Below are 60,948 nucleotides of genomic sequence, written 5' to 3' on the forward strand. Positions count from 1 at the left end.
GCAATTTGTGTGCATTTATCAGCCAATGACTTAGCATATGTCAGAAGCTGATACTCTGCCTTGTCATAACCGCCTTGTTACTGGGCAATAACCTTGGCAGACAGGTGTGGCAGCCCATCATGCTGCTAATCTGTTCAATCAGCCTAGCATGAATGGGTAGAGCTGATGAATAAGAGTCCAAAGGGTGAGTGTAAGATCTTTATTTTGCTGCTAACTGGAGAAATGGAAGTGGCATTTCTCCTGTAAACAGGATCATTTCATCTGTGTTAGTCTTTGTCCTCCAGAGTGAGGGCCTTCTTGGCTTGGACATACATTGATCCAAATAAATTTGGCACTGCTAGGGCAGAAAGGAGCTTCACGCTTTGCACGCAAAATGAGCCTCATGTTCTTGCCATAAAGGCCATAATCCCAGTGCTGTAAGTTTACCAAGGGCTCAGATAAAGAGGTGGCCTTCACTCGGAGGTGCCCAAGTGCCAGCCTGTTTTCTCACCCCTGCTTCCCCAGTACTGCAAAGCCCACTCAGTTACCATATCCTGCCACTATGTCACTGCAGGCAAACAAAACCTTGCAGTCCACAGGTCCATCAGACAGGTGAGAGAAACATTGCACAGTTCATGCTGGCTTAAATTGTCCCAGTTGTTGAGACTACTGAAAATACTGACACAGAGAGAGACTGGTAACTATAAAATTTCTCTTCATTCTCTCCTCTATCCATGGTTAGCTGTGCTTTCTGGAGGGCTTCTAGCCATTTTTTTTTATCATTACTGGTTTGCTTCAGTTTGAAATCAAAGCTGAAAATTTTTTTAAAAAACAAACAAACAAACAAAAGGTTTGCTTCTAGAAATTGATGAATGCATAGTGCTTTTACAGGTAAACAAAGGTGTTTTCTCTTATAATCAACAAAATGCCTTTTGCAGTGAAATTATTCTTTCTCCAATCCTGCCTTCCCTTCTGTCATTAAACTCACACTGAAATAACATTTTTAATCCTCAAGAAGCATCAATAATTTTCCTGCAAAGTGTTGCACAACTTGTGGTATGGACTAATGCCATGCATTAGTCATGAAACAACGTTTGACGTAGCTAATGAACATCAAGTACAATACCACATTTTATCAAACTCAAACAGCAGAACAACGCACACAAGGCTCTTGCAAATATACAAGACCTGTCAGATTTTAATCTGATAAAGTCAATCCACAGAAGAAATACAGACTACAGTCTGTCTTCATTAGCACGGAAATAGGCTCAGCAGTTCCACTCTCTCTCTGCATCATGCTTTTAACCCCACAGATTTAAAGACCATCTTCTCAAGTTGAAATGTTGGGAGTTTGAAATTTAAAGGTCTATGCTTTTCTTCACCAGAGGGCATGTCCCTTAGAAATGTTATAAAGAAGGACTTGCCCAAATTCTGCCCCAGGCAGAAGGACCACAGTGTATCTTGGTTTCTTAGGAGCACCTCTCTGGAGACCTTGAGCAGGGGACTGCTCTGCTTGCAGCTTTGCTGAACAAGAACTAGGGGAAGCGAACAAGTTTGTGTGCCCTACAGGAATTCTGCAGCAAATGCCATGGTACTGGCTAGAATCCAGCCTCCACCATGCACTCACTCACCACTGGGATTTTGTTCAGTGGCATCCAAATGCCATAGAGGTGCATGTGTTATTCCTAGGAAGTTCCTGAGTGACCTTCAGTCACTTTGCCAAATCTTTCCTCCTACCATTTAAAAAACAGTAGTTTGATGGCATTTTCTTGTGAAAACCTCTCCAATGATCAATTACCTGTGTTTATTTGTAAAATTCTTCCACTGCTATTTTGAACTACTTCATAAATTTCATCCAACTGTCAGTTTTTTTGTTTAGACTCTATTCTTCCACACAATGAACAGAAACATTGGATTAGCAGAAAAAAAGCCACAGGAATGTCCTCACTGGCTCTGCCCGCATGGACAGGGTCAGCCCCTGCCATTCCCCTTGCAAATGTGCAGATCTGCCTTTGGTAAAATATGTTGTTATCTGCCAGGCAAGGCTCAATGGGTGATGTGATGACGGCTGAGAGGTGCTGAGATCTCAATTATTAGGCTTGCTTCAGGTTGTTTGCTTTAAGTTCAAGTATCAAAGCACACTGCCTGGCTTTTCTGTGTGCCTCTTCTTGTCAGTTACTGGGAAAGGTTTAAGGTTTCTCAGTCAGTTGTGATGACTGATTCTCCATGTGCCTCTGTAATTTAATTGGAACAATATCAGAGTAAATCTGTTATCAGTTCATAATTAAATAAATATTAATCTAAAACACTTCATATGAATGCAAATAGTTGTTTATGAAGATTTCTCCCATAATCAACTTGCAAAGCCTCTGTACTGTTTCTTCTGACATGTTCATTTCAATGACAATTCAACTGAAATCTGTGCTGAAAAGTTACATCAGTTTCAAGTGAGTCCCTGTAAATGCAGCAGGAAATTCTAACCAGGAGAAGATCTCAGTTTCTGTACTACAGCATTGTGATCCAAACTGGACAGTACAGGGGTTGACAGGGTAAGACGCTGGGTCTCCCTGTAAAATTTATGGGTTCAGTGTCCACCAGGCTAAATGAAGGCAAAATGATGCCAAATGACTTGTCAGGCATTCTTGGGAAGATTGGCATTGGCTTGCTAAATCTGTGCTAACGGAAAATAAAGGAAGAGGGAAAGGGGAGGAAGGGGAGAGAGAGAAAAAAGTTCAAGTGCAAGGACATCACCTGGGCTCTGGTCTTCTCCTCTGAGGATGATGGGCATGCTGCAAATGGCCACACTTGCAGAGTATTATTTACAGTTTTTGATGGGCCTGCATAGAGCTTCTTCTAGGAAAGCTGGGCTGGGGGAAGCATGCTCCTTCCATGGAGCTCCGTGGCAAATCTCAGATACAATTCTGCCCCTGCTTTCCCTCTTGGCAAGTGTAAGAAACACTCATTCACTGGTAAAATATTAAAAAGGACAAAGTCTTCAAAGCAAAGATAATTATATTTTTATTATACAATTCAGTGCTGAATTGGATGCCCTTCTAAAAAATGCATAAGATCCTACAAAAAACAGCGAGTATATATACTAGTTTTAAACAAAGAATATAAATCTCTTCAAGGTTGCTCGTTATATTTTTTTTGACGTATTCAGCCATGTCCAGAGACTCCCATCAGGTTATCATTGCCAACTATATCTTGTTAGACAGCTAAGCATCATGCCTGGATATCGTCTACATATTATTTCTTGATACATGACAGATTTATATGGCAAGATAATTAAACATGCACACCAGCTGCAGCAAAACTTATCAACTAATTGCCACATTTCACCCCCTCTTACTTATTACATTTTTTGCTGAAGCCCATAGCTTTGCTCTAATTTACATAATATTGATTGTAATTTCTCATCTTGTTCTTCTTTCTTTCGGTCTCGTTTCTTCAACACCATAATTTTCTGGGCTGTCTCACTCTGGCCTGGGGTTGTCATCCGTGGATTCATTGGCGTGCTGGTTAGCTGCATTCCTTCGACTACACTGGAAATCAGTCTTATAAAAAACGGTATAAGGCATGGCAAAAAGAGTAACCCAGTGAATGAACACAACAAAAAGAAACCTACTTTTTTCCACCAAGCTACCCCCAAGAGATTATCCCACCATCCAGAATCTAACATAGACTTCCATTTCTGCACTGGGGTATGTGCAATTTTTCGAATTTCAGTTGCAAGGTCCATTACTGCTTGACCATTATTATCTATTTTAAGGCAACAATCAGAAGTGTTCCACTTTCCACACACGCCTCCTTCTTCTGCCAATAAATAATCTAAAGCCAATCTGTTCTGATATATCGCCCCCCTCATCTGTGTTTGCTGCTTAGCCAACAACTGGAGGCCGACTGCTGTCCAATTAGTGATTAATTCTACTACTGCCTGCAACCTAATTATTCTATTTAACATGTAAATAGGTGTCCGATAACCCCAGCTTCCATCTTGTGCCCAAGTAGCTGGTCCATATGTCTGGATAATTCTATCTGGGGGCCATTTGTCTTCTCCCCAGGTTTGAGTTCCTCCAACTTCTATATCTGACCGTTTTTCCCTCTTCAAGTTCTCAAACAAGGGAATCCCTAACTCATTTCCCTCCTTCAGAGGCAACATAAAAAATCCAGGCTGAATCATCCCTAACGTACAGCTCCCTTCCCAATTACCAGGTAGCTTTGAATAAGCCTTTTTACCACAAATCCAAAATAACCCATCAGGGGCTCTCCACCAGTTCCTAGAAGTGTTTCCTGGATTTTTTCCCAAATTTCAGAATCTTTGGTAAACCCTGAAATGGATTATTTTCAGTACAATTAAAAATTCTTTCCTCAGTGGACTTGGCACAATTGTTATTATTTTTGGATAAGTACCACAGAGGTTTTCCAGGCCACCAGGTCCCATGAGTGCCATTGTAGGTGTACACTCATTTACAGGGGGTTTCTCCTACCCATGCTCCATACCCTATATGACTTATGCATTCTATATCAATTACTTCAGAACTCAAGACCCAGCCCAGTGGTCTCGTCTTTTCCTCTGAGCTGAGTGAATGATTCCATTTTAATAGTTGAAGAGGATCCATACTGATTCCTTTCCAGGGCCATTCTTCACTCATTAAAGGACCTCCACATACCCAACAGCCAGATACATTTAGTTCTTTGGCTATTCTTTCAGCCAGATCTACAAATAGATTCTCCCCCAGAGTGGGGAATCCTAGTTGCTTTTGCATTTCCTCTCTGACTTCATTATATAACTGCTTACTATCCTTTGACTTCCCCAACTGGTCTTTTGTCTTTCTCAACTGATACTTTGATTTCCCCAACTGGACAGGGTTTGTTAATTGCCGTGTGACATCCTTCACTAGTTGTTCTTTATATTGATCTTGGACTCCTCCACTGTCTGATATATCCCAATGTCCTTCCTTGGTGAAACGTATCCGTTCTTCCCCCTTAGGACATCCTACTCCCAGCCTTGTTTCCCCTTTTCCCAAGTTTTTCCCTACCCACAATTGTATTTTTCCCAAGTCACAAGTGGTTAAACTTTGCAAATCATAACAATACCTATTTATGCGAGTGTGATAACTAAGACTGGAAGCCCCTCTAATATGTAGACGTTGGTAACATTTAGAACATTCATTTAGAGATCCTGTGGTACAGCTGGAGGTGAACACAACCCAAAGTAGGAGAGTCCAGGCAGCCATCACAAGCCAAGGTCTGGTATAGCATATATCTCTGCCACTCAACACCTATTGGGTTGCAGCCAACAGCGGAGATTTAGGTTCTTCTTGGCAGCAAATATAGAGGCTAACCCAGTCTTGCCCTTGGCTTAGTGCTTGTTATATGCCTGAAATCACCTTTTAGATTTTTCACAGGGCTGCCACTTTCAACATGCTCCACAGTACCACCAGCCTCTGTTGTGGTAATTCAGTTTACCCAGTCCTTTACTATATGCCTTACAATGAGAAATAACAACACGAGTGAATATTCTTACAGACTTTGCCAACAAATTTTGTTCATTTTCCTGAATTATTCTGACTTATCTCTTAAATGTTAGTCTCAAAGGATCATCTCCCGGTTTCACAGTCCACTCTCTGGAAGGCGGGGCCACTGGTCCCTTCACTCTAGTGGCATGAGTCCACCCCTTCTCTTTAGTCCTTATGGCTGCTTCCTTTGTCAGAAGTACTAGGAAGGGTCCTTCCCACATTGGGGCTAGAGTATTCTCCTTCCAGGATTTCACTAGGACCCAGTCTCCAGGTTGTATTTTATGCAGGCTGAAATCCGGAGAAGCTGTTTGAGGTAGCAAACCACGCTTTCTTAAATCTGTAAGAGATTGAGTTATTCCATGCAAATAGTTTCTAAGGTACATATCATTGATCTCAGGGATTGGTACACCCTCTTCTCTCCCTAAATATGGGAGACCAAACAACATTTCATATGGAGACATGCCCAGATCTTTCCTTGGGGCAGTTCTGACTTGTAATAAAGCCAAAGACAGACACTTGGTCCATGATAACTTGGTCTCTATCATTAGCTTGGTTATGTGTGTTTTGAGAGTTGCATTCATCCTCTCAACTCTACCAGAGCTCTGAGGATGCCAAGGAGTATGGAAATCCTGTCGTATTTCCAAGGCTACACATATCAATTGCAGGGCCTTGGAAGTAAAATGTGTTCCCCTATCAGAGTCTATTCTTTCTATCACTCCATATCGGGGAATGATTTGCTCTAATAAAACCTTTGCAACATTAGAAGCAGTTGCTGTAGTAGTAGGGAAGGCTTCCACCCAATGAGTGAGGTGGTCTACTATTACTAGCAAATACTTCCATCTTTGTACCTTTAGGAGTTCTGCGTAGTCCACTTGTATACTTTGAAATGGTCTAAGAGCTAATGCTTGTCTCCCATTGGGACTTTTTCTCATCACCTTTCTGTTAATTTTCTGACAGACCAGACAGCAATCCGTTATTTGTTTAGCTACTGTATGTACTCCCAAACAGCCCTACATTCTTAAAAACTAATCACACAGAGCTTGAGTTCCCCAGTGAGTTTCTGAATGTAGTCTAGATAATATTTCCCTGGTAACCGCTTTGTTTAACATTTGTCTCCCATCTGACAGGATCCACTTACCTTCCTGGGCTTTTATACATCCCATCTTTTGGAGAGACTTCTCCTCCTCTTCTGTAAAAACTGGCAATTTGACTGACATTTCTTTACCAGGTATTAAAATTTGCATCCTGATAGCCTCTCCTTTGAGTGCTGCTTCTTTTGCCTGTTCATCAGCTAGCCTATTCCCTCTGCTTCTAAAGTATTCCCCTTTTGATGTCCAGTTACATGTACTATTGCAATCTCTTCTGGCTTACTTAGGGCATCCAGTACCTCCAATATTAACTGTTCATGTACTAGTTCCTTTCCTTTGGAGGTAACCAATCCCCGCTCCTTCCATATTTTTCCAAAGGTATGGATGACTCCAAAGGCATATCTGGAATCTGTATATATTGTACTATTTTTCCCTTCTAATAATTCCAGAGCTCATTTGAGGGCTTATAACTCACATGTTTGGGCTGACCAAACGTCAGGGAGTCTCCCTTTTTCTATTACATTATTCTGTATGCCATCTATTATTGCATGCCCACTGTGACATTTTCCATTTAGGCATCGTGATGACCCATCTATAAAGACTGTCTCCCCTTCGGGTAAAGGTTTCTCTCTCAAATACTCTCGCACTTTAGTCTGATACTCTATGATGTCTAAACAGTTATGTTCAGGCATTTCTTCTGCAGTTTCTCCATATAGATACTGAGAGGGGTTGAGGCTTTTGTCTGTAGTCAGGACCAAATAATCTTTCTCCACTAGGATGGCTTCATATTTCAAAATTCTGGAGTCTGTGAGCCACCTACCAGACCTTTGACTCAAAATCGTTCTGACTTCATGAGGGGTAGATACAATTAGTGCTCCTCCAAAGGTCAGCTTTCTACTTTCTTCTACCAGTAAAGCTGTGGCTGCTACTGCCTGTACACAAGTTGGCCAGCCTTGTAAAACTGGATCTAGTAATTTGGACAGGTAGGCCACCAGTCGCTTTTGCCCCACCCCCCCACCCCCCCCTCCATATCTGGGCTAACACACCATAAGCAATCCCATTCTCGACATTTACATATAAATGAAATGGCTTTTCCAAAGAGGGGAGGGACAGTACTGGTGCCTGCATTATTTTTCATTTTAACTCTTTAAATTGCTGTTGCTCCTCCTGTGTCCACTTGTACCTTTCGTACCTTTACCTCCTGTAATTTCTCATATAAAAACTTAACATGTTGACTAAAATTTTCAATCCATAGTCTGCAATACCCCAGCAAACCTAAAAACTTTCTTAGCTCCTTTTTGCTGTATGGAAGGGTAAGTGCTATAATGCCAGATATTTGCTCTGGATTTATTCTCCTCTTCCCTTCACTAATCAGATTTCCCAAGTATCTTACTTCCTTTTCCACAAACTGTAACTTAGTTTTTGTTGCTCGAAGACCCTTTTTCCCTAGAAAGTTTAATAACTGAATGGTGGCAGATCAAACTTCTGTTTCCTTTTCTCCTGATACTAACAGATCATCTACATACTGGAGCAGTTTGATTCTGGGAGAAAGGGTAATTTCCTCAAGGACTTGTTCCAAGACCTGTCTGAAAAGGTTGGGGGATTCTGTGAATCCTTGGGGCAGAGTAGTCCAGCGAAACTGTTGCTTTCTCCCTGTCATGGGATCCTCCCATTCAAAAGCAAACAGATCTCAGCTTTCTAATGCCAAGGGGCAAGTCCAAAAGGCATCTTTAAGATGAACCATTTATGGTCATAGGGAATTTTACTTAATAGTGTGTAAGGATTGGGCACAACCGGGTGATGAGCTTGCACTATCTTGTTTAATTCCCTTAAATCCTGTACAAATCTCCAGTTTCCATCTTTCTTTCTGACTGGTAAGATAGGGGTATTATAACAGGACATACATGGTTCCAAGAGGCCATCTTTCAATAGCCCTTCAATTACAGGCTGGAGTCCCTTTATCCCTTTCAGTGAAATGGGGTATTGCTTTACACACACAGGCTGACTTTCCTTCCTTTATTCCACCTTCAAAGGTGGTATCTTTAACCCTCCCCTGTTTCCCTCCGCAACCCAAACTATCGGGTCTATCTCTTCCTCATCTTGAATTGTTAATTTGAACAATCGAACTACCATTCTATTATCCTGTGGGACTATCCCGATCCCTAATGAAATTGGCAAGTCTCTCCCTAGTAAATTCACTCCTGCTTCTGGTACCACTACTAAATCAGCCATAACTTCTCTGTCATTTCCTTGGACCATTACTTGTTCTATAATGGGAACTGGGAATCCTTCCTCTTTTATTCCGACTATATTAGTTGTAAGTCTTCCTGCTTTACTTCCTTGTGGGATCTTTATAACACTTGTCCTTTCCGCTCCTGAGTCTACTAAAAATACATATTCTTCTTTCTGGGGTCCTAATTTTAAATTTATCAAGGGCTCAATATGATGGTTAGACCCCAGAAAATAGAGCCCCTGACACCCCTAGTCTTGAAAATGATCATCCCACGCCATCATTTGGAATGCTCTGTTTTCTCTTTGTTGCACTGGGCACTCCCTCTTGAAATGTCCTTCCCTCCCACAGTAATAACATTGCCTGGGGCCTACTGTCCAGCCGGGAGAGGCTTCTCTTCACCCTGGTGTGGTCCTGGCCCCCCCATACCTTGATTTATAATGGGGCACTCGACCTTCATCAGATAACCTTTCCTTCTTTTTCTCCACTTCAGGCTGTCTCTTTATTACCTCCTCAACAGTCGCTATCATCAACTTAGCTTTTGCCTTCTGCTTTTCATCATCCCTCCTGACATTCACTTTCTGAGCCTCCCGTAATAATTCATTCAAATCTCAATCGTGCCAACCCTCCAGTTTTTCCAACTTCTTCTTTATATCTGGCCAAGCCTTCATCACAAAATTCACTTTCAACAAGTCCTGCCCTGCATCACTCCCGGGGTCTGTTCCTGAGTATTACTGCATATCTTTCCTTAGCCTCTCCAACCACGCTGTAGGTGGCTCCTCCTTTTGCTGTTTGCTTTCAAAAGCTTTTTCAAAATTCTGTCCCTTGGGGACGGCTTCCCTTATTCCTCGGATAACCAATCTCTTATAATCAGACATATTATTTCTCCCCTCCATATTATTTTGGTTCCATACAGGTCTAGTTACAGGAAATTTTTGCTCTCTGGAAACCCCTCCTTGAGCACCTGGGGGATTCTCCCGCTCCCAGATCCTGATTCCAGCTGTCCGTATCATTTGTCTCTCCTCTGATGTAAATAGGGCCCTGAGGATAAACTGCATTTCATCCCAAGTATAGAGATTGGGGCCTAGGAACTGATCAAGCTGTTCTGACAGTCCCAATGGGTTTTCTAATAACCTCTTCATTTCCTTTTTAAATTCCCGGACCTCAGTGCTGGTCAGGGGCACATTCACAAATCCCACCCCTCCTGGGGCTTCTAACATGGGTACTTCCCTTAAGGGAAACATTCCTCCTTTAGATGCCTCCTTCAAGGAAGGCAAAGGGAAATTCTGAACATCCCTTTTAATATGATCCAATTCAGTAGCCCAAGACCTCCATACTTCCCCTGTTGAGGGGGTGGATGGTTCTACAGGACTATCCTCCCCACCCCGTACTGTTTTTTTCACTGCTTGCTTCTTTAGTTTCCCCCATCCCATTTTGATTATTGGATACTTCCCTAGGGTTGTATGGGCATGGTAAATGGTCTAAGGGTTCCCATTTATTCTCTTTCTTTTCCTCCTTGTCCTCTCCAAGGTCCTTTGTAACATATCTAGCATGGGACCCCTTCCAACATGCACCATAAGCACTCTCCTCTTGATTTACAGATTCTTTACTATTTAAGTATAGATTCAAAGCCTGACAAATCCAATACTGTATCATCTTTTTCTTGTCTTTCCCCTGGGTGCTACCTTGCCCCCATTCCATGAGTATCAACCCTAAAGGACTGTCAGGTGGAATGCTCAGAGAAGAATCCACAGATTTCTCTCTCCTTTTTGACTCTCCCTTACTGAGTCTGTTTCCCATTACACCGTTTTCCCGCAGGACACTGTTCGCATGGAACCCTTTCGCTTTGTCTCTTCACCGGCCAGTCTCCTCACGGAGACATGGAACCACAGTTAGAAGGACTCCACAATCGCTTTGCAGGGAACCCTGCGTCTCACTCACACACACCTTCAGTCCCACTCTCCCAGCCGCCCAGATAGTACTTAACAGTCAATTTTCTTACCTGGGTCCCGTACACAGGATTACTCGGCTGCTGCGCGCAATTCAGATCCGTTAATTCATTAAATTATCTTCTCCCCTTCTTTGCTTCGAGAGTCCTCCACCCGGACAGGGTTCACTGCCTCTCTCGGGGCAGGATGGTAGATAGGAGACTGCTAAAAGCAGCAGGGCGTGCCTCTCTGCTCCCGCTGTCCCATCCCACAGAGACAGGATCACTTATCCTGGACGAGCCCCCAAATTGTGAGAAACACTCATTCACTGGTAAAATATTAAAAAGGACAAAGTCTTCAAAGCAAAGATAATTATATTTTTATTATACAATTCAGCGCTGAATTGGATGCCCTTCTAAAAAATGCATAAGATCCTACAAAAAACAGCGAGTGTATATACTAGTTTTAAACAAAGAATATAAATCTCTTCAAGGTTGCTCGTTATATTTTTTTTGACGCATTCAGCCATGTCCAGAGACTCCCATCAGGTTATCATTGCCAACTATATCTTGTTAGACAGCTAAGCATCATGCCTGGATATCGTCTACATATTATTTCTTGATACATGACAGATTTATATGGCAAGATAATTAAACATGCACACCAGCTGCAGCAAAACTTATCAACTAATTCCCACACAAGACTGCAGCATAATGTCTCTAGGTAGTATGCGCAGCTGGGCTGCTTGTGAGTGACATAAGGTTGAAGGACACTGCCACTGCTGCAGTCAAAAATTCTTTCTAGAGAATCAAGATCAAAGTGTGTTTTTATTACAAATTGAAAAATTTGGTTATTTGAATAGCTAAGCAGTGAGTAATTAAGATGCAGAGTCTTTTTTTTCAGCAGCAGTCAACTTTTATTCATAACAACATTAGGAATAACTAAAACTTCTTGCTGGATGGTGCCAGTACAGTGCCATCCTCCCTGATGCACAAAGATGGTGCCTAACAGGACGACCGTCACCAGCACCATCTCTCCAGCCCTCCTTCTGTCTCCTGCAGTTGAGGATGGGTGAGGCAGAGGCTGATTTAAAAATGATATTGACATCTACAGAGAAATCATACGCAAAATTTCACCTTAGCAGTTTCTAGAAATAGAACATTTCCTGATGAAACATCATGACTGCTTCTGGTTTTGAGTGGGGGTGAACAGAGGTATTCACAAGCTATAACTTTTTTCAAAGAATGTCTGATAATAAGAAACAGAGTCTTAAAGCTCCAAAGATCATGATTATAAGCAGATAATTCTGCCTTCTTTCCTAGTTTGCTGAAATCAATAGTTTACTTGTGAAGTGAAAAGGCAGTGCTGGAAGAAATCATATTTGGTAATTGCTCTGCTTTCTTAAATATTTTAAATAGTCTTCATTTACCTGTCAAGAATTCTATAACATTTTTGGCAAGAGTAAGTGCATGCAAACAGTTTTTCTGCTCTGTTTCATTCATTAGTAATATCTAACTCTGCAGGCTTGTATATTTAAATCCACATACATAGCACAGCTTATAGTCAAGATGCCAAACTGTTCTTCCACATACATTAAATTTCCCTGGATGAAATGCTGATTCAAGGGGACTTAATACAGAAGTAATTAATTTAAGCACAGAAATGAACCTGTTGCATGTAAGAGATCATCTCCAGACATCTCATTACTGCATAATAATGGTGCAGTTTAATCTCTACATCTTTTGTTTGGTCTGATCAGGCAAATCTCAGTTCCTGTTAGAGATCAGGAAGAGAAAAAGTTATCCTTAGAAGATACCAGCATGAAGCTCAGTTGTTACTTCCTGACATCCAAATCCCACATTTTTTCATGTGCCTCGGTATAACAGCACCATGTGCCAAGTCATTCTAGATATCCCAAATCGGTTTTTCTGTGGTCTGACAAGTTGAGTAACATGTTTCTAATTAGTTAACTTTTGGGTTGTCCTCTCTCTTTTGATTTTGTGCTGAAATCCTCCAAACATCAAGGCAGTGAGAGGTTTGTCCTAAGTAGCAGTACTAAGTTAATTAGTCATTAGCATTTTATTTATAGTTGCTACTAACTGATGTGGTCTGACACTAGAACCAGCCTATGTTTTCCACAGGTTTTTTTACTCTTCCTGGAGTGCTGTGCAGAGTGTACCACTTTCTGATGAGCTCGTCAGCCGACTCTCACAGTGCAGGCATCACATATCCTGACTGTTCCAAACCTAAATGCAAACACAAAGCTTTCATTGACTACAGACAATCCTCGGATGATTAGTCTTAGCGGGCTGCAGCCAGATTTTTGTAACTACCTTCCTAAATACTAAGCTTAGAAGACTGATGATAATGCATTTTCTTTGTATCAGTTGTATTCTGGATGGTCTCCTTTTTTTTGTTGCTTTGCTGACAGTGATATGAATATTCAGCAATGGGGACATTTTCTCAACTCCTTTTCTCTTCAGCTACTTATTGAGAACTCACTTAAAGACTGAAACCAAAGAATGAAACCAGAGAATGAAAGTGCATTGCGAGAGAGATGATCTATGCATGGTACAAGAAAGGAAAAAAGTAACATAAGAATCTTTAACTTGTCCTGTTCCTTTTGAAACTTTATTCCACATACCTACCTCCCACTAAGACTCCTTTGTCTCCAACTAGTCAACAAGAAGAATGGGTTTGGCTAAAACTGTTTATTTTCCGTTAAAGAAAACAACTTGGCAGGCTGATTAGTAGTATAGATTGACTTTTCTGTCAAACGAGAACTGTCTATGTTACTTTGCATTTTCCAGGTTTTGTATTTTTTAAAAATTATTATTATTTTACTAAAATCTTGCACTATTCATTTACCACAGTTCATAAGAATGTTTTCATAAGTTACCACAGTTTTCATAAGAATGTTTTCTTAAATCAAACACACAGACATAATAAAATCTTTTTTTTTTAACACTTTCAGAAAAATCAAAGCATTTCCCTAGAAATGAGGGTACCTTAATTAGGCAGTTTACTGCTTCATGACAGCTAAACGAAAGAACATTTCCAGTGCAGGGCAGCTGCCTGTACCTGGCAGATACATTTGCATTCAGAATCTCTCTGTTTATATTACTTTGAGTAAGTTGTTTCAGCTCAGGTCTACACAGATACACAAGGATTACAAAACTACCAAATACATCTTGACTTTATTTTCTGTGTGAGTGGCATGTAAAAAGAGGATAATTTTATTCGTGTCTCTGACAACAATGTTTGAGGACAGGATTGAAAGGTGTCTTAGGATAATACACCAGGATGGGTTATGAATGTTACATGCATAAAGGAAAATTTTTGTCTTATACTTTTGTAGGTAAATGGACAGTAAGTAAATGGTAGCACATGATGCTGCCAGTCTAGAAGTATAGACCAATTTAGGTTAACGCTCCCTACAACTTAATGACATCAACAACCTCTCTTAATTGCTTTTAAACTTGAACACCCACCTGCAGGGAAGAAGTACACAATAAACAGTTACCTAACAGGTTAGATAGGTGAGGCTCAAACAGAACTCAGTGTAGGTCTCTCCCTTGTCCTTTATGGCCAGTTTGAATTTTGCACATATTCTTATTTGAATTATATGTCCATAATGCTACTGTTCTGCCCCAGAAACCCTATGAGTTCTTTTAGAATACAGAAACAAGTGACTGAATACAACAGTGAAATCCTAGCAAAAGTCTTTATGAACTGTCAGTGCGTGAGGCTCGGTCAAAATATTTTGAAAAGAAATAGTTTTTCAGTATGCAACATACTGACCCACTGATCTTGCTTTTGTCTGCCTGCAATGACTTTTTACTTATTTGAGATCACACCTGTAATGTGTCTTCATCATTTGAAATTTTCATCCTTTCCTTCAAAGGGCTTTCTGCATCTCCCAGCTGGCATGACCTACAAACATAGTAAATTGACTCTCTCTTTTCATGAGTAAAGTCATTATTTGAAACATTGAATAGTACTTGGCCCATGACAGATCACAGCAGAGCCACGTTGAATCCAACTTAGTTTGACAGTGAATCACTAATAATCACTCTTAGAGTACAATTTTGCAACTAGTCATGTTTAGAGCAATTTCATCAAGACAATTTTTGCATACCTTGCTTATGAAAGTATCCTGTTGGAAGCCTAGCACGTTGAACCTAGCACACTCTTTTCCTGAAGAAATGTCAGCATGTCATACTATCACAGAATAAAATTGGTTGAAATGGTGCTTGGAAATCCATTGTGATTTCTACAGGTGTTTTGCAAATAAATTGATTATTTGTAGCAATAGTTTTGAAGAAGATGAACTTAAGTTTCCTGACCTGTATTTTCCTTGGTCATTTTCCCCTCACCAACCCCTCTTAAAGTATACTTTCTGTATTTATATGTTTTGACTTATCAGATCTCTGTTTTCTTTTTTGAACGTCATATTGTTAATTGTTGGATTAACCACAACCTCCACAACCTCCTTTCACGTAGTTATAGAGAGCAATGAGGTCTCCCCTCAGCCTCCCCTTCTCCAGGCTAAACAACCCCAGCTCTCTCAGCCATGCCTCATAAGGCCTGTTCTCCAGCCCCTTCACCAGCTCTTCTCTGGACTTGCTCCAGAGCCTCAACATCCTTCTTGTGGTGAGGGGCCAAGAACTGAACACAGTATTCAAGGAGCGGTCTCACCAGTGCCGAGTACAGAGGGAGAATAACCTCTCTGGACCTGCTGGTCACGCTGTTTCTGATACAAGCCAAGATGCCATTGGCCTTCTTGGCCATCTGGGCACACTGCTGGCTCATGTTCAGTCAGCTGTCAACCAACACCCCCAAGACTTTCTCCTCCAGGCAGCTCTCCAGACAGACTTCTCCTAGTCTGTAGCACTGCACAGGGTTAGTGCCCCAAGTGCAGGACCCGGCATTTGGCCTTGTTAAACCTCATGTCATTGGACTCAGCCCAGCAGTCCAGCCTGTTCAGATCCCTTTGCAGAGCCTCCCTGCCCTCCAGCAGATCGACATTTTCTCTTAGCTTAGTGTCATCCGCAAACTTGCTAAAAGTGCACTCAATGCCTTCATCCAGGTCATTGATAAAGACATTGAACAGGGCTGGACCCAGCACTGAGCCCTGGGGAACCCCACTTGTAACTGGCCTCCAGCTGGATTTAACACCATTTACTACCACTCTCTGGGCCCGGCCATCCAACCAGTTTTCCACCCAGGACAGTGTGCGCCTGTCCAGGCCAGAGGCTGACAGTTTCTCAAGCAGAACGCTGTGAGAAACAGTGTCAAAGGCTTTACTGAAGTCCAGGAACACTAAATCCACAGCCTTTCCCTCATCCAGCAGCTGAGTCACTTTATCATAGAAGGCGATCAGGTTAGTTTGGCAAGACCTGCCTTTTGTGAACCCGTGTTGACTGGGCCTGATCACCCAGTTCTCTTGCATATGCTTCATGATAGCACTCAAGATCACCTGTTTCATGACATTCCCTGGCACTGAGGTCAGACTGACAGGCCTGTAGTTCCCTGGATCCTCCTTGCGACCCTTCTTGTAGATGGACACAACATCAGCCAGCCTCCAGTGGAACTTCCCCAGTCTTCCAGGACTGTTGGAAGATGATGGAAAGGGGTTTGGCCAGCACATCCCCCAGCTCCTTCAATACCCTTGGGTGGATCCATCTGGCCCCATAGACTTGTGGGTGTCTAGTTGGGCAAGCAAGGCTCTGATGACCTCCTGTTGGATCATGGGAGCCTCATTTTGCTCCTCTAACTCCTGGGTTTGTACACAGACGGAACAAATTCCTTTACAATTAAAGACTGAGGCAAACAAGGCATTAAGTACCTCAACCTTTTCCTCATCCACTGTGTCTGTTGTTCCTTCTGCATCCAATAGGGACTGTATATTCTCCCTAGTCCTCCTTTTATTGTTTATATATTTATAGAAAGATTTTTTGTTATCTTTCACAGACTTTGCCAATCTGATTTCTAGTCGGGCCTTAGCCCTCCTGATTTTTTCTCTGTACAATCTCACTTCCCTCCTATAGTCCACCCAAGACGCCTGTCCCTTCTTCCAAAGCCCATAAACATTCGTCTTCTTTTTGATATGTCCCAAGATCTTCCTGTTCAACCAAGCTGGTTTTTCCCCTGCCAGCTCTTTTTCTGGAACATGGGGATGGCTTTCTCCTGAGCTGCTAGGATTTCCTTTTTGAAGAGCTCCCAGCCCGCGTGTGCTCCCTTGCCCTTAAGCACTGTCTCCCATGGGACTCTGCCAACCAGCCGTCTGAACAGTCCAGAGTCTGCCCTCTGGAAGTTTAGTGCTACTGACCTGCTAGCCACCCTCTTCACTTCACCTAGAACAGAAAACCCTATCATCTCATGGTCACTTTGTCCTAGGCATCCACCTACTTCCACATCCCCCACAAGGCCTTCTCTGTTCACAAACAGTAGATCTAGGAGGGCACCTTCGCTTTTCGGTTTGCTCACCAGCTGTGGAAGGAAGTTGTCTTCCACACAGTCCAGGAACCTCCTAGACTGCTTCCTTTCTGCTCTATTGTACTTCCAGCAGATATCAGGAAGATTGAAGTCTTCCCCAAGAACAAGAGGCGTCGATCTAGAGATTCACCCCAGCTGTTTATAGAAGAGCTCATCAGCTGCTTCTTCTTGGCTGGGTGGTCTGTAACAGACTCCCATCACAAAATCTACCTTCTAGTGGGCTCCTCTGATTTTAACCCACAGGCACTCGATCTCCTCATCGCCGCAGTCCAACTCAATGGTATCCAAGTCCTCCCTTACATAGAGGGTTACCCCGCCTCCTCTCCTACCCTTCCTGTCCCACCTGAAGAGCTTGTACCCCACCACATATGCACTCCAGTTATATGAGTCATCCCACCATGTTTCCGTGATGGCAATGACATCATAGCCTCCTTGCCCTACGACAGTTTCCAGCTCCTCCTTCTTATTACCCATGCTGTGTGCCTTGGCATTAATGCACTTCAGCTGGGCTGCCAAATCTTCAGCCTTCATAGAGGGAATAGAGTTTACTCCCAATTTCCTGGTCACTGGAGTAGCTAGCGCCAGAGTGCCCGTGTCTTCCTTACCATCCCCAGGTGTAATTGCCCCCACTTACTGTGCGGCGATACACTGGTGGTCCTCACCAGCACACCATCTCCGAGTCACCAGTGCCCCATGTCCAGGCTCACTCCTGTCTAGCCTGATCTCATCCCCCTCCCCCTTCACATCTAGTTTAAAGCTCAGTTAATGAGCTTAGCTAGGTTTTTAGCAAGGGCTTTAGCCCCCCATGAGACACACATGTCCCATCCTTAGTAAGAAAGCCTGGGGGTGCATGAGCCACCCCATGATCAAAGAAACCAAAGCCCCTCTCCTCACACCAGGCTCAGAGCCAGGCATTAATCGCATTCTTCTTCTTGACTTCCTGCTCCTCTGTATTTAGCCTTGGAATGGAGCAAAATATTATTTGAGCCCCAGAGCCCTCCATCATTTTCTCAAGGGCCCTGAAGTCTCTCTTGATGGTTTTGGGCTTTCTATTCTCTATATCATCACTACCAACTTGGAGTATTGTCAGGGGATAGTAGTCTGTCTTTTGGACCAGGGAAGGAAGTTTTCTAGCTACCTCCTTCACTGACACCCCTGGTAAGCAGCAGACCTCTCTGTGGAGTGGGTCCGGTCTGCAGATGGGTCCCTCCGTTCCTTTTAGGTGGGAGTCCCCTACAACCATCACTCTCCTCTTCTTCTTTATGGAGGATGTTTTTATCTTTTTCTGAGGATGGTGCAGCCTAGGGAAATATTCTAGGCTGTGAGAGGCATCATACTCATCCTCTGGGTTGGATTCCACCTGAAGCACTTCGTATTTGTTCTTCAGGGGAATCTGGGGTTTTGTTGTCTGGGTGAGGGGAGCAGGTTTCCTTCATCTGGCAGGAACTTGCTGCCCTTCCCCAACTCTTGTTCCCCCAACCTTGCAGTTTGCAGGTGAGTGATGTTCAGACACACCAGCTCCAGCAGGCTGCTGAGTTAGTGAGAGGGCACTGCTCCGCTGGTCTATCTTCCTCTCACATTCCCTGATAGTCCTCAGCCTCTTTACCTCCTCTCTTAGCTCCTTCACCATGTGAAGGAGTTCCCCCACTCGAGTGCAACTTTCACAAGTGGAGCCGGTAACAGAGGCACAAGCTGGCGTGGGAGGGGGGCACAGCCTTCATCCCAGGGTCTGGGTAGCTGCATGCACCCACCGTGGCTCTGTCTGTAACCACATGGCACTCCATACAGGTATGAAAATATAACCCTCTTTATCAAAACCAGGACCTGTTTAGGAGAGACACATTTACAATTACACTAAAGGAAAACAAAAACAGAATAAAGCCTCCAGCTCCATTATCTTAAGATAATGGCTGGAGAACAAAATTAGACATTGCTGATGAGAAAATGAGAGTATTAACGCAGGAGTGATTAACAAGTTTTAACTTCATAGTTAAGATGACAGACTTTTTCTGGGAAACCACTCATGTCTGATCACAAGGGTACATTTTCATATTTATACTTTTTTTGCGTTTGGTAAGTAGGAAACATACTCAATAACATCTTAAAACAGCAGAACTTTAACTCTTTCAATGTTGTCCCTTTCCATTGCAAGGCACTCTCAATGGATGTACCTGCTTATTCACTAGAAAATGGCAGGCATAGGAGGGCAGACACTATTACTGCAGTACCTCATCCTCCCCTATAAAGAGGTCCACCTCCCACTAACCAAACATTTGGACCTTTAACCTCTTAATACCCTGAGCAACTTATGTAGGGCTAGGTTGGAAGGATACTTGGAGCTATCTTGCTTCAGAAAACACCCTCAAATTTACTCAGTGAAAATCGTAAATGAAGATGTGGGAACTGACTGAGGAGTGGAGTTGTGTGGGTTGATCACACATTTGTGGGTTTTTTATTTATTTTATTTTACTTAGCATATCAGGCCAGCAAATACAGCAAAATCATAGAATTTAGAGATGGGAAAAAACAGTATAGGTCACGCCTATCCTATCCCTCTGGCGGTAACAGATTGTTATCTGCAGTTTATTTTCCATCTTTTTTTTCACAGGGTGGGTGATTGCTCACTACCTGTGATAAGCAGGCCCTATTGGTGATATGGGATTCAAGCACTTCCCTTAGAAGACGTGAAGTAATTGTTCTCAGATATTAATGTGCAAATGTCACATTCAGAGTTCAAAAGGACTAGATGTATCACATTGCAGTTTCAGTCATTGCAGTCATAATGGTTTCAGATTCTGATTGTGCACTGCAGCATAGCGAGAACAGCGCAACTTTGCATCCAAAGCACCTTCAGATACATAACCAGCCCTTCAGAAGGAAAATCACTATGGGTTCCCATATTTTGTGCTAAGGCATGGGGCAGGGGTGGACGCAGTCCCCTAGTTTCACACTCCAGTCTCACTGTTTCCTGGAGACCTGTGCTCATACAAAAGCATTCTTAAGGCCAGAGAAACATCATGACAACAGTAAAATACAAAATTATTTCATTACCATACAAAATTTAAGGAATGGTGGTGTTATATTTGTATATACACCACCTTGTCCTCTCCATGAAGCAGGCAGTTACCTGAGTTTCCACAAATTGGCTTATACTGATCTAACTGGAAATGGCTGCTAAGAAGGTAGGAAGTCATTGCCCTCTCCTGCAGGCTTCTACCTTCTCCCTTGAATTATGGTTGACTGTCCTGTGACATCAGGAGGTGCAGATCCAATGAAAAACTTATCCTTTTTCATTTCAGACTAATTTTGGGATCTATCAGTGAGTGGTGCCAACCCATGAAGCAGTGCTGGTGCCAACACCACGCAACAACTAGCACAGAGCAAGACAAAGAAACCAGAGCTGTCCTTTCAGAAGTGATCTCAAGTCAACTTAAACAGTCTATGACTAAATTATTCTGCAATGAAGATCCACATGATGGCTAAGATGGGATCAATGCTTCTGATAAGGTTTTGATTCCAGCCTTGTCTCCCTCCAAGCTGAACAAAGGCTTGTTTAGAATCATAGAATCACTAGTTTGGAAAGGACCCACTGGATCATCGAGTCCAACCATTCCCATCAAACACTAAACCATGTCCCTCAGCACCTCATCCACCCGTCTTTTAAACACCTCCAGGGAAGGTGACTCAACCACCTCCCTGGGCAGCCTCTGCCAGTGCCCAATGATCTTTACCATGAAATATTTTTTCCTGATGTCAAGCCTGAACCTCCCCTGGTGGAGCTTGAGGGCATTTCCTCTTGTCCTGTCCCCTGTCACTTGGGAGAAGAGGCCAGCGCCCTCCTCTCCACACCTTCCTTTCAGGTAGTTGCAGAGAGCAACGAGATCTCCCCTCAGCCTCCCCTTCTCCAGGCTAAACAACCCCAGCTCTCTCAGCCTCTCTTTGTAAGACTTGTTTTCTAGGCCCCTCACCATTTTCGTCACTTGTGTACATTCTTTTTGAGGCACAAGATCTGCTTAAAGTTTTTCTGCCCAATGGTCCTCTGTAACTTGTAAACTTGATGTCCGACCAAAATACCCGTTTACAATAGTTCTCCCAATATTGCTGGCTGTTATAGCGTGGCTTTTTCTTGAAAAGAGGTTTTCAAGATGCTGATGACCCTTGGGTGTAACTGCATGGTGTTATTATCTTGTGAAATAATTTATTAAAGGTAACAGTAAAGCTTTTTATTTATCTTTGTTCTTAACTTAAGTACAAACAAATAGCTTATTCATGCATAATGTAGTAAATTCTTTCTACACACCAGAGAAGAGGGATTTAAACTCCAGTATGAAACTTCATTGCATGGACATTGAAAAATTGCATTTGATGGAAAATATCGTAAAGGTCAGGTCTCATTACAACTACCACAGAGACCACACTTCATGGCAACAAAACATACTTGAGATGAGATGGTGCTTGCTCACATTCTGGGACATTGACAATGGGTTTTTATATTCTGCTCCCTTAAATTTTATAGCACTGGGCTCACCAGTAAAAGCATACAGACAAGCATGTGAATTGCTTTTCTTCATGGAAGCAGTGAGCCGAGGTTTTAGGGAGCCAAAGAGTGACTTTCAGCCTCAAAATTTATTGCAGTCCTCCAGCCCTTCACATTTTCAGCACTGCCAACTCTGAGGTCTGTTTTTATAGCACAGTTAAAGCACTGCCCCCTCTGACATGCTGCCAGTTTTCTGCACCTGCTGACAGTAGACTTGGTGGGATGACTGTGTCAAAGAGAGGTACCATGGTACAGGAAATGGGGCAATATCAGACCTGTAGTGTAAGCCTCCATACTCTCGAAACTGCAGTGACTAGGTTCACACTTCTGAACTTCCCTGACTTTGCAAATTCACAGCCCATAACCAGGTTGAGCTACAGCTAGTTTGGTCTTAGCCCATGAAAGCTGACTCAGAAGACCAAGGGACTGATGGACAAACTCTTTACATTCTCTGTCAGAGAATGATCAGTTTGCATGTGTACAGACAGCAATGTTACTCGGAAAAATAAAATTGGAGAAAACATTGGTGACAGGAGCGGATAAATATTGAGCAAAACTGGCAAGACTTAAAGGATAAGGTACAGTCCACTCTCCCAGAGACTTCATGATCTCCAGCAGAGGACCATGTGTCAGCGTTCTCATGGCAGCATCACCTACAGGAGCATCAACAGTACCATCAACTTCCTGACTTTTCTGCAGCACTTGCAGTCACAGCATTTGGAGTGCTTCTCCAAAAATATTAAAAATCTTCAGCCGATATCTGCCTGGTACATCTGAGAAACGCAACACCTGCAGTCTGGGAGATGAGGGTGTACACTGGCAATAAACTTCTGTACAGTGAGTCCTACAGTCTACAGAGGACAACTTGGATAAATGCAGCACTTCTCCTCACCCATAGGTTGCTATGGAACTGTTCTGCAGTCTTCCCTAGAGAGCTGTGAAGTACTATAGCCTCCTTGCCACACAATACTGCAGATCACATTATCACCTGATTTTTTCGAGATTCAGAAAGGAGCTTTAAAAAGAAACAAAAATAAGGTGTTGCGTTCATCACCTTAACACCCTCAGTTCCAAGAAGGATGCTTTCAAAGAACCTTCGTGCTATGATTATCTCTTTACCACTCTTCGAGGAGAGAGGGGAAGGCTCCTCTGCAAAATTCACAAGATGTGTCACTGATACTGAAGTCATTGCTTAAAAAAGCATTTGCTCCTTATTGAATACCCACAGCCTGAAATGAGGAAATCCCAATGTATATCATATACTTATGTAAAAATCTGGGATAAGGCAAGAAACACCCGCCAACAGAAATAGTGATGTTCACAATAAGTGATATTTGCAATAAGTAGTCCACATGCTAATGCCATTTTGTGTTCTGATCAATTTAATAAATCTCTTGAACAAAATCACTGGAAGAAGAATCTCTGTAAAGATCTAGAGTGGCTTAGAACTTCAGTCTCAGATACAAATGAAAAATCAAGTACATAACATATAAAATGTGTAACACCAATTGATAAATGTTTATGAATTATTCCTACTTCCCCAGAGTCAAAATATGCAGCATATGCAGCAGTCTTGCTTAAAAAGGCATAGTGCAAGAGCATGTTTTGTGTTGTTCTTAAGTGGACCTTGCAGGCCAGCTTCAGGAGCAGAAACTACAATTCTGGCACAGAATGTCTCCCCATTCCTCCGAAGAATTTAAAAGGCAAAAAAATTAGCAGTGCTGTAGCTTTTGTAGGTTGCATCCAGATTTTCCCACTTTTTATCTGACCTTCAAGGGAATGCTTCTGATCAAATGCTCTGTGTCAAAAAGATATTAAGGGCATGCATCAGGGACGACAGTAAAATGTGATGGAGGTCCTGTGGTAGGAAGGAAGGTAAGCAAAGTAGCAGCAAAGATCCATGAGGATGTAAAAATCGCAGAAGATATTATTAGTTAGTTTAATTTTAATAAAAAAATATTATTATTTATGTCAGATCTACTGTGAATGATAAAAATTTAACCAAAATATAATTCCAACTGCCAGGTGCAGTTGATTTTTACCCTAAAATTTTCATCAATAGGGTTCTCCCAAAAAATCCCTCAAGCTGGAACAAACTTTCCAGTGAGGAGTAGCAGAATGCTGAGCTACTGATGCCAAGCATGGCATTTTCATACAGTCTTGAGCTTCCTGATTAAAATTGCTCACAACTCTATGTTTACCTTCGTAACTTCTAAAACCAGATGAGTTACTGGAAATGTGTAGAAGTCTCATCAGCACTCCTATTGGAGCCTCCTTTGATGGTCTATCTGCTTTTGGAACTTCTTATCAGATTTGAATTTACGTTGTTGTTACTGAAAGGTTGGCTTAACAGACTTTATTCAGAATTTATTAGTGTTTCTTTAATAATCATTTCTTTTAGAGACTTAGTCAAACCAGTTCCTGTGGGAACATCTGATCTAGGGTATATCGTCATGCTTATGTCCCAAACCTATATGCCTACTTTACAGAGAATTATATTCAATAAGTGTTGTCAGTAATTAAAACTTCTCTGTTTTCATCTGCTCAACAGGATATAGAAAACACAAAGGATTTTTTAAAAGATTAATCCATTCATTAAATCAGGTTCACTGCTGGTGCAACGACTATAATGTAAAAGGCACAAACAAAATCATAAAAGGAAGGTTACTGCAAAATCTTTTCTTCAAGTTTAAAAAGAAATAGCAAAAAAAAGTTATTTCCTGATTTATTTTGTGTTGTTTATTTTCCTGGTATGTTGGAAATCTGTTTGGCTCCCCATCACAAATTTTGCCAATGGCAGCTTTTGAACATGAAAATACTTTTGTGAAATGCGTCTTCCCATTAGGCTTTTCCTACAGAAACAATACAGGATTACATAGATTAAAATGTAAATACATCTGAAGTGTTTCAAATTTCTCACAGAAATAATCAGCCCCTTTAAACCAGACTTACCTATTCAAGTTAACAGTTATCATCTCAAGAAAAATAATACTATATAGTTAGGAACTAGGCCAGATGCATTAGAATCACAGTTGTAGAAAAAGAAATATTTGCAATCATAAAAATAATTTTATTTGTCCTTTTCATTTTAGTGACATCACATATTTAGACTAAATTTATCCTCAACCTCTCACACAGAACACCTTTCTCCCAGGGACAGTATAAATGCTGAATGAGGAACCAAAAAGCTTAGGAAGAAGAAGCTGTAGTTTGCTCACTTACTTTGCAATACCTGCTACAGCATTACAGATCATCCATTTCCCTCTTAATTCCCTGTGTTGAGATTGAGTTTGCATGCAAACACACATACAACATGGGTCTTGTACCCGTCATTAAAACTCAAACATAGTCTCCTACTCAGGTGGGCATAATTTTGAGGCCCTTGAAATTCTAGGTTTGAATACAGACTGATTCAATGTTGACTGAACGCTTTTAGAGCCACCATCATCAGATATCCATATACATAATTTGAAATGTAGTGGAATTACTTGTTTGCTTAAAAATAAGCATATTTGTATATTACAGATTATGAAAGTGTGATTTGTCACATTGCAGTGAAGCTCCCAGTCTGTAATTCAAGCCCAGCTCCAGACACACTGGCATGGTAACAAGCACAGGTCACCATAGCAGGCATACTACATGACATCATTGCAGTGTCCCATGCTGCCAACCAGCTCAAGTTGCCCAGTGCAGCAGTAACAGGGGCTACAAAGACCATGCACTGTAGACTTGCACCATACTGATACAGCCACAGTCTCCTACAGAGTGTAAATACCATACAAGCATTTGACTTTCTCTTAATTATACAAGTTTTCACTTTTTTTAACTCAAGCTGCAGACCAAATCAGGAGACGTTCTCTTTGTTCACTGAGTGTTTTTGTAGCCACCACTTAGATGGAAAAGTAACATAAGGGACAGGATTTCATAATTTTAGCTTATTTGATTCAGTAATGGAAATGCTGAGTGTGAATAATGGCATTCTTTATCAGCCTAGCCCTTGAGCACACTTGCACACACTTCAAAATACCTTGAAGTTAAATCAGTGCTGAAGAATTTCCTAAAGTTTAGCAGCTTAAAAAGAAAGGCAATCTAGCTATGTCAACCTAATTGAGTATCGCAGAGAGGCCTGTGAGACACAAAACAGGTTTGGAAATCTGGTATCTTCACAACAGACAGGCTACTCCACCCATCTATTAGTAAATTAAAGCTATTGGATTTTGTGGTAATTGCATCAGTCCTTTTGCCAATATTGAAATGTTGTGCAGTATTGAAATAATTCTTATTAGGCACTTTGGATCTCCAGACATAAAGAAATGAAGATAAACATTCATCAGAGAATTCCTTTCATGAGTGTTTTATTCAAATTTATATCATATCCACAAAAATAGAAACAGTCTTTAGAACCATTTTGCGATACATAGTCTCCAAGCTGAGATTTACAGTGACAATAGTGAAATATCTAACATGGATTTGTTTCCACATGTACACATTGAAGATGATGCTGTGAGAAGCAAGCAGGAATTATGCGAGGTGCTAAAGGAAGGAAGATTAAAATGTAACTAAACATTTTAATGTCTGTGTAGTTTGCCAGCCTACACACAGTCTTAGGAGGTTTTTAGAATAAGTTGCTCTTATTTTGTGCAGAAAATACAGTTTGAGAGTGTTCACGCCAATACCTTTGACACTGTGATTTTCATATAACTATATAAATATAATATACTTTCCTGTCTAGAGTTTTATACATATGAAAAACTATGGTACAGTAAAAATTTATACATATGGTGCTACCAGTTCAGCAGCTCCTAACTTAAAACATACACCTAAAAACATGACTGCACATCCTCTGAAATACAAAATAGAAGAACAATCAGAAATGCTTTTTCTTTAAATAGCAATTTACGTGAACATTCATCTCTTCATTTTCTCCACTTGCTTAGGTTTCGTAAATAGACTTCTGTTGGTTGGTTGCATCTGTCATTGGCAAGAACTGCACTTTTAAGCAGTTTGTTCAAGTTTGTCTTAGGCAAAGGTTAATATATTTGTAAAACAGAGCAAATGTTGGCTGCCCTGTATTTCGACTTTGTGCAATTGTAATGCTGAATGACAAGTAACTTATCTAAAAAATTCTACAGAGCAGGAATAGAAATTTGCACGATTTCCACATGCTGAAAGATGTGACAGCGGAAGACTGATCCAGTGTAAATCACTCTCTAGATTTATAAGGTAGGCTTCTAGATAAAATTTTATCTTTCAAACCTCTCAAAAGTAGGTTTATCTGCTGCTCTGTAATCAAATGGTGATACGTGTCTATCTTAAGTTTATTTAATCTCCCAAGAAGTTTGGTGAGAGATCTGGTAGAAAGAAGTGTTATGAAGGTGTTACAATCAGCTACTGTAAGATGTATGTTAACCTGAGATAAGGGACAACAGTGTTGCAGATTTATGACTGTAACACTGATTGCAGATTTTCACTCAATGTATACGTCGGGGGACTGGAGAGGACATGGAGAGAAGGGCTGCAAGTAATTGTAGGGTAGGGGAAAGGAATGGTATTTGGAGCAAAATGAAGGTGCTCACAATCTAGTGCCTTGCTTCTTGTTTTATGAACTACAAAATGATGGTAAAGGAAGTGAAATGTAGCTAATCAAGCTAAAAAATGGAAATTACTGAGTTGCGCAAAAGGAGCAAAAGCTAGCACAGTCAGCCAAAAAGAGAGATAAATAGACTGAGAGAAAAAAATGCTTTGAAGTACAGAGGCTTATTATTTGATTTGTAAATAAGATGAACCTCTCTCTACCCAGGTTATGAAAAGTAAAAATTGTCATGTACAAGTAAACTGATGGTGACAACTCTGGCATACACAGTGTAGGAGGCAGTGTTATTGTTTGACATGCCCTGCATGTGTCAATGAACAAATTAGGCTGTCATGTTTGCCTACAAATTATTGCTAAGCACTTTTGATACACTTTATACTGATAATGCCGTTATCTTTTAGTTTCATCTCTATTTCCTTTCAAATCAAACAAACCCAGGAATATCCTACAATCTCCAGCTGCACCTCACTGCATTTCAAGATATATGGATTCAAATCCAGGGAGCACCTGAAGAAATGGATATTGGAAGGATTTACTATTTTTAATTTCCTATTTTTTCTTTTTCTTTTTTTGTCCTGGACTTCTCAGTCCCTGCTATTGTTTTCCAAATTGAAAAAGTGAGTTGGAATCAAGCTCTTGGTTTCATCTCTGCTAACATCATCAAGTAAATCCTGTTTCTCAACTCCCACATCTCAGGTACTCAATGACCTGGTGAAGTGGTGCCTCCTCTAGTTTTTATTTCCCCATGTTCTACATGTGCTTGATGCCAGCAGGAAGCATTTGTGATTTGGAGAAAGAAAAAGCTTCCAATGAATGTTCATTCTCTGCACAGCACTGCTGGACATGACCCCAAAATGCTGACCCAGATCTAAATGTCCCCAAAATCTCAGTGTCTTTATATTGGTGTTTTTTCTCCAACTAATAATCCCAAGCATAGTTGACAAATACAAATACGGTATAGAGTCAGACTTGAGAAAAGCAAAGGGAACAAATATTTTACATGCAATTGAGCTTTGCATTTCTCTAAGGCTTTTGGAAAGTATCGGTCCAAGTGAGACTTGACTGCCATGAGGACCATAGAACTGGAAGGAACTGGGGAGACTCCCTCCCTCATGCCATGGGATAATACATGTTCTGCTTGCCCACCTCCTCACTGTTACATATGGCGTGATTCTGACTGCTTTAATTAGGAATATGAGAGGATGGGAGAAATACTAATATTACTACTAGGAAAACGGTGCCTTTCAGTAAGTTTTCCCAGTCAGAAAGCAATAATCTTCCTTCAATAGCTTTTGGTCCCTGAGATTGACTCTCTTTCTGCAGTTCACCTCAAAGATGTTAGTTAAAAACAAAATAGCCCTTTTCCTGGGATGAGCTGAATGCCCTTTGGAGATTAAGGGAGGATACTCAGTATCGGGTAAGGTCAGGTCCTAAACTTCTGCATACAAAAGAAGGCCCGAGTAGTGGAGGTAGTATGGGTTCTCCAAATAAATGCTGACAGCCACTATTCTCTTTGGCTGGTATAAGGTAACTCATTGGGATCACTGTCTGACTCAACGAAGGCATCTGAAAACCAGAAAAGTGTTCAGACTCTCAGAAGTCACAGGAGGGAAGGAACAAGTGATATTGGCCGATGAAAGCTAGAACCAACTGACTATGGAAGGAGACAACTTGGCTCAGAGATGCTTTACTGTTTCCTCTACTTATAGTTGCCTTCCGAACTGGGTTACTACACTCTTGAAATGCCCTAATATCTCACTCCTTCCCTTATTTGGATGACTCATAAATCACATTATGCCTGTATGATTAAAAAAAAAAAAGAGAGAGAGAGAAAAACTTCATGAGAAGGGAAAAATAATCATAATCTATACTGTTATCTTATATCACAGAAAACTGTGTACATTTTTTCCCCACACAGGACATACTTCAAATAAAATGATTTTAACACCAACGAAGATAATGTTCCTTCTTCCCGAGAGAAGCAGAATTGTTTTTTTTCAACCCCAGTTTGGTACATAAATATCAGAAAATAGTCTTTGAATATTTACATCTAGGCATTCTAAAAGATATTGCTTGACATATTTAATTCTCATTTTCTCTCCAGCCACGGGCATTCTTTCCAAATTTATATACTAATCTCCGACCATCCACACGCTCTAGGATTTCTCTTTTATAATAATACCTGTTAAAATAAAAAAATAGAAAAATATTTAAGAATAAATTTACTGAGCATCCTAAAAGGCTACTGCCAGCTAGACAATACCTCAGCTAGCTGAAAAGTCTATTTTGTTATTACTATATGTGAAATACCTAAGATTATTATAAGTGAAAGACAGAGAGGGAAAAAAAAGGATGTTTTCTTTTCACTTTGTATTATCTTCTGAGTATGAATTTCACCATATTTTAGTCACAGTGAATTTCCATAGTTATTTCACACTTCTATGAGATTTCATGTTTTTTTTCCATACAATCCAGGATTTGAAATCAGAATTGAAAAGAATCTCAGTTTCCATTTAAATATATATTTTTAACTTCCATGGATTATGGAAAAATACTCTAAATGTTAATGAAAAGGATAAATAAAATAGTCACATGGAATTTGAAAAATTAATGGGTGGGGGCTATGCCTATTTTCTAAGTATTGTTGGAAATAACAAGGTCTCTGGCCATTCCTGAGCCATTTAAGCCTTCCCATTTCAGTAGTACATGAACTCTAAGCTTGCTGCAATCATCTTTCCTTCCTAAACTGTTTTTTTGGGTGGACAGCAACAGAATGTGTATTATCTATGCAACACATACATATGTTCTATATCTTAATTTTATCATAGTATACAGAAACAGGAGGGGAAAGGAAATACAAAGAAGAACATAATGTTACAATCTCAAAACTAGTGGGAAAGACTCAGCTGTTGAAGAAAGCAACTGGTGCTGCTGGCAAGTAATTTTTCAAAGTCAACCAAATTCTCCATTGAGCTAGTTTCTTTACATGCTCCAGTCTACAGCAATATCTCAGCTCACCTCATTGCCCGGCTGAGTTTCTCATAAGTCATGCTGCTGTTGTTTTTCTTCTTTCCCCAGAGCTGAGCCACAGCTTCAGATTTTAAAAATCTGAAGATGCCTTCTGATCGGTCTTCCCACTTGATTAATCCCGGATTTTTCTCAGGATTGAGAAGAATATCTCGAATAAATTCCCAAAGATGAGTTCCTCGAGGGTCTGAAAGACAAAAGGGGGCCGGAGGAGGGAGTGTCTAAAGAGGTCTCCAGGCTATGCTTGCTATTTTTATGGCATGTTCTTACAGTGTGTCTTTTATGAGTAGTGATCACTTAGAGACAAGCCATACATCCTGGAGTGCAGAACCCGCATCTTGGAGCTATACAGCCACAAAACCCACTGACAGCTGGAGGTGAACACTGAGGTGACCACTGAGGTGACCACTGAGTCTGGAGGTAAGTGTCAGTCTTCAGTAGTCTGAGTCCCGTGTAAGGCAAGTAGGAGCCCCAGCAACGAGGAGGCAAGCCACCCACTGCTTCCTTCTGCCTTTGACACAGTTTCTGCCCTGAAGACAAGGTTTAGGTCTTCCCCCCATCTCATTTGTCCATCTTTCCTCATATTCTTCTACATCACGACATGCAAACTGATATTATCATGCAGCATGTGAAACAGCTATGGTAATTTTGAAGGAGCCACTGAATCTCCACACACTGAAAATATAGACAGAAGGCAAACAGAGTAAAATGCCATTCCACATCAATGAGTATTTGCTTCCAGGTCTCTCTTGTAGACTTAAAGAAAGAAGTTGTAGAGTGGATAGAGGTTTAGTAACAAAACTTGCTAGCCAAAATTGTATGTGAAAAGGGTATAAAAAAAGTTTGACCATGATGTCAGAAAAGGCAAACCCAGGTCTATAAGTTCAACAGGCAGACCTCCCAGACACAAATCCATCCTACAGTTCCTGTAGAAATGGCACCAAAAAAACCCAGATCACAAACTAAAAAAAGGGTAAATAAATTCAACAAAACTAGCTTCAAAACCATGTGGTGGTTTAGATCAGATTAAGAACGAAACAAGCCAGTCAAAGATGTGAATGTAAAGAGAAAATGGTATACAGTTCAACATGGATAGAGCCAGATTTCAACTAATCCAACGTTTTTATTTCTTCTTATGGTTTTCGTTGTTTTTTTTTCCTAGAACCAACTAAATGTGGTGGACCTAGTCTATCTGGACATCAGTAATATATTCTATAGATCATGATATAGAGAAGGATTGAAGAAACTGGAAATGCAGAGAATCAGCCCAGCAAAGCAAGGTGACATCTTCTGTATTCCAAGGCCATGACTGAGTTATCTGAATCATAGAATACCTCAAGTTGGAAGGGACTTAAGTTTTTCTATTGTAAACAAGGAAGACACAATACAAGAGACTGTTAGCATAAAAATCCCAGTAAAATAAATTAATGTAACTGTGCACAGAAATCACAATTATGGTAACCTGTCTTCAGAACCACGTTGAATTAAAACTAGCAGAAGGTGGCAGGATAGAGGGGCAGGTGCTTGCTTGTGACGTTGTGCATGAGAAATTCAGCAAGATGATGCTGAGCAGTGTCTTGTGCATGTTGCATCCAGCAGGCATGGGCAAGAGCATAGCCATGCCCATACACAGACCTTACTGATTTAATCTTGGGTCTCCCTCATCATTCCTTTACTCCAGTCCACAACTTCAGCTCAAAATAGAGCAGAGGCAACTGGTTTTTGGTTGCTTCCCCTTAAGCCCTCACTGACAGAAACAATTTGGAAAGTATAACAATACTCAGTCAAAACCAACATAAGTAAACAGCACTAGAAACAGTCAGATCCTTGGAGCATTCAATCACATGAACTATCTAATCAGTTTTGCTTTCAAAATGCTTCCCTTCCCACCCAAAGGGGATTTGCTTTTAACGTGTTTCTTTTCCTTCATTCAACCAACAATTATAAACATTGCTGTTAACTTACTGTGCTTCTTGATGTGGGACTTTGGGGTACGATCTTGCGATTTTTTCACATCTGAAGAAACTGCAGAGAAGGAAAATAGAGCCTGTTTGTAAATTTGATTGAAGTCTTTCCATTGACTAGCAGGTAGAAAGAAATAAAACCACAAAAAAGAACTAATATCTCTTTTAAATATAATCACTTTTCAGAAGGTAATCTAAGTGAGGAGGAAGGGGGGAGTTTTCTGCATTATATGCTAATCAGCGCACTTCACAAAGAGACCATTGATGAATAAAGAATGAATGCAGAGGCTTTTGAAACCGAAATTTGATTAACAAATACCTCACCTCATGTTATGTGTGAGAGAGAGAAAAGTAAGATGATCGTGCCTATAAAAGGAGTCCTGAATTGTCCCATTATGTCTTAGTCTTTGCAGAAGCATGTATCTTTGGGGGCTTATTTGCTTCTGAGAAGATGATCTAATGCAAAATATATGCACTGGTACTAACGCACAGAACACCTACCCGACTAAAACATAATAAACTGGCAAAGCATTGTTGATTCATGGGGAAGGGTGGGGGAATGGGGCTGTGCTGGTAGGAGTTTTTGGCAGCTGGACATGCATATATTGTTCCATGGCTCACAGCAATAGAAACAAGACATTTTTCATTGCTAGTACTTTATCACCTGCAGTCAGCCAGAGGGAGAATAGGGTTTCTGGCACAAGTGTTTCTTCAGAAATCAAGACAAAATTTCTGCCTGTTCATGGCTGTAAACACACCTCACAGTCCACATTTTCAACCCTCTCATCCTCAAACCATTGCAGCATGGCTCTACTCTTGTCATTAATTAATAGCTTTCATCTAATCGCTCTAAGTCTTGCAACGTTTGTGGGATAGTCCTGAGAGGGAGCCCTTTCTGTCTTTGCTTTCCAGCATATTTCGTGCCTGATTTCAACAAAGCAAAGCGTAAAGTCCCACGCATGTTTTCCCATCTTCTATGAATGCACTATTATCATACTTTTCATAGAAACTGGGCATTTGCATGGGAAAATGACTCATAGGAAATATTCATTTGCATAGAAACTTGTTGGATTTGCACAAGGAACTGTAATAACCGCATGTGAAAAGGTAGACACAAATTTATTCACACACTTGCTTTATTCATACATAACTGGAAACATAAACTGGTCAGTGAGGATAAGCCTAACCTCCACTAATTTGAACCTGACATAATTACTGTCCTTGATCCCCAAGCAGCAAACACACTCTGAGTCATTTTATCTTCTCACTCTCAAAGACCATGAAGTAGACTGAACCTTACTCAGCTTGGGGGTGGGGAATATAATGAAGCTTCTTTCAGTGCTTTTCCTCAGAGTACGATTCCCTTGATGATATTGGAAGTCTGTGGGAACTCCAGGTGAGGACAGCAGGACCCAGTCCTTTATTTGCCCTCTTACACAAATCCTTCTCATTTCAAAATCCTCCAATTTGCTTGCAAAGATTTGTTATGCTCCACTTAGCTGGGGATTCATTATTGGAAGTTCAGTTGCCTTTTGCCTAGCTGGTAATTTATTCTGGATTTCAGCTGTGTAAATAGCCTCATGTTCTGCCTCCGCTCCTATGTTGAGACTGGTTTCAAATATGATATGTTAGGAGGCTGGGGCCTGACAGATGAAAAGAGTTATGATGTAGTTTCAACAAAGCTGTCTTGCAAAACTTTTGACAAAAGGTTGCACAGTATTTGCATATGATTCAGGAATGAGCCAGTTTTTAATAGGATATACAAATTTAGTTTTTACAGGAGGCTGTGCCCTTGGCATGCCACCCTAGCTCTAGGCTTAAGCAGTCAAAGGGTAAACACGTCGTGCCAGGATCTTGACAGGTCCTCAGTCCTGTCAGAGAGATCTGAAATCCTGGTAGTTATCTTGTAAGAGTAGGTGGAGATGTCAGAGAAAGCAAACAGAGTATTTGCTTATTTTTTTTTTTAAGGTTTGGTAGTTTCTTCTCCTGGTCAGGTTTTCTTTTTAATTTATTGCTGAGTGCATTAGTTTAAACTGTACGTCACTTGGCAAGTCTGGCAGTACTGGGAGGCTGGATAATGCAGCGAACAGGCAGTCACAGCTTCTGTGACTGCCACCTATGTTCAGAGGCACAGGGTTGCCCCAGTGCAGAGACAGTGCCTGTGAAGCTGAATCCACAGCACTGTGCTTCCTTTCTCATCCACCTACAATTTCCACTGCTTTCTCCCTCAGATCTATTTGCTTAACAGACTCCTAAGACAGACGCATCTTTCCTTCTCCCCTTTCTTGCTCCTCTGCCACCTCTGCTCTCCTCTTTCCCCACTGTCTTGATCCCTCACCTCTGCCCCTGGTGCCTTGCCCCTGGGACAACACTCACAGAGCGTTCCAACACATGTGCCTGGACTGCATTTTTGCCAGGCACTATGACAAAAGGGTTTGCTTTTTCTCCTGCCCTTTAGTGAGCAGATTGTATCTGTGCCTTGAGGAAGGATTGTGAAGAGGTGAAGAGGTGCCTATCATGCAGTCAGTTGAGATGGGCTGCAGTAGGAAGTCCTTCTGCTGGCGTAGTTGGGTAGAGGGCTTGGTGCCTGCCCTACAGCTCCCCTAGGCCAACCCAAACCTAGAAACCTACTCAGTATGAACCACTGGCTCACTAGGGAAGTGCAACCACCTCTGGGGAGTAACACGCCACTTGTTTGCCCATACCCAGCTACACCACTGATAAGAATGGTGGAGCTGGAATGTCTCATCTCTCTGACACTGATATCTTCCTCTTTGACGTAGCCACTTTAAAAGATATATGGGATTGCAGATTACTTGATCTTTGTCTTGACAGAGAGAAGCATTTCTCTAAAGCAAACTATTGCAATAATGATAGCAAACTATTGTAATAATGATAGCAAACTATTGTAATAATGATAGCTGAAAGAGCTGTCAGAATCAGTATTGCTTTGTTTAAAATGATTGGAAGCTCAGATTCAATCCTACAGCAGAAGACTACAGAGACCATTATAAGTCAGTAGCTCTGGGACAAGTGGCAAACAATTAATATAATTACAACTTCCTTACCAGGAGTCTGGTGACTTAGTGTTGTCATGGAAATCTGAGAACGACAGAATGTTTTACTATCCAATGGCTCTGAAAATTAAAGAGAAGACATTTAAAGTAATAGCCCCAGACAACAATAAAATCAGAAATGCATGAAGTATTGTGATGTTAGTTACCTACTGTGCTACCATAGCCACTGTCGTAAAGGTAATTCTCTTCTTTCCAGGACACCATTAATGATGGATCTGAAGGTAAAGGACCAAAAGTAAAAACAGGATCACTAAAAGAACATTTTTTTATCATGGAGGTGAATATTGAGCACTGGAGGTAATAAGAAATGGGCAAAAAAAGAACTGTGGAAGAAATGGAGAAGTGAAGGCACTATGCATGAAATTATTTCCTTTCATTGGAGTTGTAGATGGGGTTTTGCATACTCAGGCAAATGTACTTGCACAAAGCACTGACTTGTACAGATAATGTACTATGCTTTTCCTTTTCCTGGCTGGTATGTCACTTAACCCTGTCTTTGAAGGAGGTTTTCTATGCCAGATCAACTCTAGAAACATAGAATCACAGAGTCACCAGCTTGGAAAAGACCTCTTGGATCATCGAATCCAACCGTTCCTATCTGCCACTAAATCATGTCCATCTACCCATCTTTTAAATACCTCCACGGATGGTGACTCAACCACCTCCCTGGACAGCCTGTTCCAGTGCCCAAGGACCCTTTCCGTGAAAATTTTTTTTCTGATAGTCAGTCTGAACCTCCCCTGGCTGAGCTTGAGGCCATTCCCCCTTACCCTGGCCCCTGTCACCTGGGAAAAAAGGCCAGCACCCACATCTCTACAATCTCCTTCCAGGTAGTTGTAGAGAGCAATGAGGTCTCCCCTCAGCCTCCTTTTCTCAAGGTTAAACAACCCCAGTTCCCTCAGCCTCTCATCATAAGACTTGTTCTCCAGCCCCTTCACCAGTTATGTTGTTCCTCTCTGGACTCGCTCCAGAGTCTCAACATCCTTCTGGTAGTGAGGGGCCCAGAAATGAACACAGTATTTGAGGGGCAGTCTCACCAGTGCCGAGTACAGAGGGAGAATAACCTCCCTGGACCTGCTGGCCACACCGTTTCTGGTACAAGCCAAGATGTCATTGGCCTTCCTGGTCAACTGGGCACACTGCTGGCAACTCTAATTATACCAAATCCAATTCTGAATTCTCAGACCTTCACAGTTATAACATTCCTGGGGTGCCACAGAGATGACTGTGTTTTCAAATATCTAGTAAACCAGGAGGATGTTTATAACGAGTATTTCTATAATGGTAGAACTCAAAAGTCCCCTCTGAAACAGATCTGTACGTAAGCACACAATGAGAAACATTAAACCCTAACCCTACACGATGGGCCACTATATTCCAGGTACATCAAGTCCCTATCCTTATACTAAAACCTGTTTTCATGATTAGAGAGGAATAATTTTTAGTGTCCTTCTGGTCAGTTGGATCAATATTAGCAGAGCAGAAGTATTGTCCTTATGACCTGTACGTTGATCAGGAAATTATTCTCTTCACAGTACATTTTTGAGGTCAGAAGCCTTAAAAGATCTCTTTTTCTTTTGAATCTAGCCCTGAAAGGATATGTAAGCTTCAAATCTAGGTTTTATTAAATGTTTTTCATGTTCATATAAATGAAATAAAAAAACCATAGTTATAGCTAAATTAACCTATCTGGCTGAGTTACCACTTATGACATAAGAATTTAGCAGGCATGCTAAGTAAGAGCTGCATGTTTTGGCACACAGAGATTGTGTTCCTACAATAGCACAAACCTTTTGTTTTCTTGGACACCTAATCTACCTAATGTTGCCTCTGAAAACAAGTCTTACCTAGCCCGAACACAGGGAGACAGCTTGTCTTCCCATTTTTAGCCTTCTTCAGTATCCATGTCTTTGCAACTGCAACAGTCTACTAGGATGAGGCAGGCTTCCCCTCTACACCACAATCACCTTCCATGCCAGCTTACAAGGAGTCCCTTCCCCAGAAATCCCAATCTGCACCACCTGCTCCTCCCCACGACTACCCATGGTCAGCATCACTGAGCCCCACCATGCCACTCCTGATTCACCACAACTGGGACAACCATCAGTTAGTCTTGGGCTTTGACCTTTCCAGGATGTGCAGCTGAGGTATTTTGCACTGCACTATGTATCTGTAGTAGGAGGAAGAACTAATATTATACCAAGATCTTGTAAATCAGGACTTTAATATTACTGTAGTTTCCTATATGGCAAGCATTGAGGCTGCTGTGTACACAGCACAGGCAAGGAGTGTATTGCAGGTTGCAAAGCTTGCCTGCTGCAAGAAGGTGAATAGTGGCCTTGGCTGGAGAGGCTGGGCTCCTCTGGGTTAGCTGAATAAATAGGCTGGCAGTATTTTTTTGAGTCATTGTATACTACAAATATGTAGCATGTACAAATTCATTCTGCCAGAAGATAATAAAATGTGGCTCATGAACACACCCACATACAAAGAGGCTGGAACTAGTGGGATAGAGAGCATTTGAATATGGACAGAGGTGCCCTGGCAAAGGAACCAGGAAAATAATCATGCCTGAAAAGGAGGACTGAACTGAGCTGAAATTCTTTTCTCAGTGAAACAAAGTCCTATGAGGAAAAAGATCCAGCTCTGAGCAAACTGGAAAAAAAGACTGTAACAGGAAAAATGCAGATTCAGTCAAACCAAAATACTACATGAATTCAGTTTCATTAAAACGTGAACAAATTTAAATGTAATTTTTCTTTCTCACAGAGTTGTTTTGTTTGGAAATTTCCTCATATTTCAAACATTAACAACACTTAACAACAAAATATTTTTCCCCAGTTTTTTTAAACTGACATACAGTGGAAAATAGTTGTTTTGAAATATTTTTGTTGTTTTTCATAAGGCATAGAATGAAGCCCTCTACAAAGCTGCACTCATTGAGCACTGCAAATTATTCGAACTCTGAATATCCATAAAGACTCCTGGTACTGCAATGGTTTCACAGAAGTGGTGCCATACAAACTAAGACATGGTGATAGTATCCAAAACTTCAAAAAGTAGACATTGACTGATATGTGTTGCTTCTTTTATTCTGCATGATGCCCTTCCCATTTTATTTAATGTCATTCTGGTATCTCTCATTTGGAATGGAGAGTTTCCCCTTTTTGTCATCATCAAGTTACCCAACCATTACACACCTGTTTGCTCCGTCTTCACAATGACATTATGAGATTGGTACATGTCGCTTCCACACTGGCCTGCAAGAAAGCATATGGTAGATAGAACATAAAACTATAAGCACTGAAGAATCAAAGGTATTAGATCCAACCAGCAACAACTACAGATGAGCCAGAGGGCTAATGTTGGAATGGAACAGGAGTTTCCCCTGGTTTTTGGGACTTCTGCCTTATATCGCATCTAAGCAATTTAGCAATACAGTGAATGAAGCATAAGGAGTTTAGGAAACATAGCAAGTGAGATCTGCCAGGTAGGTCTCTGGGGAATGTAAGTGACTTCTGAAGATACCAGAATTCACACACACTGTATGTGCGTCTCTGCCTAATATCTATTTACCATTCCATTTTAGGTGCTGAAGGTTACTGTAAAGCAGTTGCCCTGCTGTCCCAGCTGCCTGAGTGAACTCCTGCAGGCTCATACTGCACAGATGTTCCCCGTTGATATCAAACTTCTGGAAGGGTATGCAGCTGGCATCCAGTTGGTTGGTATCAAGGAGATGCTGAAGCCACTCCCAGACTTGAAACTTAGTCCAGTATTGTGGGTGTATTTCATGCCACTGGGTTCCATAAAAGCTGCTGGACACTAGAAAAGAAAATAGGTATTTACCTTCTCAGTGTATTGGGTTTTGTATGGCAAGGTTTTGGTAGCAAGGCTCTACAGGGGTAGCTTCTGTGAGAAATGCTAGAGCATTTCCCTATGTCTGATAATGCCAGCTGGCTCCAAGAAGGACCTGTCACTGGCCAGGGTTGAGCCAATCAGCGACAGTGGTAGTACCTCTGTGATAACGTATTTAAGAAGGCTGTAAGAAACCTGAACAATGACAGCCAGAAAGAGAAGTGAGAATATGTGAAAGGAACAGTTATGCAGACACCAAAGTCAGAGAAGGAGGTGCTCCAGGCAGTGGAGCAGTCATTCTCCTGCAGGCTGCAGTGAAGACAGTGGTGAGGCAGACTGTCCACTTGCAGCCCACGGACATTAATAGTATAGCAGATATCCACCTGCAGCCCATAGAGAAGCCCAAACTGGAGCAGGTGCATGTTCCCGAAGGAGACTGTGATCCCTCAAGAAGTCTGCACTGAAGAAGGCTCCTAGCAGGATCTGTGGACCCATGGATCTGTGGATAGACAGATGAGCCCACACTGCAGCAGGTTTGCTTGCAGGATTTGTGACTTTGCAGGGGGCCTGCACTGAAGCATTCTGTTTCTGAAGGACTTCACCCCATGGAAAGTACCCATGCTGGAGCGGAAGAACTGCAGCCTGTGGGAACAACTCACATTGGAGAAGTTTGTGGGTAGCTCTCTCCCGTGGGAGAGACCCCACACTGAGGCAGCAAAAAAGTATGAGGAGTTCTCCCTCTGAAGATGAAGAAAAGCAGAAACAACACGTGATGAACTGGCCACAACCTCATTGTGTGTCCATCTATGCTGCTAGTGGAGTGGGAGGTGTAAAGTTAAGCCTGGACTAAAGTACACAAGAGTAAAGTTAAGACTGGAAAGAAGTAAGGGGTGGGAGGAAGGTGTTTTAAGATTTACTTTTTATTTTTCATTATCCTAATCTGATTTGATTAGTAATAAATAAAACTAATTTTCCCCAAGACGAGTCTGTTCTGCTTGTGACAGTAAGTGGGGAGTGACCTCCCTGTCCTTACCTTGACCCATGAACCTTTTGTTTTCTGCCCCCCTGCCCAGCTGAGGAAGACAGTGATAGTACAACTTTAGTGGGCACTTGGCATCCAGCCAGGGTCAGCATGCCATACTGTTAGCACTACAGGATTATGACAATGGAGAGAGATCCATAGTTAAATTGCATTTCCAGCAAGTTCACAGACCTAGATTAATTTCTTAGTCCTTAGCACTAGCTCAGTAGCTATTGCTGGAGAAGTTATTGTTATTTTTTACATCAGTTTTCCAGTGAAAAGCTGGGAATTATCACATTGTATGTAGGATTAATTTATTAATGTTGACTAAATGCACCAAAATTCTTTGATGGAAGATATCTTACAGAAGTATTATTGAAAATATACGTTTATTCTTGTGTGGGAAAATAATTTTAATGCATCAGAAAATGACAGAAAAGCCTTGCAAAATTCTCAGCATGTAACACAGTAAAAGCCAAGGCACTCTCATACTGCTCCACAATAAAGTAAATCAACATGGTGCACAGCTTCATGACAGAGCCTTCATTCTGATGAATTCACTTTATCTCTGTAGTTAGGTAAGATGATTTCAGGACACAGCTGTAAATTTCATTTTTAGTTATGGAAGCTGCCTTATTTCCTTGTTATGATGTCTGAATTTTTTCTTGGAAGTCTAAACTGCTCTCAGTTGAATGTTATCACACAAAAAGAATTCACACATGCAAATGAACGAAGTCGTATGTGGGGATAATTATATAAGATTAGAGAAAAGTAGGGCTGCTTGGTCTGCCCTCATAAAAGGGCCATCAGAAGGAGTTCAGTACATTTTATTCCTCGGGAAAAGAGAACAATGAGTTGTGGCAGGCAGAGACGGTGGCATGATAAAATGCTCACAACTACATGAAGGGCTTAAGGATGACGGAGAGATTACAGAGGTGGCTGAGTTACAGAAAGGGGGCTGCCATGGCCTAGCTCTACAGTAATCCCACTCCACAACGTAGTACCAATCTGTTCTCAATCTCCCCAAGAAAAAGATCACCTACATAGCTGTGAGAAATACTGAAAACAGTGGAAATTGCTAGAGGACTACAAGCAACACAGATGGCATATTTTAGGAAATCACCCATCCATCAGTTATCTTCAGCTGAGGCACAACATACAGTGCTAGTTTCCAGCTAAACACACAAAAAAAGTCCTACAGTTCCTTAGGTTTCTTTGTCAATATCAGCCAAGAAGGTCTGTGTCAGTAACTCAGGGAGTGGCAGGACTGTTTCTTATCCTCCTGTTGAAGGATTTAAGACATGGGTGTGGAAATCATAGAATCATAGAATCACCAGGTTGGAAAAGACCCACCGGATCATCGAGTCCAACCATAAATGATTAAGATTGTGGTATGTCAGGGAGTAAAAGTTTGACAGAGCCACCAAGTATTCCCTGAAAAGAAGGTTGATACGAGTTCCCATCACTTCAGAATGGTAAAGGAATTTCAGAGGCCACTAGACTCTTAATGTAAATGGAAAGACTTTAGTGAGGGGAAAGAATAGCTTCGTAAACCGAAATTAATTTGTAAATTATTAAAGAGGCTGGTCTGAGCTTTTGGCTTCCTGTCCCTCTAAAACATAAGTGAATCCTGAGGAGTTTCACACTGGAAACATGAAAATAGACTCCACTGTTTCCCTTCACAAAATCCCGTGCAATGCGAAACTCAGACAGGACTTTTTCTTTCCCCATGGATCTGTTACAGACAGGTTGGCACGTTTATTAAGTGCGTGCTTCTGTATTCCTGTTTACTCAGAAATTACACACAAAAAGAACAAGTGTTTCATTGAGCGGGAACTTTCATTGTTGCAGCATTATTTGGATTGGAATTGCAGTATGTGTTTGCTTACATTTTAAGTTTTATCCATCGATTGAGTGATGAAAAGAATTTAAAAATTATATCAAACACTAGATGTATAGATATGTCTATATATCTTTATACTGAGTAAGAATATATGTATATGAACACATTTTTTTCATATACAACTATATATAATCAGAAAACAAAAAAAAAAAAGAAGAAAATTTCCCAGATCACAAGCTATCTGGTGCTCTAATAACAGTCTAATTAGAAAGTTACCTGGCAACATGAGCTGAAAAAGCAGATACAGTAAAGTAGCAAAAAGACTTTTCCCCCGGAAAGCCAAAGGAATCATTAGCATTGAAGAGTAATGTTGGTTCAGAGAAGGTGTGATAGGTAAGGGTAAGAGAGAAAGAATCCTGTACTGAGGAGGGGGAACTTTAGGCACTTTCAACATCACTAAAAAAACCAAAACATTTTAAGAAAAAGAACCAGGAAGGAAATTAACTGTAAACTAGTCACTGTCAAAAACTTAGTGTTGAAAATTCAGTTTTTTACAGATGAAGTAACAAATGCACATTTTTATTACCAGAAATGAAACTCCAGTAAATTAGTATTACTGAAAAATAATACTTGTGAATGCTTAAAAGTGTAGTAGAACCTTCTCCCCCAGCCTCTCCCAAAACCCCCATGGATTAGAGCCGCTGAATTCCTCCTACCATTGCATGTGGAATATCCATCTGTCCAGGAAGGCTGCTGGTGGACTAGATTGCTGCTGGAATTAATACTCATTCTGGCAGTTCCTTCCAAAATCATGATCTGTAAATGAATCAAACAATTTGCTTAGTGAGCAGGGTCTAGTCCAAGAGGTCAGTGGCAAAAAAAACCCAACTATAGCCACTGAAGATGAAGTGAGGAAGCCAATTCCATTTGTAAAAGATACAACTGGAATCAAGAACATGTTGCCACAACCTCTTTTCCACTGCCACAAAATCTGCTTACGATAAACATTACCATGATTGATTTGCATATGCAAGAAGCAAGTTTCTACAGCTGCCCATCCATAAATGAATAATCCGTAATCAGAGAAGAAGCTGAATGAAAACACAGAGCAACACAGGAAAGCAGCCAAGCTTTGAGAAATAAAATACTAAATAGTTTTACTTTTTCCTTTTTCTAATTTAAAGGTGAATGCATATTAAACATTCTTTCTTTTTTTCTCATCTTTGTTTTAGGAGAGATAGAAGATCTTTCAGTAATTGCAAATGAAACTATACAGTTGACAACAACAGTTCAGGAAGTCTCTCACACAGGACCCACGTGTTAATACTACAGGGAGGTAACACTACAGGGAATGTCTTGTCAGCTAACGCAGTTTCTTATCTGATCTGTCAGCAGTGTCCATAACACATCTCAGTTACAAATATCACAGATCATACATTTCACATCACCCAAAAATCAGTCCATTGACAGCCATTAATGTAAGAGAAATGGCATTTTGGGGAGACACCACACCCAAGAAAACATTCCCACTTTTAAGTAGCAAAACTTTCCTTTCTACTTATCTTAGCATGAATGCCATGACTAATGCTATCCTTTATTTTATTTACACTTTTCTTTAAAAAACACCAAACCACTAATATGTTATCATAGAAAAATTTTACATGTTTATCACATTCCAGTGAACACATACAAACTTCTCCAATTACAGGTATTCTAGGTTGTTTTGAAGTTGCAAAGTTTAAAAACCTACGTTATTACCACAGACATTCTTCAAGAGTTTCAGAAAGTAATTTGTTAAATATTATAGAAGCTTGAGATTATTATTCTTATATGAATACAGAGAAAAAAATCAAAACAGTGTTCAAAATTATTCTAAATTGAAAGCCATAAAATCTGTAGAAAGGAAAACTTAGACATCAGAATGGCATGTACATGAAGCTAAACTTCACCTTGGAATTAAAAGGAGGATGAAATACAAAATGAACTTGTGGAAGTTAAAGTCACTAGTCTTGGCTTTTTATCCCAAAGCCAAGGAGAAAACTTCCACTGAGAGAACAGCCTGATACCTTACAAGCAACTTTTTTAGTAGAAAAAAATGAGTCAATAGAAACACACACAACCTTAGTTTTAAAGAACATCCTGAACAGGGTTGGTATTTTTGTATGTCATTTAAAATAAATTCTGTAACTTTTAAAAGTTACAAGTCTCTCTCTTTTATCTTAATGCAAATATGTTCCTTATTTGGAAATCATTCTAGCATTTTTTTCAGGGTGAGAATACAGTCCCTCTAGCGTAACTTCCATGTCTTTGTTTGGAAGTGTAAGGCATCATGCTCAAGAATATTTTCCCTATGAAAACTAAACTGTTATTTTCTCCATTTCGTCTTCTATATGCCTTTCTTTGATACAAGTTCATGGAAGATTTATGCTAGCTGTGTCTCATCCTGTACTTAGAAATATTTTGTGTCAGGACACTTTAAGGGGTGTTCTCTTCAATAGTTTAGGGCCAAATCCTTAACTCTCCCTTATGTACAGACAAACCAGGTTAAAGGGTGCGAAGCCTCAAGGGGAAGGATAAAAAATATTTTCAGTTTTCTCTTAATCATATGCCGTATATCAAAGGAAACAGTGGAACTAATGAAGCCTGGTTCCCTATGAATGTGGATCTTGTGGTTGGGTTCTCTAGTGCCTAGTGAGATGCAAGTGCTGATTGAAGTTTTTCCCATGGTCGGGGCATTCATAATATCTCATTGTCTCAAAGGAGTGAGCTCAAGCTTCACTCTTTCTTTCAGATGGAGTGTTTATAAATTTTCATCTTGTACTTGGCAGACAGTTTTCATTAGTTCTGTAAGAACTTTGAGATTTGTACCCTCTATCAAATTTAATTAAAATTAGTGGTGGGACTCAAGGATTGTTACTGGCCAAAGGCAAAAGCCGACACACAGAGAAAATAACCACAAAATACTCATTTCCTCAGGAAACCATTTTAAAAATGGATGCTAGTTGAGCTGACATTTTGGAAAACAACATAAAGATCTTGGGATTTGTTTCTCAACTGAGACACGGTATATTATAAATGAAAATATACATGAAATATCATATGCATATCTGCACACATATATTTACATACACGTAAGCCTCTGTGTCTGTACACTGCAGGTATCTGTACACTCATTTCCATTCTTTTCCACTTAAGAGGAGCCAGGAACATTGCACAGCTATGAGAGGAAGCAACCAACATTTTACTCAGTCAGCAAAGTTGCATGTAGTTGCGCACTGATGTTCAGCAGCATTCTTAGGCATACTATGAGAAGGGATGAACATATCCAGAATAAAAGAATCTTTCACCTGTACTCAATATATCAGGTGGTATTCAAAGACCAAACCCTGAAGGACTCTCTTAATGAAAGGTCTCACTAGTGTTAGGAGATTTGACCAAGCCACAACCCAGCAACTTCACAGCAACAGGAGGTGATTTGCTCTGTTTTTCTTCTCTGCCTATGAAGCAAATCCAGCATTGCAGAAAAAAATATTTACAAATCCTTGAACCTTGAATGCCATATATTGCACTCTATGCAAATTATTTTCTTGCACTACATGAGTGCTCTGAAAATAAATTACTCTGATCCCCATTGCCACATTCAACCCAATAAGTCCTACCATCCAGATAATGAGTTTCTCTTTTCTTTGAACCAGAATCTTTCAAGAATAGGTCATATTAAATACCAGGAAAATGCTGATCACTGTATGAAAAGTGAATACAGAGAAAATAAGTGATTTCTAAACCGCTACAACCAGAGTGACAGCTCTGACATTGATTTGTATGGTTGCTTTTGTTACAACACTGAACTGAACTAAGCGTTTCATTAGTTACAAATATGAGGGGGTGTGGAGCCTGTAGAGGAAGGGGCCCTATAACTTTTTCGTTTGTTAAGCTGTGTACTGTATGCAAAATACACACAAAAATGATGTGTATGGCAAAACTGACTGAAACTATTAAACTATGACTGCAGTCTCAAGCTATGCAAAGTCTAAAAGTTACTTCTAGCTGAGACAAGCTCAATGCAGTTCCTCCTGCGGTGTCTGAAAGGGTGGATATCTTTTGGCATATTTACCCATGGGATCCTTCCCCATGTTTCCCCTTTTACCATCATGGCTGAACTTCAAATGTAGATTTCACCTTTTTTCTTTGAAGTATGTTATGTACATAGTAAGTGCACAATCCTTGATTTTCAGGGCTTGGAGTTTATGGAACAAGTATCTACAGAGCATGTTAAGTATTTTAAATCATTACTGCACCTTGGATTACAGTCAAGCACTTAAATAGCAATCTAAAATGAATGATACAGGGTAATACCTGCAGCTGCAGAGGAACAGAATTTAGATTAGATTTAGAGAACAGAATTTGGATTTTAATCTTTTTCTTGAAAAATCAAAAGACAACTCAGTGGGACAAATTTTCAAAACACTAGAAACAAAGGACAAGCACAAGAAAGCAGGCAGATCTGGTTTACACATAAGGTTACTTCAGAAACTTAAATGCATTGTACTTGTAATGTATATGACCAATTATCTGCTTTGCGTTCCAGCCTATTTTACATCTCCAATGGTAGCAAGGGCAGGCACAAACTGAATACATGAATGTTGAGAGCCTGTTTGCATGTTAGTGGGAGGTTTGTGTCCTCTGTTTTTTGAAGGTTTTTCCCTTCTCATTTAATGTGCATTACTACCAGGCCTCTTGGGTCTTATTCTGAGCTGATATGTCTATGGATACAGTTACGGCTGACCTTAAGATTGCCCTATTATGTCTATCTTTCTATTTTGCAAAGGTCTGAGGTTCATCCCTGTTGTCTGTGCCAAACTCCCAGATAAGACATCATCCCTGTCACAGCTCTTTAAGTTATGAGCTTTTCTGCAAGGCATTGAGATCTCTTTGGGTCATGTGGATTCACATGTAGCCATCACACACTTCCTCGTTTCCATCCTTTTGTTTTAATGCCCAAAAAGCAGAGGGAAGCCTTAAATGAAACAACTCACCTACAATCTTATTCCTGGCAGGGATCTACTTCTAAACAAAATGCTTGACTTTGGACCAATTTATTATGACCTGCAATGAAGGCCTATGCAGCTTGGCCTGACTGATCATAATCTCAGACTCACCACTAATACGTTTGCAAACATATCCCATAAAAATTTGTTTCCAAACTCTTTAAAAAGTTTCAAGAAAGTTCACATGAAGATACACTACAATAACACTCAATATTTGTTGTATAACATATAGACTGACACATTTTGTGTTTAGACATGTGAACTGAACTCTCCATGTTGTGAGTGTGAAGTTTAAGTTACCATATTTATAAGAACATTTTCTCAATAATCTCCCAAACCCTTTGTATTCAAGAATCAGGTCTGGGCTTTGGGGCCAATATTTTGCCCTTCTACAACTCTCTGAATTGCACATTCCTTATGCTTCTATATTTTTGGTGTATACAGCTGCAGTTCATACGCATAAACACCCCTTTGCATGTGCAAAACTGACTCAGTGAGTTTTCAGGGACTACATGAGACCTTTATCATTTACTGTTGTGGGCTTTTGCAAAGGAAGGATTGGGTTTATTCTTTTGTTTTCTTTGAACCTCGTATGTTAAATGTATGCATGAAGATAAACTGAAAGTCCAGAAAAAGGAAGATGAATAGAAAACATTTAACCTACATTACAGATAGGATCATGATAAACAAAATCAAATAAATCTTGTGGAATCTTTTATTACTAATGATCTGATTTTCATGATGCGCTACACGGCAACTTTTGTAAAAGCTATGTGGTGGTGGTTTTGACATGTTCATGTGGGTGCTCCAAAATCTTGCTTATATATTTTAACTAAAGAGAAGCTTTGGTAGAAAAGTTAGGATCTAGATCTGTATCTGAGCTATGCCTCCGCTCCAGGGTTTGGTTCTTATCTCTTTTTAAATGACGTAATTTAAAGACAGTTCTGTTTCCTTTTTGAGAGAGAAAGTTCACTTTATAAATGTGAGAAAAAAAAGAAAATTTACTTGATGATATTCAAAGTCTAACAAGTTGTTTTTATTCTGACCCCTTTTTTCACAATCAATGATCTTTATATGGACTGGCTTCAGTTTTCAAGGTACTCACTAGTATGATGATATGAAAGAATTTTAAAAGAGGTTTTGTTTCTTTGTTTGTTTTGATAAATCAGAAACAAATAGAAGGTCAGCTATGAACAGAGTCCTCAAGGCATAGATGTGTCTGACAGTGCTAACTGCCAAAGATTGGTACTTCTGCAAATTTTACCCATAGTTATGTTACCTTAGCAAAGGAAACAGTAAACCAGAACCTGCTACTTAATAAGGATCCAGTGTTTGGGATTCACATCATAGGCTAGGTGTGCCTCTTTTACCATGCCACTAGTTTTTGAAAATGAAAAAAAGAACATCAGTATTTATTTTACTGTTATTGTCGTCTTGCAGATCTGTGCACAAATCTATGTATTATTGGTAAACTGCTAGTCATAGAGAGAAGACAAGAGCAAGTAAAGGAAAAGTTTTATTTCTTGTGATAAATGTTCATGTCATTTTTTGCATTAACATATCCTTAGGATGTTTGGAATAAGTAGATATATTCACTAAAACCTGGCAAAAAAGCAGGCTTTTTCCTTTTTTTTTTATTCTTCAGAGTTGCTGCTGCAAAACCAGGCTTTGTCTGGCCTATGGCACTCCTTTACTGTCTGCACCACCCCAGCAAGTTCTAGATGACTTGGGTCAGACATATTTTTTTAATTTTTAGGAGTCATTTGCCATAGATCCACTAGTCTAGCCTCAGGGGTATAGAGTCTTGGTAAACACAATAATGGGAAAAATCTGCCTTTGCTCTTTATTCTTCTTTCAGCGCTTAACACCACAACTCATGGAACACCTCCACACCTCCTTTCATGTCCTTCCTATCTCTCTGCTACATCCTTCCTCTAACCAAGAGACAGCTCATCTCCCTAATCTCTTTCTGCTGAACACCTTTCTTTTGCTTGCAACAAACTAAATATACAAATAAACAAAAAACACTCTAAATGCCCCTGTACCTTGACAAGCCATTTGTCTATAACTAGGCAAGAACCTCATCGGCTAACAAAACATTGCCATCACATTATAACATCTTCTCCTTTTCCCTTGTCTCTAGTTCCTGAACCACTTCCCTCTACCTTCCATGACAACTTCTGTTTAGAAACATTTAGAATCATAGAAACATTTAGGTTGGAAAAGACCTTTAAGATCACCAACTCCTAACACTAACCTAACACTGCCAAGACCACCACCAAACCATGTCCCTAAACACTGCATCCACCTGTCCTCCAAATACCTCCAGGGATGGGGACCCAACCACCCCCTTGTGCAGCCTGTGCCAGTGTGTGACAACCGTTTCAGTGAAGAAGATTTTCCTAATATCCCATATAAACCCTCCCTGGAGTAACATGAGGCCATTTCCTTTTGTCCTACTATGCATCACCTGGCATAAAAGACCAACATTCACCCCGCCTCAACCCCCTCCAGGCAGCCACAGACAGTGACAAGGTCGCCCCCAGACCCCTCTCCAGGCCAAACAACCCCTGGTACCCCAGTCGCTTCCCACAACACTTGCTCTCCAGCCCCACCACCAGCTCCACCACCCCCTTCCCCTCCCAGGACACACTCCAGGACTCCAACGTCCCCCCTGCAGTGAGAGGCCCAAAACTGAACACAGTAAGGTTTGCATTGCTTTATGGACTAACAGCATATCGAGGGAACTGCTTTCCATACTGCTGATATAGCCTGTGTGACTGTTCAGTTATTAGTCAATAACCACAATAACAACAATAACAATAACAATTGTGTTTGTATTCATGTTTGATTCTCATTAGGTGCTGAAGCATTTCGGATATGACAATGACTCAGATACAGAGACTGTGACATATGCTGCTGCAGCAGCCAGTGTTTCATGGAGGAGTTTATTTTAACCACTTTCAACACCAGCACTTCTCTTGTTATAGGACTAGACTGGTTTACAAGAGTAACAACCCCTAAGTTGTCTACTTCCAAAACAAAAAGGTCCTTTTTTCTCTTTTTTCTTTTTTGTAAATGCTGTTTCATACATTTTGTTTTTATAAAGGGAATCTTCTCGGAAACTGCAAGTTTTCTCATTGGGGCTGGTTTCTATGTGAGAACTAAACAATAAGGAACATTGGATGGAGACCGAACCCAGGAAAGTGCCTTGGGAAACATACAAATTTTCCCATTAAGAATAGTATTTTTTTACACAAATTGATTCATTCAATCAATAAACTACTTGTGATTCTTCATTAAATACACAAGGGGCACAGCACAAAATTAGCTAGGACAGGGAAGATGGAAGTTGAGTGTAAAGAATTTTATCCTAAATTAGGGAGCTTGCTGGAGGATTAACTCAGTCAACAGCAGTGCTTATAACTTATTACAACCCACTGCCTGACTAACCACAAACTGATCACACTCTTTCACTAGCATAATAGCAAAAGAATATTTCAAGGAGGCATGGAATAGGCTCACTGATGGAAGGACAGTCTGCGCAGCTGATCAAGGAGGGTTTTGTGGCTGACAGTTAACTCCACCCAGGTCCGCCACACTCCCTGGTGCTAAGATGGGATTCAATGAGCCCATTTGTGTGATAGCTCCAATCAGGATGCCTGTATCCCAAGGTGGACAGCTGTTTGCAAAGACGTGTCCCCAAGTGGTCAGCTGTCACTGAAATAGTTTAATGGAGCTCACTGATGCTGTTTTAGAAACCTTCTGCCAGACCATGGTTTTCATCGTCATTCAGGCTTGCACGTTTTTGTGTGTTTAGTACACATTTATTTGGAGCCCACCTATATCCATGTGATCTCTTCATATTGTAGTTATTGCATAAAGAATAAGAGATTGCAAGACCCCTTCCTTGGCATCCCACACCACTGGCTGCACAAGAACTGTCTGTTTCACCCCGGGTGTAGCAGCAGGCTCACTGGTGTTATGCACCCAGGACTTCAAGGAATCCCTGAGCCTCCCAGAGCTGCATCTCACTGAGTTGACATGGGGTCATCTGTGCTCCCTGCCTTCAATAAAAGCAATCATAAAATAATGGGAATGAACTTTCTTTGCTCTGCAGCCACCTTCTAGAGGTAAGGCAAGAAGCTGTGGAAAAAAGCCCCATCTCCCCACTTTTGTAAATCTGAGAGCAGCTTCCTCCTTTCTCCTGCCTCCTGGTTAGAGGAGCAACATTTATATAGTGTCACTCCCTCTCACTTGGCACAGTGAGAGCTGCCCATCCTGTTTCCACTGATTTTCTTATTGTGTTAAACAATACAATGCAGTATTTATGTATCAGTGTAAGAAGTAGGTTATTGAGTAAAACCCACCATAAATAGAGCCGTTAATTCAGTTGCTGGCAATGATCTCTTATCTTCTCAATACCTCCCAGCAGGTCTTACCCTGTCATTTGAGTTGGCAGCACAGGTTTGCTTTTTTTTTTTTGCACCTGTTGCTTTTTTCCAACAACAACAGAGGTCAGCTTTGATTTGTTGGAATATAAACAAAAGAGCAAAGCCAGGCATCTGCCTCAACAGCCTGGGCTGGTTTGACAATAGAATTTTTCCCATTGGGTTTTGCACAAATATACTTTTCAGATTCTTACATGAACTCTTTCCTGCTTTATAAATAGTCCTTTTCTACCGAACAGCCTCACGTTGGAGGAGAGCTTAGTACCATACTTTTCCATCAGCTGAAACCTCAACAGGTAAAAGCAGCATGCTGTTCTAAGACAAAAGCCAGCAGAAGCATCATACAAAATATATAAAGAAAAATCATCTGAGACACAGTACTTTGAAAACTTAGCAGGAAAAAGTGACAAATTAAGTGTAGGCAGTAAAGGAACTTTCCTGAGAAATGAAGGAAACCTGAAGCACTGGAACGGTTTGCTTTCACAAGTAAGTCTACACCCCCCACCCCACCACTATTTAAAAATAAAAAAAGAAAAGAAAAGAAAGAAAGAAAATAAAATCCATAAGAAGGTACTCAGCTTGGAGTTCCAAGCTACTTTTAAATTCTTCTGAAAATTAAGCCTGCAGGGCTCATTTAATGTAAAAACATCTGTAGTGATGGAAAAGCTCCTGAAATACTGACAACCATAGAGCAGAACAGGAAGACAACAGACAGCAAAGGTAGTGAATAGCACAAAGAACAGAGATTAAGGAAGAAACTGGCATTACCTCGTTATTACAAACAGGAAAATTGAGACACAGAGCAAAAAATATTTGCTTAAGCCATCTAACTCATCTATTGATGAGTCAGTCCAACTCGTATCATGCAGCTCAAGCTCCATTGCTATCCACTGTATCATGTCTCTACCAAAAATTTCAGCATACAGAGGGGTTAGGATGATTGTGGATTTTTTAAGGGCAAAAAGAAGGTATTACATAATAGAAAGGATTTTCTATAAAAAAAAAGAGGCCTATTCAGACTGAAACTAATATTCTTCTATGCATCATGGCTATTACATCCCTAGTAGAGGTTTGATTTTAAGTTAGACAAACAATTAAATCTACATTTGAAGTATTAAATAAAAAAATCTGCCCTTGACCTGTGTATGATCCTGAACATTAGCTACCAATTCCTAAGTAGAACTTTCTGAAATTTCTATACTGCAGAACTATTTCAAGGTGCTTATTTCCTCCCTTTATTTTTTTTTTATTCGCAATGAAATAAAGGAATTTTTAAAAGCAAGTTCGCTGCCAACAGAGAGGAAGAATCTCAAGCCCTGACATCTAAAATCCTATATTCAAGTTGTCCAAGTAACAAAGTGCAACTAAGCCTGTTATGTAGAATTGTTTATAAAACATAAAAAGTGTCAAATACCAAACCAAGATATTAATGCAAACAGGCAGTAATGTCACCACAAAGCAGCTGCGCTGGGAGTGATAAACTTGCCTAACATGGTTACTGTGCATGTGGTCACCAGGGAATCCTCTGCAGAACATCAATATGTGGTAGTTTTTTTTATTTTAGTTTCTTTTTTTTCCCACTCTTTTTTATTTTTTGCCTTCTACTGGGTCAGGCTAGCTAATCTGGCCACGGAAAATTCTTTCAAACCCCTTCAGAAGCCTGTAAAAAGCAAAACAGATAAAACCAAAATTTTCAATTACCTATCTGTGGCACAAGAGTGCTGAGTGTTACTTTAATGGATGGAGGCTGGAGGAATTAGAAACAGTGAAAAAGGCTCACTTCCCTCAGTTCTTCTTCCTCCCCTAGTACATATCTCACTTACTCCTCGAGGTAATTGGAACAGCTTCCACCAACGAAACCAATAAAAATATTTCCGGACTATTTCAAACAACTATAAGGAGATCTATTACTGTGTGAATTATGCCAACTTTAACATTGTTCAGGGAAGGAAGTGTTAGCAGAGATCCTTATAACAGCTATTTTTAGGTGCTGGGGATTTTTTTCTTCTTTTCTCTTTATCTCTAATGATTAAATCTTCGGATTTTTAATACTGAAGATGTGTCATAGCATAAGACAGGCCGATACCTTGGTTCTAAATGACTCAAAGCCCTGTTAACTTTTCACATGTACAGTAGCAATTATTATGTTAACATATCTGAGTCTATGCATCCCTCCATTATATCAATGCTAGCATAGAAGAGCTAGAGCTGCACTCCTGCTCATAGTTCAGGGTTTGGGGAGGGACAGTCCTGGGCACATCAGCTCTCAGGCAGCACATGTGTTCCTGCAAAAATATCTACTGTGGCACAGAGCAAAACCACCACACTTGGAAGCTGCAGAAAGCTCTTGGCATGAGCGAGTCCCTCACTTGCTTCAGGACAATGCTTGTAACTAATTTATACCTATGGATGAAATACATGTATATACAAAATACAAATTGCTTTGTATTTCAAATGATGAAATTAAGGAGTTATTCAGATTAGCAAATAAACTTGGTTGAAAATGGAGCAAATATTTTAATTCCTATTTCAGAAAGTGAAGCAAGAAAGCCTGTGCAGGACATAATGGATGTGCACACTCTGTGTAGTATATTCATGTGAGCGTGCATGTATCAGGTGTTGCTACAGGCAGACTAAGAAAAATTTACTGGATTGACCAGAATTTGACTGTAATCTGAAAATATTTAATCATTTGAGATTTTTAATGAAGAAAAGTTTCTATATGTTCTTACAAATTGTTACAGATACATCAAAAACAGTTTTAGAGAGGGTAAGGATATCTCTAAGTCACTAAATGAAGGAAAAACTGTATTTCATTTTGCACATCTTGTTTTTGATAAGTCTGTAAGGATATCTTACTCATCTAATCATCTATTAATTCAGTCTTCTAAAACTTCTTCACTTTCCTCTGTCAGGGCAGCTCCCTGGGAGTATTACAAGTAGAGTCTGTTTTATATGAGCCGTGTGTTAGATCCCACTGCAAAAGAGATGAGAACAGCACTCCTGAATGTGTCAGAATTTGACTCCCTGATAAACCCCTCCAAAGTCATGCCAATCTATGAGACAATTGCTTAACCAAGCGTATTTTGTGAGTGCATCATCAAGATGCAAGCTTCTAAGCTGTTGTGTAATAGTAATTATATGTTTCAGTAAAAATCATTAAGAAAGTTTGGCAGTAATCACTATATCATGGACTTTGTCTGATTCCTGACCATAGCATCTTGGGCAGCTTTAAAGGGGTTAATTAATTATATAACAATACAAATTAGTTACATGCTCACTGCTAGATGAAAGAAAACCCAACATGATTTTGAAAAACAAAACCCCTTCCTTCTGATGATGGCATTAGTAATTTGGAAAACAGAGCATATTTTTGCACATAGTTGCTTAATCTTTACAGACTTGTTGGGGCTCAGGAGGCTAGTCTGGCTACATCTGATTGTAAGCTGAGGAAACAATCTCAAATGTTTATCTTGTATCCTTCCTCCACAGTGTGCAGGAACTTTTTTTGTTATTCTATTTCTTTGCAGATCCTTAAAGTATAATGACTTTCTTTTCACCACTGCAAAGTAATTATTTTATTGCCCCATCTTATTGCTCTATAACCACTGATTGTCCAGCCATAACTAGCTGTCTACTAGTTCTCATACTCTTTCCTGTGGAGCATATTTTACAAGATCAGCAAAGGAATAGATAATATCCATGTACACTCTCAACTCCTGGAAAGGGAACCATTGAGCACTCTTCCTCAGAGGGAGACATACAGAATACCAAATACCGGTTGATTGCTCCACTGCCTATATGACTCCTTGTTTACTCATTTTTGCCTGCCTATAGACCAGTGACCTACAGATGTCTCAAGTATTTATGTATTCACTGAGACATTAATGCAAGCTACATCCCTATCAGAGCTCAAAACAGCTGCCATATTAAGAAAGTCTTGATGACTTCCACAGAAACCAAATTACTTTTCCATTTACCAGCTGTGTGAGTAAACCCTTCTTTGCTTAACCATCAGCAGTGTTACTTATGAATTTCACCCTTACCAAGTTTGCAATGTACCATTTTCTCAAAACCTTACTGAAATAAATCCTTGGTTCTTCAGGGGCCAAAATACATGTAAACTGCAGAGTGTGCTGAGTGCAATGACAGAGAAAGAGAAACAGACATTTGTGGTTAGAGAACTCAGAGCATCCTTGAGCACTAGGCTGGCTGAGTGGCCAGTATGCTTTGCTGATGTTGGTGTTGGACTTTGTCAGTGCTCACAAGGCACTTATAAGGAAAAAAAAGCCCTCCGTGGTTTTATGCTTGAAAGTTTAGTAGTAACCAAGCTGTGAAACTGGGCAGATTTTACCTCACAAAACATCAAGAAGTATGCAAGCTGCAAAAATTGTAAGCATTTCTGTTTGTTTCCTCACGTACAGCAAAGCCTTTGTATTTAGTTCCACCACATCCTAATGTCATGTGTCATTAGCAGTGACAACTGACAATTAAGCTTGTGACTCTTTTCTTTTTATGTGCTTGATGCAGGAATGCTTGGTCTTAAACGAGAATATCAATTTTACAGCTGTAGCAAGACTGATGAGAAAGAAAGCACTGCAAGGCCATAGGAAATCCTACAAAGGATAGTCACATTACCATGAGAGTAAGAAGGGGTAATTCATCTCTAAACATAGCTTGGTCTTGGCACACTGATCAATTTGTGAGCCAGACAGGTCTGTCCTGTAGCACCCACTTTCCAATCTGTCTCTCTATATGGTAAGTCATTGCTCCAGTTTGCAGAAATAGTATTCATTGTAGTGCAGAAAGAGCTTGGACACTTGTAAGGGAATTGAATCTAAGCAAGTAAACATCAATAGAAAGTCCATAAATGTAGATTCCAAAGAACAGATCCAGATGATACTGCAGTCTATCTAGGATAAGTCTGAATGGTTTAGTCTTGAGATTAAGTCAGATGTATATAAAGAGCGTGTAAGGTGGGAACAAGAAAGGGAAGGTAGGCATCGATTCCGCAAGGGTGTCACTGTTCATGGACAGTTGTCCAAGTGTACTGAGGGAATAAAATCAATACATTCTCTCCTATGAGAACCGTATATAAGTTTTCACTTCTTCAGCAGGTGTAGAATTTCATCCTTACAGGGATTTCTTTTAATGCGAATTGCTGTGGCACAAGCAACAAGCTAACATGTCAGTCCTGTCTGGATGCAGATGCACTTATAGAAATCCTCCTTTTTCCTCTCTAACGTCTCTGCATCTGTATGTCTGGATGATTTAAGTTTGATCTCTTTCCACTGCATTTTGTTGCCTTGCATCTCCCAGACAGAACAAGAATCGATGTTAACAATAAAGTTCATTGGGAATGAAAAAAAATAAGGAAGTTCAGTGAGAGCCTAATGATTTAATTTGGTTTTGTCTAACTGTCCTATCGTCTGTTTCTACCACTGCTGAAAACTTACAACACCCTGTGAGTGTCTGAAGTAGTATGAAATTACCGTAGCAATTCCACTAGGTGTTCTCTCAGGTGACAAGAGGGAAATAATATCCAGTGTTAAACAGACCACATTATGCTACCTGATCTCATGATGACTAGGGTAATATGTATTGTTGTCACTCCAGAAATTGCTGTGAAGGGCTACCTAATTTGTCTTGGGGTAAACAAAGCATTATTCTGGTCTGATACGAGAAACACTACTACTGTGACATAGGACATACTGTGACATATTTTCTTTTACCATACTTATAGGCTTTACAAATGACACTAGGACTAGGAAAAAAAAAATGGGAAAAAAACTCAAAACAAGCAAGCAAACAATATTAATTCCACTAATAATAACCATGTTTCTGCATGTAGGAGTCAGAATCTAAGAAAGCCTTGGGCACACATTATAAATCCTTGACCCCATCATATTTTTGTGTGCTTGTTCCTGCAGCCTGTGTCCAGTCCTGATACCCAAATTTCAGAGTAGATGTTGCAAAATTAGAGGGGACCACTGAAGTGTTTAAAAGATGAAAAAGCTTATGGTGGAACAGGTTGAGGTCCTAGAGGTTTTCACTGTAGTGGAAAACTTTTCCGTGAGAGGGAATGGCCTATGTAGATTGGACTACCGCAGTTTTCAAAGACTAGGCTAAGGAAAGACTTGTTCCTAGCCATCTACACAAGGAACAGAAATTTAGCACCCTGATGAGCGTGACAACAAAATCAGGTGGCTGAATGTTGAAGCTAGACCACACTAGACTGAAAATAAGAGAAAATATTTTAAGAGGAATGGTATCTAATTGCTGGAGCACTTAAAAAAGTTCTGGTGTATTTTTTCAAGACTGGAATTTCTCTAGAACATTACCTCTACTTCAAGTCACCTAATTAAACTCTGAAAAAATCTGGGAAATCCTATGTTGTTATTATAGCAATCACTTCTGGTTTTGAAAACTGTAAGATCCAGGAATTAATCTGTCATTAATTGTGGTATTTGTTGAAGAAACATCTTAATCTTATTTGGTTTGTGGTTTTAATTGCAACCATTTTCTTTTTTTTCTGTACCTCTATTAAATACAAAATTGCTATGTTTTCCATCTCTGGTATTTTCTACAGAAAAAAAAAAAAAAGATATCAGAAAACTGTCTCAAATTACTACCCACAAATTTGCTATCAAAACAAATAATAAAGAAGTGCAATTTTTAATTCCACTCAAGCTTTAACAAATTACAGGAAATACTGGTTCAAGTTATGTATATTTAACAGAGATCCCTGTGATACAAGTACAAATAAAATCACTAAATGAAACTTCTACCTCAATGTTCATTCCTGACATTGTGAAGTGGTTTAATTAGCTAAAGAATCAGAAAAAAGAAAGGATGGTTGGATGCACTTTAGAAGCAAAGTTGACATATGATAACGTTAGATGAAGTAATCCAAAAGCACACTACTGATGCAATTAAATAATTTTATAACAATATGTACAAGAGTGCATCCTCATGTGATAAAATGTTTCATGGAGTGAAATGCAAATATTTATCACTAAGTCCATTACACACCTTTTACAAGACAGATTTTGAAAAACTCCTTTACATTCACTCCTACCACCACTTAAACAGCTGTGTCTCTACCTTAAGGGGCCAATTCTGGCTCTATTCAAATAAAATCACCATTGGAACAGAAACAAATTAAACAAGTAAAGATACTGCAGACTTCTACTCACACTATATTTACCTACCCAATATGTGAGCTGGGTTCTGTGCAGTTCTTTAGCTTAGAAGCGAATAAGATCTGCAGAAGCCCCACCACCACAGGAACTGCCAAAAAATGGCCTCAAGGACAAAACCAAGCAAAGTTATAAATGTACTTCAGGATTTTTTTTTTGTTATCAATCAGCACTATTTCCTTCAAGAATCTCATCACTAAAATCAACAGAAATACCATCATTGTAAAGTGTCTCCCAGCTTTGCAACACCAGCACTCTCAGTGGTATTGAGAAAGTACATTTTCTTGCCCCTTGCCTTACTGAAAAGATGACGGGTCTGTGGACAAAACAATAGATTTAGGACCCATCCTAATAAAAAGGATCTTCAGTAAACTCGAGGTAGTCCTGCTGAAGTCACTGACTCGTTTCAAAGCCAATGACATCCTGGGTGAGTAAAGGAAGCAGATCTGGCCTCAGTCAGACATAAAAACAACATAAATATTTAAACAGAAGATACAAGTTCAAAATAGGAAAACAGAAGTCTTTATTGTAATGTTTAAAAGCTTTTTGATCAAATGAGCTTAGCGGCTGTTCCAAAGTAGGAAAGGAGACACTCGGTAGGGTGGGCATGAGTCCCGTAGACATGTCTTTTGGGGTTTGGGTTTTTTTTTTGTTTGTTTGGTTTTTTTAAATTTTCACTAGTGTTAATTTAAAGAAGTACGTTTTTAAAAAATACCCCAAATATCTTACCTCATTTAGCTGCAGATTCTGGAGTGGGAAATCCTTAACTGAGGCAATAAGAAAACTGTCTACAGAACAGTAGACTGGGTAAACACAGGTAAACGCAGGTACAGGGTTACGACTCTTGAAGACTCACAGAGGTGAAGATAAATGGATGTGATATTACTTTTAAAATATTTTGCTGAACACTCAGGCAGCCAATAGGGAAATTCCTTAGGTCACTTCCTGCTCATTTGATTGGGTCTGCAACAATAACAACCAAGTTGAGGTTGGGATCATTTGCATAAGGCCAGCTCAGTCCTCAGTATTCAAATAAAACAGGTCTAACAAGGTTACACGCGTGGCTCCAGAACAAAAGAAAAACCTGGTAATGGATGAGGGATTGATTTCTTTGTAGTTGTTCTTTTAAGACCATCTCTTTTTATTTATTTTTTTTAAATGGATGTTATTTCTGGTAGCTAGGAAGATTATAATTAGAATAAGAAGAAGTAAAAGTAGGAATGTTCTAAATTAACATAAGTCTGAAATAACATTAGGAGCTGCACAATATGGAAAAACTCTGCACTGGCAGGGAGGTGGAATGGACGAGTCAGTATAAGAACTCAATTCTTTCTTTTCACACCTTAAGCACCCCGCAAAACATGTGACTGCAGAAAGGGGAGTCTCTTGGTCTTTCAGCTGCTCTGAGTATCTGAGAGAAAGTAAAAACAAAATGAAAAAAAAAATCTTCACTGTATGCGTACCTGGGGTTGGGTATGAAAGCTCAGCTACATGCCAGTTAACAGGGCAGAAAAATCAGCAAAGGAGTGCTCACTTTTACATTTCTCTGCTTTTAACCTTTTTAATTTTGAAGTTAAAGATCATCAGGGGAAAGCTAAAACTTTGCTTAAGGCATCTGCTCCATAGCCCATGGAAGTCAGGCAGAATATCTTTGCTTTTTCCTCGAGGCCAAGGCCTGTAGACCGAATTAGAAGCCTTTCACTAACTCAGTCATCAGTTCCACTTTCAGCTGGGGTGAAGAGCAAGGAAAGGCTTTTCAGTCACGGAACATTTGTGCTTGCAGGACAGTTCTATGAGTTATGAGTCAAAAATGACCATGTGTGAGCTACCCCTCCAGCTTGCAGCCATGAACCTGAGCAGGGAATGAGGTGCCTAAATGTCTTTCATTATTTGATTAGTCAGAAAGGCATCTAACGTGAAAACGGCTAAAAATGTAGTAACGTAGGAAGGTTCTGAGGTTTCATTAATTTGTATGCGCGAAGCACAAGAAGTGTTGAATATTATTATTCAGTGGCTGTTCAGTGGTCTATGTGAAATGATTTTTCCAGTCTTTGTTCACTTTTGGTTCCAGGGCTCATCACAAAACTC

At 40.3% G+C, this 60,948-nt stretch overlaps 1 protein-coding gene across 2 annotated transcripts; it reads right to left on the minus strand.

The window, feature by feature from the left end:
- Nucleotides 1–27,285: 27,285 nt before the first annotated feature.
- EHF (ETS homologous factor) lies at nt 27,286–59,674 on the minus strand. 2 transcript variants are annotated; one of them, XM_069857932.1, is made up of 9 exons: nt 59,590–59,674; nt 42,879–42,978; nt 39,020–39,265; nt 38,644–38,703; nt 35,590–35,658; nt 35,435–35,503; nt 32,368–32,427; nt 30,394–30,589; nt 27,286–29,557 (listed from the first exon to the last, which is right to left on the minus strand). In XM_069857932.1, the coding sequence occupies exons 2-9, from the start codon at nt 42,973–42,975 to the stop codon at nt 29,458–29,460; spliced, it is 897 nt and encodes a 298-aa protein (XP_069714033.1). In that variant the 5' UTR covers nt 42,976–42,978; nt 59,590–59,674; the 3' UTR covers nt 27,286–29,457. The 2 variants fall into 2 exon arrangements, with proteins under 2 accessions (XP_069714033.1, XP_069714034.1); XM_069857933.1 differs by lacking the exon at nt 35,590–35,658.
- Between the last annotated feature and the right edge of the window lie 1,274 nt (nt 59,675–60,948).

This window comes from Phaenicophaeus curvirostris, chromosome 5, assembly GCF_032191515.1.
Source record: "Phaenicophaeus curvirostris isolate KB17595 chromosome 5, BPBGC_Pcur_1.0, whole genome shotgun sequence".
NCBI lineage: Eukaryota > Metazoa > Chordata > Aves > Cuculiformes > Cuculidae > Phaenicophaeus > Phaenicophaeus curvirostris.

Coding starts and splice junctions, on each gene's coding strand:
- EHF (XM_069857932.1), bottom strand. CDS start 42,975: ATGATTTTGGAAGGAACTGCCAGAATGAGTATTAATTCCAGCAGCAAT. Junction 39,266..42,878: donor TGGATATTCCACATGCAATG/GTAGGAGGAATT, acceptor TTTCTTTTCTAG/TGTCCAGCAGCTTTTATGGA. Junction 29,558..30,393: donor AAACTCAGCCGGGCAATGAG/GTGAGCTGAGAT, acceptor TTATTTTAACAG/GTATTATTATAAAAGAGAAA.